The 61,396-nt window shown below is 45.3% G+C and overlaps 1 protein-coding gene and 1 long non-coding RNA gene across 9 annotated transcripts in view; both read right to left on the bottom strand.

Moving 5' to 3' along the window:
• Positions 1-25,606: 25,606 nt before the first annotated feature.
• LOC146183889 (tudor domain-containing 6-like) lies at positions 25,607-56,053 on the bottom strand. Of its 8 annotated transcripts, none has more exons than XM_084609218.1 (6): positions 55,863-56,045; positions 43,999-44,212; positions 34,698-34,909; positions 33,320-33,724; positions 27,733-27,970; positions 25,607-27,660 (listed from the first exon to the last, which is right to left on the bottom strand). In XM_084609218.1, the coding sequence occupies exons 4-6, from the start codon at positions 33,451-33,453 to the stop codon at positions 27,520-27,522; spliced, it is 513 nt and encodes a 170-aa protein (XP_084465344.1). In that variant the 5' UTR covers positions 33,454-33,724; positions 34,698-34,909; positions 43,999-44,212; positions 55,863-56,045; the 3' UTR covers positions 25,607-27,519. The 8 variants fall into 8 exon arrangements, with proteins under 8 accessions (XP_084465344.1, XP_084465340.1, XP_084465341.1 ...); XM_084609214.1 differs by having other exon boundaries at positions 44,003-44,212; XM_084609215.1 differs by lacking the exon at positions 55,863-56,045 and adding an exon at positions 55,644-55,856 and having other exon boundaries at positions 44,003-44,212.
• Positions 56,054-59,763: 3,710 nt separating this feature from the next.
• LOC146183888 (uncharacterized) overlaps positions 59,764-61,396 on the bottom strand; it is a 4,965-nt gene continuing 3,332 nt past the window's right edge. Inside the window, exons 2-3 of the long non-coding RNA XR_014708805.1 lie at positions 60,130-60,289; positions 59,764-59,880 (exon numbers count right to left, since the gene is read on the bottom strand). This is a non-coding gene — a long non-coding RNA (uncharacterized LOC146183888). The remainder of the gene's footprint in view (positions 59,881-60,129; positions 60,290-61,396) is intronic.

The following is a 61,396-nucleotide window of genomic DNA, read 5'->3' as shown; positions in this document are numbered from 1 at the left end:
TTAAATTAGTTGGCGCTGGCATTATTTGAGCTCGTATTCGAAATAGATATGCTGGCACTTTAATTAAATGCTTGGCACTCGAATTAAATTACATGGCACACAGATTATATCAGTCAGCGCTCAGATTATTTGCACTAGCGCTAGGATTAAATGCGGGGGAAAACCTGTAGTTATCGCCCTTTCATGGTCCGGATCTGCGGTTGCTACCTGTCCTAAGCAGACACATTCGCCAACAACATCCAGTGCTTTGTTACCTGCAGGGTGGAAGTACTGCTCCATTCACTCCGTTTGCTTTATTCTGCTCCAAACTGCTTTGCCTGCGCATCCTGCCCCAAAATGCAATATTGTTCCAAAACTCCAAAACTTGATGTTTTGCCATGATGTCTTGATGCCTTGGTATTTTGCCATAAAATTTAGCGAAACATGATTTTTGCTTAACATTAATTGTATTGGGCCATTAATTGTGCCAGGTACAAGAAATGCGGTCCGATGCAATTTGATTAGGTGACTGTGAGAAGTGCAGCAGGGCAGTGGCATGTTGTGCTATAGACCTTCACGAGCCTCGGCGAAGCCGTTTTGACTGGGCTGTGGGGCGGCTTTGGGAGAGATAATTCTCAACATTTCCTGTGCTAGCAGCACAGCCTAGTATTCAATATGGCAGCGCCCACGACCACTTTTCGAAAAGGTCTATAGACCAGAACAAGGAGGGTAAATTGAACACTGCCATTTTGAAAGCGTTCTAGCACCATCTATAGGTGCCGCAGTGAAACTATGGCTCTGGATTGTCAAACGAGGCAGCCGTGGGTGTCTAGCTCTTGCGCTTTTATGTTTCTTTGAAGTTTTCACAACTGGTTGCTGATAAAATTGTTATAAGTTAATTTCCGCCTCACTGCAAGACTATTCTTTACATCTTGCAAGGGCAGAGGCAAGTACAGTGTCTACAAGTGAAGCGAGTGGTTCCTATAAGCGCATGGTACCGTTGCATGCAGGCTTGCTATGGCTGTGACTTTTCTGATTTGATCTGCACCCCCAAGTAATGTGCCATGTACCAGCAAAACCTTTGCAGTGCGCAATATGTTTTACCTTTGTGTGGTGACTGCAAAAAATCTGCCGCAGCCCACACCTCACAAAACAGACCACATGCCGCTACTGCGAGTGAATGCTTCTCATTGGCGATGATTACCCGGTGTCTCTTTTGTTTTTTGTTTTTCTTTCCAGCAGGGTTGAAGAATGAATCAGCAGCACATCAACCAAACAGGAGATATCAAGGTCTTATTTTTGTGACTGGTTGGCGTTGCTTATCATGGCTGTTAACAAAAATAAAGGCACTTCCTTGCTGAAATGAAAACGGAGACATCAGGGAATCAAAGCAAATGAGACATGTTTACTCGCACTTTCGGCATGCCACCTGTTTGTGTGGTGCGGACTGCAACAAATGTTTGCAGACACCACGCGAGGGTAAGATATATTGCGTACTGCAAAGGTTTTGGTAATGTGTTGCACATCACTGGGCATGCAAATCAAAGTGGAAAAGTCACAACCGTAGTATTTTTTGCATAGAAAGGTACCATGCACTAAACCGAACCAGTCGCTCCACTTGTGGACGCTGTGCTTGCCTCTGCCATTGCGAGATGTGGAGAACAGCCTTGCCATGAGGCAGAAGTGCACTTTTGACGATTTTGTGAGCAGCATGTTGTGAAAACTTCAAAGAAACCTAAAGGCGTAAGCGCTATGAATACCAATGGCCACCTCGTTTGGTAGTGCAGAGCAGTCATTTCGCTGCAGCACCTCTAGGTAGCCTTACGGCGCGCTCAAAATGGCGGCAACCAATTTACCCTCCGTATTCTGGTCTATAAGGGTCGTCATAGTCTAAGCGATGGCAGCACACCGGTGGTGGAGGTACAATGCACCTTGGCTGGGCCTAGCTAACACACATAAAATTTTAATAAACTAGAAAAGCGAGCATAAGAAATATTTTTATCTCAAGTTATTCTAAAACAAGTCACAAACGACTGGGAGGAATTAATTGCAAGAAAATTGTTTTGTGCACATGACAGCAACTTCTCCCAGCCTTTTGAATCGCCGTGGTGAGAGAAGTGAGGGCAAGGAGCGAAGCAATCGCCACAGACTACCATGAGCTGTTGAGGAAACGTTTCTGTTACAAAGAACTACACGAGTTGTTCCAACAGTTCTGCTGTGAAAACGAGTGTCCACTTCACTATAGAATCGTTGTTAACAACAAACCTGTCAAGTCTACATCAGACAAAAGCATACTTGAAGCATTATGGGGGTGATGCCAGGACGGTGTCAATTGCAAGAAATGCTTTCAAGAGTGTTGGAAAGACATAGACAGCCTGTTGCCAATGTGTAGCCCCAGTATTATTTAAAAGAAAACATGAGTCACCGGGAGACAACCATGAAGTAAAGAAGCTTAAGGAAGAAAAGGCTAAAGTCCCTTGATAATTTGAAAGTAGCGACATTCTCTTGAGCACGACAAATTTTTTCTCCTTGGCGCCCGCCGGCCGGCCGCAACAGTGAGTGAAGCGCGAGCTTTTGGGCCAGGTCTGCGCTCCAGGAGTGCACAAAAGTTTTGAAAAATTGCGAGAAAAGCATTGAGAATGCCGAAAGTAATGTTCATGAATTGATTGGTTTCTTCTTAGAACTGTTTAAATGGGGAATACTGTAAACAAGGCTTTCAGGCGAGTTCTGTGCTGCAGACACTTTTTAAGTCACATGATAAGGTGTTTTACTTTGTGCATCTAATCTAGTACTGCCTCTGACTTTGTGTTTGTTTTTTTTAGAGCGTGAAATCTGTCACCGCGGTAAAACTTTGGGAAACGATCCAGGCTGGTGCTTTGAACTTCAAGATCAGAGAAGGTCAAAGCAGGACTTAATCTATTTCGCTGCTGTCAAGCTATCTGTCTAAGCATAGTATATGTCACGTGATCAACCATGAGATTGGATTATTGGTTAATTGTACATGTATTTTGATCAATTATTGGGCCAAATGATTTGATATTTAGTAAATTGCAATTAAAATCTAAATTTTAGCTGCAACATCGAACCGTATACCGTTAGAAAGCTTAGGCCAAGTGTAATGGCACTGTGCTAGTTAGCGATCTGCAATAATCTGCGTTAATTAGTTATTTTGTATAAAACCAAACTTTGAGCTGTTCCTCGCCGCTTCGAGACAAGAAACAGGTTTGCCACGGCTGTCTTGATATGATGCTGATGGAGGGATTAAATAATTTTATGAGTACGCGGCCACTCACTGACTTCGTGTGTGGTTAAAAGACAGCAGGGTACACTGGGAGAAGTGGTGGGCCCTATTTCCGACACACTGAAGTTCTGGGGCAAGCATGCTGTGGCCTCATGCGCTATGTAAGAGAGCGTAATTTCATTGAACGCAACAATCAAATAAAAAAAAACAGGGGGCACATAAGTCTTCAACGTGCTGAAATGAGAAAGCATATAACTGCCAATTCATATAACTATCGCTATCCTATCTATCACTATATCTACTAATGCCATCAAGTGACCTATCATAACTGTCACTATTCGCAACGAACACTATCACCTCACTATCCGGGCCTATTACTATCATTTACTATTAATATCCATAACAGTCACCATCATTAGCTATCACTATTCATAACCATCACTCTTTAATCTGATGCCGTCCCATGACCCATTGATATACTTCAATTTTCATTGACTTACGTTGTCAGTCATATCTCTATTACCTCATAATACCTGACGAGACAACTATACATTGACTTTTAATTCTTATACTTTCTTATTTTCTCATAAATGGAGGTGGGAAAAGAGCAAGCCGCAGAAATAACTGAATCGAGGAGGCTTCCTTTGCTTCAGGACAGGTCGATGAGAGAAAATTGATGGAACTGCGTTGGGCCTCAGCTTTTTTTTTGGGTTCGTGTAATATTGGCGGCTCAAACCGGTCTGCAGTGAAATGTAGCTAGAACATAGAGCGATGAGTTAATCACTCAGGCTAGGTGAAAAAAAATGATTGCATACAATTGAAATGAGTAATATGTTACAGTGCAAAGAATTGTTGCTCGCAAAATGTTCCCCTATTTTTACATCATAACTATAATCATTATTGATTGTTTAAGTTTCGTAAATACAGAAAATTGATGCAATGATTCCGGCTGACTTGACATCGATGGGAAAACGTTTCTAGCAGTAAATGAATACGTGGAATCGCAGTTTTAGAGCTCCAGCTTTCAAAGCGAAGGTAACCTGCCAACGCCTAGCAGTCATGGTCAAAGTGAAGCGTGTGTGATCATGTGAACAGCCCCTGCACATTGGCCGTATCCCTGACAAAACTAATGCATACTTTTTAACCCATGCGTGCGTCGAAGTATGGCAAGACACATTCAAGAATTGAAAAAAAAAAATGCCGTACGACCTAACTAGTGCAGATTACCCGCAATACCTCGGGTTTACTTGCCAAAGAGTTTTTCAGGGCCAGCATTCATTGCTCCTGAGTAACCGACACACACTACAAGTACAAGCTGGAAAGACTAGCTCCTCTACAAGCCCCAATTTTGATTTTTAGTGAAGGAGGCCAGCTAGCATAATCGCGACAAATGCAATCGAGAGACTGTACTTTTTCAGTTATCACTGACAGCAAAAAGCAGATTATAGTGCCGTATTTCTGACTACAGAAGTCGACAGCGTGTGAAATGATGGAGCCTTGGAGCCTTGCAGAATATTCAGCATGCTGCAGAGGACAACCTTATTTTTATACAATGAACATGTTGCCGCCGCAAAAATATTTAGGAGCAAGCAGGAATAGAAAACGCAGCGTCAGGTGACGCGTTATTACGGGTAGTGAGAAAGGCGCATTACGTCGCAAACAACCCTGTTCTTTATAGGAATAAACTTCTTTCGACTAATCTGTGAATCCATTGACTCTTGCGCAAGCCGTCACACTTGCCTTGAGGTATCATGAATACCGCATAACCATAGTCAGGCCGCTTGCTGCAGTTGTACGCGCAACAGCACGACATAGAGCTTGCACGCTGCAATAAAAGCACAGGCACAGCGCGCAATATTTGCTCGCCGCGAATAGGAGAAAAATGGCGTGAAGGAAAAAGAAAACACTAGGAAAACGCCGGACGCGCATTGGTTTCCAAGGGCAACGGCAGGGAGACCAATCGTCGCTCAGGAAATCGGGCGGAGAGCCGGCCTTCAGCGAAGGGGCGAGGAGGAGGCGAGGAGGTAGCGCGGCGGCGGCAAAGTTCAATCGTTAGCGTAACTTTCAAAGTATCAAGGGGCTTTAGAAAAGGCTACCCTTCAGTGCCATCTATCCTTCCTGAAGGTACTACTGAGCAGTGTCCAGGAATTTATCAGCACAGCTGCGGGATCAAAAAGGATGTGAAGAAGATAGCGAGTGGCTATGTGCAGCTCGTTTATTTTAATTCCAAGGCAGTGGTGGTGCTTGAGCGTGGACATGTCTAAAGCTGTCAAGTCAGAATAGGCAAAAGCTTTTAGTCAGCTGTGTTACTTTAAACATCTTTACATGTTGAGATATGCGTGCATAGGTAGTACAACATTGAATATTGAATAAAAAGTAATCAAATTGGATTTTTTTGTATATCAGAAAAAAATTTAAGTTATTAAAAGTGCTTGACCCTAGAAACATGTTCCAAAGCATAATTTGAGTGCTTCAAAACACTCGTTTTACTGCTCCAAAGTGGCATTACCACTGTTCCCTGAGCTGTTCCAAAATGCTCAAGCCTGCTTCCACCCGTGTACCTATTAAGGCGAAAGCCTTCAATGGCTCATACTGTTGCTGTTTGTTTGTCTGGTCACACGTAGCTGTCAATCCAATGACATCATCACCCAAAACCGAAAGTAACGTCATCAGGAAAATGAACTTCAGTAGAGTAAGTTGTTGGGCTAGTTGGTATTCTAGATTTAAGGACATAGTTTTCAGCGAAAAGGCACACGGCCAATGGGGGAAAAAAAAGCTATAGGGAAGAACACAGCGCTGTGTTCGTCCCTATAGGGACCGGGCACTTTTTGTATGGCGCCACCATCGCCTCGGCGGAACAGCGCCGCCCGCGGCGGAGTGCCGAAACAGCGGAGTGCCGAGGCAGCTGAGCGGCGCAGTCGTTTCCGTTCTGTGAGGCGTTTTTGAGCATGTCCCTATTCGTCGTTTTGCGGTGTGGCTTTGAGAGCTTTGATCTGCTTTGAGTAATCGCAAGGAGTATTTTTTGACCGGAAAATCTTGAAAAAGAAAAGAGCCGTCCTCGGCAGGTCATGCGTGTTTATTTTAAATTTTTTTTTTAAACCGCCCGACACATGGTATTTCTGTTATATACTCGAAAATGCCGAGCGCGTGATTTCACCATGCGCTAGGAGCACCTTCGTTACGCACTTGTTAAGACGACTTCGAAGACGGGAATTGCGCCTGCACTGCACGTCCATCTTATATTAGGTCTAGTCGAAACCTGCCTGAAGATCAAATACCGCCGAGCCGTGTAGCCGTGGCGCCGTAGTAGTGGTAGTGGTAATGGTCGGCGTTCATGTAAAATGAAAAGGATGCTGCACGTGTCTTTTTTTGGTAATAGCTAGGCTCAAACGATTCAGAGCAGAATAATAGAACATGACATTCCAGTTTCAACCTTGCCACGAGAGCTGTAAAAGGAGAAAAATAAACAAGCAAGACAAAAGTAGGATGCTATTTATGGTTGGAATAGCGCAAACACATATACTTCCAGCACTTCCTGCACAATATTACGCTGCAACAGCTCACTGAGCCCAGCCTTGAGACTATCAAACTTAATCATAATATAAGCCAAATGAGTAATACCACCTCAGCATCATTTTTACATATACGACAATGCTCTTGTCCTGCTATCCTGCTATCCGTGGCCTGCTATCAGTGGCCCTGCTATCAGTGGCCCTATTTTTTTGGACGCCTGTTATGATAGAGAGATCTTGGTAGTAGTTGGCTTTTGCTTATTTAGGCGTTCTCTCAGCACAGAAAGTTCAATGCGATTGACCACAGCTGCCTTGAACATCTGAAGGCAATAGTCCAATACTGTCAAACTGTTAAATACAATCGAAAAAAACATACACACAGTGTGATGTGTTGTAAGATAGCCACCGACAACAAAGAGAGCGTTCTATCGTTAAATGAATCCCTCTGGTGGTTCGCTCGCTAAGGTGTTTTACTTTCTCAGCGTAGCACGAACTTGCGGGGCCGATACCTAGCTGACCTCGATACCTGATGAGTGTGAGGGGACATGACCATGTAGGTAGTTTTCTATTTGCACGTAAAGGAATTCGGATAACTGAAAGCCATTCCTTTTACAACTTTGTCACAGCAGCTTGCCGGACTGCTGCTAAATCTGTTTACATTGGCCATAGAAGCAATTTCTGAGAGAGGTAAAACGGTCTTTTCTCACTAAAACGCCGATGAGAAACACATGTATTTCGGTGGGCCAGGAAATGGGCGCTGCTGAGAAAATATGTAAAGCTGTGTCAGGTGCAACGTAAATAATAAAAAAAAAAATTCTAAACGGCCTTCGAAATAAAAAAAAAAAGTGCTATGTTTATGCTCGTTTCCACAAATTAAATTGTATTTTTTTTTCTTGTTCGACTTTTATATGATGCCGATAGCAGATTTTGTGACCATGCGGTATTGATTGAGCTGTGAAATTAGTGATTTTATTAGGCGAAATGGACATGCCACAAACAAATGTTAACAAATTCTAAGAGTATCAACACAGATCTCTCAGCGCATTTTCATTGGTTGACAAACGAAAAGAGGAAAAATGACAAGATCATGGTATTAGGAATTGTTCATGTCTCCTATCTGCTCTTTCTGTTAAGAGAAAAAAGTAAATTATCTTCGACTATGTCAGCGAAAGTATCTGCACAAACATTGTCTCTGCCCATCACTGAAGATCGTAACGCAGCCCGAACGACGATGGTGGAGCTGCCTTTTCTTTTTCCGTGCTGGGGTTTTCTTGTACACAGGCGGGGAATGCTAGTGTTGTAACTTACGCTGTTGGGTTACTTCGATTTCCAATTGTCAATAAAGCGACTACTGATAAAGGAGTGCGGCTTCGACTCCGAGACTCTCGTGCCGTCACTCCTGGGGAACAGAAGGCACAGAGCATCCGGTAGCAAGCGGAATTTAAAAAGTTCGGCACTTTCTATGACCACACAGTAACCAAATGCATAGATTCGTGCCTTTGCCTTTCAAAGAACCATGCTTATCACGCCGTCACTCATGCTTCTGTGGAAACCTGTAGAAATGAATTGACTTAAAAGCGTCTGACGAGTTTGCGTAGCTGCCAGTGGAGCCAACAATGCACCACGTTTCGCCAGCCTTGTTTGGCCAGACTTCATTTCACTGGACATATTCACACAACTAGCCCAACCTTCTGTTCTCTTGAAGATATATTCACGCACATCATCTAAACCTTAGGATTTCCAATTTCCACATAAACCAACTACAAACAGCACGCTCCAATGCGCTGGCAATTCCAGCGATTGAGCGATGCGCCGAGAGGCGGCGCCACCCATTCAGCTGTCCAGTCCCTATAGTCTTCCTTCTTCTTCTTTCCTTTGGCCACATACCTTTGCGCTGAAAAATTTGTCCTTAAATCTAGAAAAATGAAAATCCGATCTCCACCGGGAATCGAACCTCCATCCCTCGGATCCCCTGCTGAGCGCTTTAACCTACTGCGCTACTCCCGGAACCGTGAAACACATCATAATTCTTATCTACAGTGAGGATGATAGTAGCGATAACAATAATGCTGCAATTAGTGATGACAATGATGGAATTAGCAGTGAGATGCAATTAGTTGGTAATGATAATGAGAGCAAATATGATGCACCTTGTGCACCAACAACACTCAGGCTGTCGCATTTCTGCAGTGTAGATTCCACAGTGCTCTCGGAATTTTTCTAAACTGCTGCTCTTATCCGAGGCTATTGACCATTACCTTAGGCTTCCACATAATTTTTAGGCCTATGCTTTTGCTTTGCTTGCCTAGGTCATTAAGCATTCTTTGTAATTTGTCTGCTGAGTTAATTAACAAGGCAATGTATTAAATCAGCCCTTATCCATAATTGTTCCCACTCCAGGTCTGAATACTTCCTCTAAGTAAGTGGCAAATAGAACTGGGGAGATTGTGTCTGCTTGCCTAGCACCTTTCCTTATGGGAATTTTATTACTTCTTTTATGGAGGACTTATGGGTAATTACTCCCTTATTCCACTAGTCTTGTAGGTCAGAGGGGAAGGGGTAGTTGCTAACGCTGGGGGCTTCCATCGGCCGAGTCTGTCACTCAATCTTCTTGGGCAGCCATGCTGTGCTACAGGCCACAACAATTTTTCAGACTGTTCTACACCATTTCTGTGAGAGCAAAGCTTACTGCCTGCACTACCGGCCTAGGTCAAGAGCTTTCTATCACTTCATGCTTTTCGCATGCAAATGCCACTCGGCTCATGTTAATTGATTCGCTAAGCTTACTCTACTAGTAGTACTTTTGGTCATGACACCACAGGTGCAAATCAAATGGCAGGGGAAAACAAATGTTGCATTTTGATTGTTTTCGGAGTAATAAATGCACCTCTTGCTGCTGAAAAAATATCAACCTACCTGGAAGAACCCATATAATGATTTTTTTAGATGAGTAGGGTGAAACTGTCCGCAGTGTCCCTTTAAGGAAGCAGCAGTGCAGAACTTATTTTTAACTGGAAGTATGTGAAATAAAGCTGAGAAGCTATTCTAGGTCTAATCAATAACTTAGAAAAAAAAAAGTGCTTGCACATTAGTCCCACAGTAGGTCACTGCTGCTTGCGGTGGGGGATCTGTACTTCAGCGAACCTGCGAAGTATACTACTTTTTTTTTCTTTTTTTTTTTTTTTTACATACTGCATATTAAAATCTCTCAGCTGTGTACAGCCCAGCCAAGGCACTGAGTGAAGGCATCCCTTCATTACAATTTGTCAAGAAATGCAACTGTGGGTGTGTTTTCTGTAATTCTGTCTGCTTTCTTACTAAACATGAAATTTCTAATAGTACTTAGTAATACAATAGGGGGCAGTTTGCTGCTGGAGAAGAGTAAAAATACTGACATATTTCTGTAGATTTTTCCCTGTGATGACAATAGTAACAGAATATCTGTTTTGCAGGAAATTGTATTTTCTCTAAGCTGGAGACAATGGCGGCATTGCCATGGGCAAAATATTTTTCTTAGCTATGATAGATATCACCAGCCTTATTTAACTACTAGCTATTTTTATAATTAGTAACCGAGTGCTTTAAACTATAGCTATAATGAAACAATATTTGCCTTATTTAAATCATATTCAGGGGCTCCCTCACAAACTAAAATTAGGGGAGAGGAAGGTGTGAAAACCTGGGAAGTTCTTGCAAAAGTATGGACGGAGGTCTGGTTCCACCTGGAGCGGGCATGTCGCCTCCTTAGCGAGCAGAAGTTCTCGAAGCTCTGGTGTCGGCCGCCTGTTATTTTTTTTTTTTTTGTGACTGGTGGTAGACTGCTTTGTTGTGATTTCATTTAAATTTCTAGGTATGGAAGCGGGGGGGGAGGGAAGGGGGACATGGATGGTATAAGTAGGATACACTTAAAGAAAACAGCAGTTGCTAACAATGACCAATGAATGCTTCACAGCATGTGTGTTACTCCACTGAATGGTAAACAATCAGTTTTTGATGTGTGAGTACACCAAACAAGCCAGAAGCATTGATAGTATTCTTCAGCTTGTAATTTTGTCTGATGGTTAGCTTCTTATTTAGGTAACCAGAAAGGCCTTAAACAGACTATTTTTTGTGACAAAGGAATTGTGCATGGCAGTTACTGCAGACTTAAGTTGTATCCGAGACTATAGAGGAGAAGCAGTTATATTTATTTTTGTTGATGTGTCGCATAGGACAAGCAATATTTATGACTCTGACATTGATGAGAAATTGCAAATAAACATTTTACACAAGGGCAGAGGTCGTACTTAGGAAAAAAAAAGAAACTAAAGAACAAGGACTACATGAAATGTGTCGAGAAACTATATGGCATTTCAGGTTACTAGCAAACCTAAGAATGCTGTAAAACATGTGCACCTTTGCACCATGATATAAAAGATCAACATAAAGCTATACATGTGCAGCCTTTTATGCAATGCACACAAAAATTCCCTGTGTTCCTGCTGGTATTGGAATAAACGTTAAAATTTCACCTCTGGTGGGCACTTCACGCAGGTGCATTGAGCATCCAATGATGCAATATTGTGTGCGAGAATACTGTGTGCAAAAAAAAAAAAACATTTGTTAAGGAGCTGACTTAGAAAAACAAGGGGGCTGCACATACCCCTTAGGTTGTGTGTTGGGCATCACTGCATCACTGATCTTCATTTTAATGGGGGGCTCGTTACTGCCAGGAATTTAGGCAGCGGGCAGTTACATCATCTTTTATTGTCAAGTTTCGAAGATGCTCAGAGCAACATTCCTATTTTGAAAATTTACATTTAAGAATGTCTTGCCGTGTTTCTCACCCCTAGAGCAAGGTATATTTCTTTTATCCGGACGCGAAGTGTTCGATTGCCACAAAGAAAATATAGTTGAAAAAAGTCAGCAGACTGTCCTTCAGATGTGAAGGATTTGCTACATTGTACAGAAAGTGCTTTGGACTCCAGCACACTATGCCATTTCATACATAACATGCAATGCTGCCAAAGGCAGTATGCCTGTGTACTGACTGCATTCGTGCCTGAGAAAGTTTGTCCTACATCCAAGTCCAAAGTGCAGACATGGATCTTACAATTGAGCTATGGAGACATCTGTCTAAACCCTGAGCGTATTCATCAGTGCCACCCTTGACTACAGCAACGGATGCAGAATTACCAGCATTACCGTACCTGTGATGTGGAATGTGATGAAACAGCGAAGCAGTGCGAGAACCTTCTTATAGTGCCAATAGCATCAAGACTACCAGAACAGAAGTTGTCATTAAGTTACTGGGCAGACAATAGAAAGGAAATCAGCAGCTCTTTATGTAGCCAACAGCCACTGTGATTAACAAAGTTGAGGAGAATGTTTTCTCTTCTTAGTTCGTAGTTCTGGTGAGTGGAGAATTAACTGCGCATTTTTCTTTACCTGGCAGACTATTTGAGAGATAATAAAACAACGTCCTCATTTCCTACCCAGATCTGCATGGTTAATGGCATGTACAGAAGAAAAAGAATACGCCATAGGTATTTTTCCCTTATCCTATTCATTGAAAATGAGGTTCAGTCACTTATTTGTCCTAATAAACTTTGGCGGGCCGCGGAAGGTTAGGTACATCGCCACTAACTTTTCAGATGCCTTAAACTGAAGAAGGAGTCAAGAAAATGTGCAATAAGGAACTGTGAAATCAAAGTGACTAAGATCTACACGAATGGTATATGACAATAACACGAGCCCTTTCAAAGCAGTTATTTTCAAAGCTGCAGTTAAATCAGGTAATAAATGTACGGCACTGCAGTGTTCTGAAAGGAGAGAGAACTGTAATTTTGAATCTATAGAGCACTGACCTAGATGACTTTGGCGCACAAAATGCTGTTTTCAATACAAGAAGGGTTATACACATATATTTTATGCAAAACTTTAGAACGAACAAAACATTTTAGAAATGTTGCAAACAAGGTCCAGCCATATGTATACATCGAGCATTATCGGCTGGTGGCCAGCTTCCACGATACACACGTCTTAGGATCCAGGATTTAGAACTGACATGAACAGTCATTCCTTCAGGGAGAGCGTTAGTCACTACTTTTAATGAAGCCAAGTGGACATGTACCTGCCGTTTTTATCGCAGCCTAAACACAGGTGATCGATAGTTCCGAGCCTTGCCTGTTGCACCCACACAAATGTCGCAGCTCTACAACTGTTGCTGCTGCAGGTGACAGAACACAATGACAGCCCGACGACACTGCATCGCTATCACACGCAAAACGTTGGGCAATTACGTTGTCATGCAAAAGTATGTACCCACGACCTCACGACCTCACCGCGTCCCTTTCGCAATCCGCGCCGAGTCCCTGAGCCATTAGCCAATAGCAGCCTCCTTCCAAGCCGGCCATCATCATCACCGCAGCTTTTTTTCTTGCCTGCTTTCCTTCCTCCATGCTTGCCTGTTATTTTTTTGTTGAAAGGCAGTGCCAAAGAGAGTTCCAACTACCGCACGATCGCGCTTATTTCGCATGCTAACAAGGTGATATTGAAAATCCTCCAAGGTAGGCTGCAGCAGTATGTGAATCGGGAGCTTCCGGACGTGGAAGCTGGGTTTCGCAAGGGCAGAGGAACTAGAGACCAGATTGCTAACCTTCGCTGGATCATGGAAAAAGCAAGAGAGTTCCAGAAACCCATCTACTTCTGCTTTATTGATATGCGAAAGCATTTGACTGCGTAGATCACAGCAGATTGTGGCAAGCTCTCCAAGAGATGGGAGTTCCAATTCACTTCACCTGTCTCCTCAGGAACCTGTATGAAGGGCAAGAGGCCACAGTCAGAACTGGGCATGGTCTTACTGATTGGTTTCCGATTGAGAAAGGAGTGAGACAAGGCTGCATACTGTCGCCCTGCCTATTTAACCTATATATGCTGAGTGCATCATGAGGAAGGCCGGTCTGGACGAGTCTTCAGCTGGAGTGAAGATTGCTGGGAAACGTATCAACAACCTTAGATATTCGGATGATACCACTTTAATGGCAGAAAGTGAAGTGGAACTCAAGAGACTTCTGATGCGCGTACAAGAAGAGAGTGAGAACTTGCGCTTAAACTGAACATTAAAAAGAAAAAGATCATGGCATCTTGCTCTACCAAGTCCTGGAGCATCAAGGGACAAGAAAGTCCTGGAGCATCAAGGGACAAGAAGTGGAAGCTGTGACAGATTTTCTGTTCTTGGGCTCCAAGATTACCCCGGAAGGAGACTGCAGCCATGAAATTAGGAGACGCCTCCTTCTGGGAATGAGAGCCACGGCTAGCCTTGACCGCCTAGTAAAGAGCAGAGACATTAGTCTGCCAACCAAGATCCGTATAACTCGTGCTATGGTCTTTCCAGTTGTGATGTATGAATGCGAGAGTTGGACTGTGAAGAAGGCTGACCGCTGAAGACTTGACGCATTTGAATTGTGGTGCTGGCATTCCAAGGAACTCTTGACGGCCAGAAGATCAAATTAGTCGATATTGTCGACCATAAACCCTGACTGCTCATTGGAGGGTCAAATTCTAAAGTTAAAGCTCAGCTACTTTGGTCATCTGATGAGAAGAGAGGAGTCGCTGGAGAAAGATTTGATGTTGGGAAAGGTTGAGGGTCACCGAAGAAGGGGTAGGCAGCAAACGCGATGGTTAGATGGCATCCTCGAGGCGCTGCAGATGAAGTTATGTGGTGTTAGGAAGATAGTGAGAGACCGGAAAGCGGGGCATGATATGGTCCATAGGGTCACAAAGAGTCGGACATGACTGAACGACTGAACTGAACTGATTTTTTTGTTTGCATTTTGACGAAACCGTGGGCAGATTCGGAAAAGTGCCGCGGCATTCGTTGGAAATTAGGTTAGTATTTTGAAAGTGCACTCTGGTTTTTATTTCTCGATTTGTTTAAATGCGCTATGATGGTTCGGGATTTTCTTCCTCTGCCAGGTTCTTCTGTGCGTAATTATTTGTTCCGTTTCGATTTAAAAATGACGATAACATGCCTCAATGCGAGTCCCAACCTAGTTGCATGTTTATGAGTTCATATAGTCGTTCGTTGGTTTCGTCTTTGTGGCCTTGAACGCATATTGCAACCGCGGAAGGACAAGAGACAAAAAGAAATCGGACAGCACGGGGCGCGGAAATTGAATATTGCAGTTGTCGTTATTCTCTAAGTTGATGGCACATACCTACTCACGCGCTCCGTCCCGTTTGTTTTCTTCTTTGTCCTTTACGGGGTTGTAATATGCGTTAAAGTAATAACCACCAATTCCCCCTTTCCCTATTATCTTTGTGTCTGTCGTTAGTCGCGATTGAATGTCTGGTCCTACTAGTGTAGTCTGTCATGCTGTTGGTGTCTAATCGGATTGTCTGGGCCTTCTCATCTTGGCCCCGTGTTTTGCTGCTCGTCCTGATAGTTTCGCAAATGGCAGCATCTAGAATACCGCCAACACCATCTTTCAGCCAGGCAGCATCCTACAATACACCAAAGGAAACTTTCTAGTGCCCTCTCTGATGCTTGCTTCAGAGCAGTGGTTCCTTTGTTGTTCCAATTATTGAGTGTGTTGAGCAATCAGCATAATCGTTTGGCGTTATGGTGCACAATATTTGTGAGGAGAACAAATGCTTAAACATATTTGTAATTCATTTAATAAGGAAGAAGTGATCAGATCATTGAATCAGGTAGTGGAAAAATTTGGTCGGTTTTCAGCCCTTGCTAGCCCTCTGAAAGTGATGGACCGGCCTTATGATGACCGCACTTCCTACACATGATTCATTTGTCTTTCATTTCAACATCCGAAGCGTAATTGTTTGCATACTATATAAACATTTCTATTTTTTACTCTTTTGTCGAAATAGTGTTTTTCAAAGGATACTTGCTTAAACAAAATGAGGTGTTGAAACCTGTTCATTTCACTCATGATGCCGAACTGCTGGTGCCTCCACCCTCTGGTGCCAGTACGGTACACGGTCTGACGCCATGTATGTTGATGCAGCACCCTACCTCTCGCATCCCGCTTATGCTCTGGCCACTGTTTCCAATGCACGAACCCCCCTCTCTGTCGCCATTATCCCTGCTCTCACTTCCACTGCCGCAGAGAAAGCAGCCATCGCCCTCACACCATTGCCAACACACCGGCCCTTTTCACATTTAGCGACTCTAAGACCGCAGTCCCCAACTTTGCAAAGGGTAGAATCTCTTCCTCTGCGCTCAACATTCTTAAGCACTCCCCCCCCTTTCCTGTCCTATCCAACTCTTCTGGATTCCAGCTCATGCAGGGCACCTTGGAAATGTGGCGGCAAATTTCATCGCTCGCGAGATGACCGACCGTCTGTCTTGCCAAAGTGCAGCTAAAGTGTTAAGAAAGGATTGTATAATAAATATGACCATGATGTCAGTTTGCAGCCCTCTCAAAGGTCAGCACATCAGTGCATAGCTTTCAGAGCATTAGTAAGAGCTGGACGTGCAATTCACTTCAGTTGAAAGCTCTGCCTGATTAGAATCTCTTTTTTTCCCTACATACAAACCCAAAGAACATAACTATGCTCTTCTTTGAATTTTACTGTGTTCAGAGAGCTATCGCAGCTTTACTACCCAGCAGGTGTACACGACCTGCGAGGGATGCTAAGATAACAGAGGGCTACGGGGCAATTTTGAGCAGCTAGAGTTCATTACCAATGCGCCGATGTTACACAGCATGTGGGTGTCCTAACATTTAATCCGTGCCAAATTGTGGCCGCTGCGGCCAATGTTTGGCCCGCATTGCCAAGCTCAGATGTCGAGTGCCATAGCAGTGGGGGCTCTTCATTTATTTTTTAGTTTCATAATGCTAAGTTTGACAATGCTTGATTGCAAGAAATCATGTGGTATACTGCAGAACGGCAACAGCGGGGTCACACTCCCGTTGCAGATTTGAACAAGACGAACTGGTCTTGGTAATCACGAACTATTGCTCGTTCTGCCATCCTGTTCATACAATGTGGTTTTGTGTAAACATTTTTTTTTTCTTGGGGCCCATTTGATGGTGCTAACATATCAATGCTAGAATGCGCAATTGCATGATGCATTTTTTAAATCCTTACAACTTTATCTTTAGCTTGGGCATTTCTCAAGTAATTCTACAACTTTAAGTTTGCAATTCTGTGCTAAAGTTCAGGATAAAAATAGCCAATTTAGGTCTTCATTAGCAAACCACATGCATTTAAACAGTGCTTACCCGGAGAAGATAACTGTCGAAGCCTTTATAGAGCGTGTTTGTCATTCTTGAAGCTTGCCACAAACTAGATGAAGCACATTGTATATATATTAATCAGAATGGTGTGGCACTCTGACCTTTGGGCGAAGGTCTAGGTAAAAAGGTGAAATGAAAGCCATATCTCATCATGCAGGCTGGTATACTGGCATCTGTGCTGCCATGACCAAAACACACATTCACCACATTTTGTAAAGAACAGCTGTGTAGTCTTGCATCAGGGATCTGCCTCAGTAAACGATCTGGGATGTTGCAACGGTTTGCTTGATTGTATCTTTGCTCACCCCTGCTTGGAGTCAAACGACTCCGCGGTATTACTAAAGAAATAAATAAACTTGCTTACAGAACCTGTTGGTGAAGTCATAGCAAATATTTTCCAGTTTGTGTGTTGTATATTACTAGATAAAATCCTATACTCTGTGTCATGCTTAGTATGCATAATTGCGGTAGGTGCACAAGTAATACATGTCACTCTGCCGTGTTCCTCTCCTATTCCATGAACCCTCGGTGAGGGTTTTGATAATGATGACATAGTGCGGTATAAAATGACATGTCTATCATTGCAAATTATGGTCAAAGCATTAAAAGCATTCATTTATTTATAACATTCACTGTTGGTGAGCTGCCTGTTGTACATAGATGGAGTCCTTGATAAGACACTCTTTGACGTCTTAGTAAGGAGCAGAACAAAACATGACGATAGGTTAAGCAAAATACCGGAAATTACCAGTCGCGGCACAATAAAAGACAAGGACATCGTCTTTGACACCATGCGTGCTGCTACTGCTCCATATTGATAGGTATTTGTGAAGTTTAAAAATACCCCCGATATAGCAGACGCAAAATTTTTTTTTTTTTTTTTTTTCAAACTGAACCACAGTTTTTATTTATATCCTTCGCTTCCTGTATTCGCCCCTCACACAATACTCCTATTTGGAGCCTGTGAGTATCTTGAATGAATAAATGTGGCTGACATTGCTCAGAATGGAGCAATAAGCGGACAGATGTAGGGAAAATTGAGCGGCTTGTTAGGATACGCAACCGAAAGGCTTGAACAGTCAGCAAGGCAAAGGAAAGCCTAAGGGATTTTTAAAAAATTTCTGTTAATGATATCCATAAAATGGTTGATAATCATCACCATAAAATAACTATAGTACTAATTTATGTTGACAACAAGAATAAAAATCCTTATGTGTGCCTTGGCCTCACTGATAGCTGACTTCTTTCAGTTCAGATTGAACCAGGTCACATTACTGTTCAAAGAGAATGATTTGAATAAAACATAGCGGTAAAAGGGGGCGGGGGGGACAACTCTGCCCAAGTCTTGTTCGTGCAAAAAAAAAAAATTGTTTATGACTTCTTCTGAGTATTTTTTTTTTTCAGCAGCAACGAGATGCAGTTATTGCTGAGAAAACTATCTAAACATAGCATTTCCCTTTCGCTTGATTGGCATCTGTGCTGCCATGACCAAAACACACATTCACCACCATTTTGTAAAGAACAGCTGTGTAATCTTGCATCAGAGATCTGCCTCAGTAAACAATCTGGGATGTTGCAACGGTTTGCTTGTGCAGTGTCTCCTCTATTTCTACACTGCATCACCCGTTTCGCACTGGGTGCCACCAGTACGCCTCACTTCATAGCTGCCGCAATGTGGCGCTACCCAGATAGATAGTAGGACTGCTTGCATCATGCTTGCATATATGGAGTAAGTGGTGCTGGTATTATGACGATCGCTCTTTTTTGCTCCTATACCACGGGTCTATCAGATTCTAGCTTTCTACCCCTTTTTGTGTAGCTCTCGCCTCATCCCACAGGTAGACAAATATTGCACAATCTCAACATCAGTATCCCTGCCAACGATCCAAAACTAAGCACGCTTCCATCCCACATCAGAAAATCTCTCTACATCACACTACTACCTCGGAACATGCACCCTTTGCGGGATCAAGGCTGCAGGACTGCACGGGTGAAAGCACTGCACAAGTGGTACGGTGGCGCCCCAGATGCGATCTGGGTAGATGCAGCTGTAGACGACCGGGGACCTATGGCTGTAGTATACCAACCCCAACTCAGTTTCGAACTGCCACCAGGCAACACAGCAGAAGAGGCTGAAGAGACCGCCATCGCCATGGCCCTTACAGACACTAGCGCCAACTACATCATCAGCGACTCCAAAACCACAGTCTTAAATTATGCTAGAGGCAGGGTACACCTCTCGTCAAATTTCTGCTAGCCACAACAACCCCCCACTACCCCTGACGCGTTGAGCTCATCTGGGTGCCTGCGCACTCTGGAAATCCCGGCAACGAGGCCGCCGACTCCTTAGCGCGAGGGCCAAGAAACTGGGCACAGGCGGAACTAGGGGGGGGGGGGGGGGGGGGTGATTTGTTGAAGGAGCGCATGCATACCTTCGCTGAGCTCACCGCACACTTCCGTGCCGAACGGGAACAATATCTACCACCACACTCCTCCCTTACCACCAGGGAACAGCATCTCTGGTGATGATTGCAAATGAGGACCCTGCCCACTCTCTCCCTATTATCTCACTATCAACCAATCCCGCCAACCTGCCCCCTCTGCCAAGTCCCTAAAGCGACACTGACCCATATCCTACTAACCTGCCCGGCGTCGCCTCCCCCCCGGCAGATCGGTGCCACTCCGGACTTGGGAAGACTGGGAGACCACACTATGCTCCAAGGACACGGCGAAGCAAAAGATCGCAGTTCGCCGGGCTGCCGACGTCATTGACAGATTGAACATGAACGTATGAGTGCGATGGGGTCGTGCGGAGACCCATCGCGCCCCGAATACCCTTGCGAAAATAAATGTTTTGTCCTCCTCCATAGCAAGCACGAGGTGGCCGGAGCAACAGATTTGCTCACCATTTGCAGAGGTGTGCTGAGGCGTTCAGTGGCTGCATCTGAACATGTGCTAAAGCGAACCTGACTTCGGTTTTGTCTGCCTAATTTTACTATTCAAGCGTTCTTTTTTCTTTTTAGTTCGCATCATTAGCGCTTGGTTGTAGTCAGCAAAGAAAGAACTGCGCAAGCAAGACACAAATGAAGAAGAGGCAAAGACCTATGCAAACACAGATGCACACATAAGCATCTTGATGGTGCATTGCATTCTGCATTTGTGTACTTCTATACCTATTCTTCCTCTGCACCTCGCTCGCAAATTTCTTTATTTGTGTGAGTTATAAGCCAACCAGCTTAACTAGACCACATCAACTCAGTACCGTCAGCGCAACAGGTACAAAACTAATAGCCAAGCCATTAACTTGGCAGCCAGGAAATGTTTTGGCAGCAGCTGCTGTGCCGGCACTTGTTAAAACAATTATAGTTGTTGGCTGCCACAAGAAAAAAAATATTTATATGATATCATTGTAACAGTCGCAGGTTATCCCGGCAAGAGTAAAACTCCGACTTAAAAGCTACCTAGTTGTTTCAAAATAGCCCTATCGGAAAGACTTACCATGCCTTCTTTAACTAATTTCCCCATTTTTCTTTCTAAACATCATTGAATTGTAGATAAAAGACGTATGTGATTCGAACAAGCCACCACAGCCTTTCGCAGCGATGCCAACGCCTCTGCCCCCAACTCTTTATGGCTTTATTTAAGACCAGCACCTGTAGCAGCTCTACGATGAGCAGCACCACGAATGGTGCGCTCTACGACATCATCTGGCAGGCAGTTTGATACACGAGGGACGCAGAATGCCACCTCACGAAGAAAGAGGAAATGTTACAAAAAGTGATTTTGTCAACTTTTCATCATTAGGCACTACTCATACGGTATACTTGCCTCCACATAAGCAGGACAGGTGTGAAGGCTAGTCAACGGGGAGAGCAGGAAAAGGTAGGGGAGGATTGGCCGTTTTCAGCAGGCATTCAAGGACTAAAGGAAGCACCGGCTTGTGAAACCGGATGTGACATGAACTGCCAACACTGTTAAGTTGTGCAGACATATTCATGCGTAGTATGCATGCACAATATATGCCATTTTGGGTTGCTGAGTGGGCTTACACACATTTTTGATTTGATACCCAAAATTTGAGTTTTTTTTGCCTTCTCTCGTGCAGGTGTTCATGCTTAGGCTACACATGACCACCTCTCTTGCATATGCTCTGGTCGACGGCTGGCTGAGGTGCTAGTTTAGGTAACTTTTGGGTCGTCGATCATCGGACCTTCGCATTTCGATGAATCCACCGTCAACTAGACAGGAGAACGATTCTCTCCTTGCTCCTCCAGGAGAGAAACCTAGCACATCTAATCAGACCCCTTTCCCTGGCACATGCACACCCTTTCTTTTTGTTGACCAAAGGTGTGGTCGTATATATGAAATAAATAATTGAAGCAACAGATAAATCTCTGCAATCTGCGAAATATGCTTGCACATTTAATGCAATTACACTTAGCCTAGCGACTACATATTGTGACATTCTGTGAATTGCAATGCATGTCTGCCAATTTTTGCGACTGCTGTATGTGCAGCACCAGTGTTCTTGGCAGCTGTTTTCCCTCTTTGTTGTGAAGTTGCCAGTTTTCTGTTGGAGCAAAGATTGTGTTATCCCAGAATATTTTCTCACATGCATCAGTGCATATACTTTGCTTGAATGCTTCAGTGCCCCTTTTAAAGGGACACTGAGGACAACTCCATTCAGTCACTGGTCTCAGTAAAAATTTGATTATTTCTCTCATTATGGTTGTGTTGTCTGGCAACAATTGAGGCATATAGTATTGGTGAGAAAATTTAAATTGGAAGCCTTCCCATGAGTTGATTCAAATTCGTGATGAGCTTGCTGAAAAGAATGTGTCACTGCCACATAGAGTGGCTCAGGACACAATATCTCTTGCAGTAATCTGCACCAAACCTCTGTGTGGAAGCATGCATTTTACTTGCGAAATTGGCCGGTAATGGCAGCATCTTTGTTCTGTTTCTTGGTCTTTCCATCCTTTTAAAACTCTACCTTAGCGATACAGGAAAACTGCTGTCCGTCCTTAGTGTCCTTTCAAAGCCATCTGATATTAAAACACAATTCACAGTAAGTATTTCAATATGTATTGCCATTTGCCTACTTTGTTCCTGTGGCTACTTGGAGCTTGTTAGCACTTCATAACTTCTGGGCTGCCATGAATGGCAGCTATGGCATGCGGTTATTATTGTAGGCAACCACCTTGGCAGGAATGTTGCTTTGTGAGCTGCGTCTATTGGTGTCTGCCCAAGACTTGGACATCGCTTTGGAATATACACGGTCAGCAGTGGGACGGTGTACATCAGACCTGTGTTGGCAGTCACTTTTTCATAATTGCAGCATTGGAACCAAGGACCATATGGCATTACCTTGGCCTGCATGTATGATGACACAACAAAAACAGGACATAACTGTACCTAACTGACAGGATTAAAATCTCCAAGCAGGCCTTGTGCTCAACACATCACTAAAGGCAACAAGCACTGTTTGCCATGTCAGTCACAGCAAAACTAGCAACACTGCCTTCATTGAGCAGTGTTCAATATTTTTAACAGTGTAAATTTATGTAGTTTTGTTACTCTTGCAATGATTTATGTCTATATATCTTTTTTATCCCAGAGCTGCACTTGGTTATCATGACATATGGAATATTTTGTGACCACCAGAGGGTATTGAACGCCCTGAAATCAAGATGCATATGTGTATTTTGACACTACACAACCAATATGTAGTCCGCAATAAATGTTCCATCTTGTGCTGGCAAGCAGACAGCTCAAATCTTTGAAAATGGAACACATCATTAGCATGATTGTGTGAAAATATGAAGGGACATCAGTCCATATCTTTGCAGCTTTCACAGATGGCCTGTTTTCCCTAAGGCAGAGGAAATAATTACTTGGCAAACTATGTTTTTGGTGCATGCTGCAACTAGTCGCAAGGACAATGACTGGAAAGATGGAATCACGAACGCAGCACTGTTCATTTATTTACTGTTTTGACACTAGTCTACATGCTTGTCTACAATGATAAGCACAACAGGGTAGGTAGAAATAACATCGATCAAATAGGACGTCGTGGGATGTTTTCCGAGACAAGAAAATAAAAATAAAAAAACATACAGCAATTCGATACAACAAGAACTGTTTAGAGCTAGAGCAGCTGGAAGATAAATACTGTGCAAAAATACCAGGAGTTTCACAGCTTGTGCTTCGAGCCTTCAACTTTAGGAGCAAAACTAGAGGCAGGACTGCTTTGGGAGAAGTGGAGAGCATTTTTTCCTGCGCAGGCGTTGACCCTCGAGCAATCTGAAGTACCAGTGACAAATGTTTACTTGAAAAGCTACCTGGGTTCCACGGTTGCATACTAGTCCAGTAGGCCGGCAGCGAGTTGCTTGAGAGCTCTGTTATAGTGCGCTTCTAGAGAACTATAGCTCTGGGATGAACAGCTGGCCTTCCTACTACGCTTCGCAGACGAAGGTGCGCGCGCAGTATGTAATGTTTATATGGAGCTATTATTATATGGTGCTCAGATATGTGAAAATAAAATCAAATAATAACAAAGAATGTCACAGTGAATTTTAGGGACATTATACAGTTTTTATGTTCGCAGGTAATATTAGCTTTTTCCCGCTTGATGGAGGTTCCCGTGTCCAAGCAATGTAAGATGATGGTTAGTTTGGCGAGATACCCACAGCTGTTCTGGTGGGAGGTCAGGATGTGATCGAAACACAGCTTTAGTCGTACCGACGGAGGCGTACGATGGCCTTTTTTTTACGGGGTCTCTCGCAGATGACGCCACACGTACAGCTGAAATTGAAGTGCACGACCCATGCTCACAAGCTTCGTCCTCCCCTTTTCCACACATGCACACACATTATGCAAAGCCCATGAAATCTGCGCCTCTACGTAATAGTGTTTTGTTGTTAATTGAGTTACAGTGCACTATTCTGCTGTCGAATATGCCATGTACACCTTGTGCCTTCCATCTGCGGCTGTAGTAGTTCGAACCTCCTTGAAAATGTGGTGTGCAGTATTTCGTCGCTTTACCCCTTCAAACGTATGGAGGGTTAACCGGTGGGCAGGTTTGTCTGGTTAGTTATGACAGCGGCTATTTTCCTTCTTTGTGGCAGTCTCGCCCTCAATTGGCTGCTTTGTGAGCTGTTAGAATTAAAAAGAAAATTTATCTTTTCACAGCCCATAGTTTTTTCTCCGCACAGTGCATCTCAGCCACTGTCGGAACAAGTACCAGACGGCTCTTGCCAGTTATAATTTACAGCATGAATGCAGCTGCCGTCATTTTTTGAGCTAGCTTCGAGAAATTGGGATTGCTAAGCTTAAATGATTAACACAGCTTGACACTGCCGATACCGGACGCACAGAACATTTTGCGCTATACTTTGTCTCAGTAACTTTGGAATAGATTGAGAATAATAAAACTGCTGATCGTGTGGTTGAATGCGAGGGAGGGATGTTGAAATGACTGTCAGGGTTAGTGAGGACCATCAAATTTTTCTGAGGGAGGACCAGGGGAATTTTAGAGTGAGGGAGGGTCACCAATTGTAAATTGAGGGCGAGGGTGGAAAGCCTAAAATGAGGGCATTTGCCCACCTCTGCTTAGGAGTGGGCACCACCGCTATTGCATCGCACCGTGAAGGATTCCGGGGAAGCCAACCCTTGCCATTTTCGATGAGTTCTGCTTTGTCGCTGTTGACATCGTGCATGCAGTAAAGCAATTACGGGAATGAGAAACATTATCATATTGGTGCTATTCCCATCAAAAAAAGTAGGCAACTGTTGCCCAATTTTTCACCAAATAAGTTTACAGTAATGCATCAATTTCTTATCAGTATTTTTTTTTTGTGAGGCCATTTGATAATTCAAATTTCTTTTCTCCTCCCGTGAAGTTCGAATTGGTGAGCTTTTAGTGTATATTCGGTGTTGCCAACAGCGTTGCAACAATTTCTTACCTTGCAGTGCATAGGGTGCTTCCACGGAATGTAACTATCTGTCTGTAATGTCTGCAAGAGTGTGATAGTTGTCAGCATGTATTTTTATGGGGTATGCAGGCAGCATGGCATCGTACAGAAAGTTGTACTGCGCCAATGTGTGTACCCTTTGTGACGCTGGGCTTACATTCATGGGGGAGCAGCATAAGACTGGAAGGCCTTATATGAAAAGAATGTGTTCTTTTTCATATAGCTTTGACCTGTACACACTGTATATGAGGAGAATGGAGGTTTTGCGAGTAGAACCTTGCCCCCTTGCACTTTTTTTTTTTCCTTCTTTGCCGAACGGTGACATTATTAACCAAGTCCTCATGCCAGAATATATCACATTCGCCTCAAGTTTCAAGGAGTAGAGGCAAATATGAAAGCTGAGACCTCAGACCTAAAACACAAAGGAGAAACAATGGGGCCCAAATATATGCAGCTGAGGAGCCCGCTAACTATAAAGTTAGCGGGCTCCTCAGCTGCATATATTTGGGCCCCATTGTTTCTCCTTTGTGTTTTAGGTCTGAGGTATGACCCAAGTGTTTTCTGTCTTGATGTTTCATTGCGCTGTAAGGGCTGTAGCATCTTGTATTGACCTTCATGTATTGACCTTTGCTTGCAGAGAAATGTTCTGAACAAGTGATGTATGTGCTGCCTCTTTTTATTCTGTTCCAATAAAATAAAGATGCAAAATTTTTGCTGTGCTGCACAGTGCAAACCATACTCTGAATGTCTTGCTCGACAGGGGGACCTTTCGCAGTAGTTATCCTTCCTGGAATTGACCTGCAGTAATGTCCTGTACTTATTGCAAGCCTTTCTTAAATAAAGTGGCCTTTGGTATTGCAGTTAGCAGTGTATTTTAATTCTGTTGTGCGTACCTTCGCTTTAAGTAAGGTGCCAGAAGAGAAGACCTCTCTATGTAAAGGTATGCTTTGAGATTAAATTGTGCATTTCAGCTAATGGGTAAAGATGATTTTAATACTAGCAGGTTGCAAGTTGAGTTGCGAGTTACGGGACGCTATCTTCTTGCAGAAATGTTTGCATGCTGTATTTGATTGTCCCACGCTGACAACCAAGCTCCATTTGAATGTGCCCAGACCAAACGCCCGAAGCAGTCGGCTATTCTACAAAGCCGGTGCAAACAGTATATGTCCATTGATGCACGTTCATCATCATCATCAGCCTGACTATACCCACTGCAGGGCGAAGGCCTCTCCCACATTTCTCCAATTAACCCGGTTCTGTGCTAGCTGCATCCACTTGACCCCTGCGAACTTCTTAACCTCATCCGCCCACCTAACTTTCTGCCGCCCCCTGCTACGCTTTCCTTCCCTTGCTTTGCTGCTGTCCGACTATTAGACCAGTGCTTTCAATTTGTCCATAACAATTTCTTGCAATATTTCGCAGTTGCATCACGATTAGAAGTGATAACCGTCCCACTCTGTGAATTAGTTTTTAGGGCGGATGCAGGCGAAATATAATGCTTCAGTCCACTGTGTGATGCAAGTGTACGTTAAAAAGCCGCAGGCGGCGGAAATTGCTTTATTCCTCCACTATGCCATCCAGCATCCTCGATGTCTCTTTGGGGCGACGATCTTTAAAATCAAATAAAAAATTTTGAGACCTTTTAGCTCGGCCTTTAAAGGTATAAGCAGTAAGGTTCATGTCTCCTGACTGAGAGTCTGCTTGCGGATCCTTGCCTGTGTACATGTACTTTGCTACTTGCTTAATCCCTACAAATAAAGAGAACCCTGCATTAAAGCCCCGCTTCCACAGAGTCATATGAACGTACCTGTGTGGCACGGGTGTGCGAGGTCTTGCAAGGCGTTCTTATTCTCATTTTGTTTAATGTCCATTTATGCTGTCATTTTTTAATTATGAGATTTACAAGCAGTACCTTGCTCCTGTTTTACGCAGTACGAATCCAGCATGATGTCAGTATCATGCCACGGATAACATATGTGCGATTATCTTTTCGATAACAAAGGGAAGACCGATCTGAAAATAGGTGCTGAAAAATTGTACCGCGGGAAGACACGTTATATTGGATAAGACCACACTAACTAAATATGTTTAACACTTTGGCAAACTTTGTGTTAGTCTCTGAATGCCAGACTGCCCAGAAAAGCAATGCCAAACCATGTCTAACAGTGCTTTTGCACGTCCTAAATGACTTAAGCGAAGTTAAGCGTCGCAAATTTTACGCAATAGCGAATACAGTCACTTCCATGGAAAGGCCGCTGTTACCGTGACCTGGCATCGCGCCAACAGTCTCCAGACGTGTCAGAAAAACATGCACACCATTGCGTCAACCCTTCGGCGGCGCTTAGGTATCTCTGTAGTATAATTCCTCCCATACACAGATAACATTCGCCTCAAGTTTCAAGGAGTTGAGGCAAATATGAAAGCTGAGCTATGTTATAAAACTGGGAAGAGGCACAAAACAATATGTACACAATACAGTTCTCTTTTATATCCTTAAGAGAATGCTGATAATACATCCATCATAATACTATAATCCACCATAATACCAGAGAATGCTGATAATACATCCACCATTACCACCACAGCTGTTGGGGCGGTATGTCAAACTCAAGGAAGCGAGTCCAGAGTCGAGGCGTAATTTTCAGCGCGGAACTCTTTGAGCCTTCGTCGAGTTGCTCCAGCCTCTCGTCAGGTTGTCTAAATGAAGTAAAAGACTGCAGCAAGTATAAGTGCCAGTTTCATTTCCATCCCGTTAATGCAGTGGAAGCCCCACAATGTTTACTCACTTCTGTAATGATGTCGAGCAATGCTGTGGATGTCTTCTCAGCCCAGAAGAATCCATCGTCGCACGTGAAGTTTCGCAGCCGGCACTCCAGTGCCTGATGAGGAAGGCACACTAGGAAGTCGCCAAGATTGTCCATGTCTCTTAACTCCGTCAGGTACACTTGGTCCTCATTGCCGAAGTCAACGAAGCGTACCTGAAGCTCTCCAGATGGAAGGGGCTCAGGAGAGGTCAGCACGGCTCTGTAAAAGGAGAGGTCGGCACGAAAATGGGCTGCGTATACTTTGCCGAGCTCAGGCTTGTCCACTGCATTGGAGTCATCCTTGCAGACCACACAGAGATGTACTCCTCCACCCAAGTCTGACACATCCAATTGCGTATATTTCTGGGGCCATCGAATTATTGCTTTCCACATTAAATTCCCTACCCTTGTTAGAATTTCTTCTTGACCTCAGTGAAGGTACGTTGAATTCATGCTTGTTACCTAGCCCACTATTTCTTGCTTTTCTCGACCTGTCTGTCAATTTCCATTCCACAGATTACTGCGCTCCCCTGTGCTAAGTGTTTCAGAAGCGAATTGGTGTTTCCATCAGAAATAAACAATATCCCGCATGAATTGATTATGCAGCCCTTAAGGACAACCATTTGATGCTTTTTTCACCTCAAAATAATAAACATGTTAGCAGGAAGTTTTGTGCAATTGTTTTTTTTTTTAAATCGTATTGAAAGGGGGTGTTTACTGTCCTTTAACAGGGATAATAGCCCTCTCCAAGTTACACAGAGAACCACACAAGAGCACAGCCAGTCTAGGCCTCCACAAGCGAGCTCGAGCAGCGCAGCGGCACTTCGTCGTTCTTCTCCTCGCCTAGTTCATCCTCGTCTTCATAATATCTTCGCAGAGTTCACTACAATTTCCCCCGGAGCGAAGAGGAGCCATCTTGGCGACTTATGGTGAGGGCAAGAGGAGCGGATCATAATATGTTTTGAGGCGGCTCACGTGCACAGTTTCGCGGCCGCGATGACGCATGTCCGAAGAGGGAGTGAGTGGCTCCACGATGTAATTCACAGGGGAGGTTTGGCGGACAATGCAGTAGGGGCCGTGGTACTCGGTTCTAAATTTTGATGACAATCCCGGTGGGGTGCCAGGAACCCAGAGCCAAACAAGGGATCCTGTAGGGAAAACGTGTGGCGTCTGATCTTTGTCGTGACGATACTTTTGGCGGCCTTGCGATTCCGATGTTAAACTGCGGGCTAACTGGCGGCATTCTTCCGCATGTTTGGCAACATCTGAAAGGAGAGTCCACTCGGAGGAGTCAGAACGATATGGTAAAATAGTGTCCATCGTGGATGATGCCTCATGCCCATAAAGCAGGAAGAAAGGGCTAAATCCAGTGGTTGACTGCATGGCGGTATTGTATGCGTACGTCACGAAAGGAAGAACAGCGTCCCAGTTGGTCTGATCAGCGGCAACGTACATTGTGAGCATATCTCCAAGAGTATGATTGAAGCGCTCAGTCAGCCCGTTAGTTTGAGGGTGGTAGGCTGTTGTGGTCCGATGTATGATGCGACATACGGCCAGTAGAGCTTCAACGACGTTGGAAAGGAAGACGCGTCCTCGGTCACTCAGCAGCTCTCGCGGCGCGCCGTGGCGAAGAACAAAATGATGTAGCAAGAACAGGGCAACTTCACGGGCAGTAGCGGCGGGTAAAGTGGTGGTCTCGGCATACCGGGTGAGGTGGTCGATGCCAACGATAATCCACCGGTTCCCAGAGACCGTGCAGGGAAGTGGCCCTAAAGGTCAACGCCAACGCGGTCAAAAGGGCGGGCCGGGCATGGAAATGGTTGTAAGGGGCCAGAAGCACGAGGTGTGGGTGACTTGCGGCGCTGACAGGCGATGCAGGAGCAGACGTATTTGCGAATATAGCCATACATGCCGCGCCAATACTAGCGTTGAGAAATTCTCTGAAACATCTTGACTACACCAGGATGGGCACACTGAGGGTCGGCATGGAAAGAGGCGCAAATTTCTTGTAAATGTCGGGGAATGACGAGAAGCCACCGTCGACTATCAGGCATATAATTGCGGCGGTAGAGAAGACCGTCTCGTAGGGCAAAGTGTGATGCTTGACGGCCTAAAGTCTGAGAAGGCGCAGCGTTTGGAGAAGTGGACACGATGTCGATAAGAGATGCGAGCCACGGGTCTTTTCGCTGCTCCGCAGGCATATCAGCGATTGTTAGAGACGAGAGGATGGGATCAGCCGCCGAGGAGCAAACAGGTGCGATGGATAGGGGAGAACGAGACAGAGCGTCGGCGTCCATGTGTTTACGGCCAGACCGATATATAACGCGGATGTCAAATTCCTGAAGGCGGAGAGCCCATCGTGCGAGGAGGCCGGACGGGTCTTTAAGAGAGGACAGCCAACATAACGCATGGTGGTCCGTGACGACGTCAAACTGGCGACCGTACAGGTAGGGTCGGAATTTCGTTAGTGCCCACACAATGGCCAAACACTCCTTTTCCGTAACTGAGTAGTTGCATTCAGCTTTGGAGAGGACGCGACTCGCGTATGCGACGACGTATTCTTGAACGCCATTTTTCCGTTGAGCCAATACCGCTCCGAGGCCAACGCCACTCGCATCAGTATGGACCTCGGTAGGTGCTGTGGGGTCGTAGTGGCGAAGGATTGGTGGCGAAGTCAAAAGACGGCGCAATGCGGTGAACGCTTCGTCGCACTCGACCGACCACGCAGTTAAGTCACTGTTTCCCCCAAGTAGCTTCGTAAGGGGTGCAATTATAGAAGCGAAATTCCGCACGAAGTGCCGAAAATAGGAGCATAGACCAATGAAGCTTCGAAGTTGCTTGAGCGAGACCGGCTTAGGAAACTCTGCCACTGCGCGCAGCTTGGCTGGATCAGGGCGAACACCTTTCTTAGAGACGATGTGCCCCAAAATGGTCAACTCCCGGGCACCGAAGTGACACTTCTTGAGATTTAGTTGTAGGCCGGCGTCAGTAAGACAAACCAAAACTTGCCGCAAGCGCTCTAGGTGCGTGGCGAAGTCGGTGGAAAAGACAACAATGTCGTCCAGGTAGCAGAGGCAGATGTGCCACTTGAACTTCCGCAAGATGTTATCCATCATCCTCTCGAATGTGGCGGGCGCGTTGCACAAACCGAAGGGCAGTACATTAAATTCATAGAGGCCATCCGGGGTCACAAATGCGGTCTTCTCTCTGTCACAGGCGGCCATTGGTACTTGCCAGTAACCGGAACGTAAATCAAGAGACGAAAAGTACTCGGCACCTTGGAGGCAATCAACAGCGTCGTCTATACGCGGCAGGGGGTAATTGTCCTTGTGGGTAGTTTTGTTCAGGCGCCGGTAATCAACACAAAAGCGAACTGAGCCATCTTTCTTCTTTACTAGCACCACTGGTGAAGACCAGGGGCTTTGAGATGGACGGATCACATCACGTTTTAGCATGTCCTCAACTTGCTCATTGATCACGCGACGCTCTGCCGCTGACACACGATAGGGGCGCTGTCGAAAAGGCGTGTTAGAGACGGTCTGAATGTGATGCGCGATTGTGGAAGTGCGGCCGAGAGGTGTGTGGGCGGCGTCGAACGCGGAGCGAAACGTCTGTAAAAGGGCCACAAGCTGCGTCCGGTAGGTGGAAGGAAGGGCGTCATCGATGGCGGTTCGGAAGAAGTCGTCTGGCAACGAATCGGGCGTCGGATCGGACTGCAGAGCATCGATGTAGTTACCACGGTTGGTCTCGGAGGCATCCAGGTCAGAGAGAAGGTGAGCTGGTTCAATAGAACCGGAAGATTCCCCACGTAGTAAAGTAATCGGGCGCGGAGACGGATTGTAGATGAGTAGCTTCGTGAAGCCACCGTGAACATCGAGAACAGCAGACGGCAGCGGCAGGTGCTTGCGGTGGATGAAGGATGCAGACAGCGTAAATAGAACAGTAATGGCTGACACGGCAGGACACGAAAGAGGCACAAGGGCACAATCTTCTGGAGCTACGTCGACATCTTCAGCGATGGTGAGCTTTTGAGGACACACTGAACGGTTGTCGTCATGCAGTACGTCGCACAGTGCAGAAAATTCCACTTCAGCTCGGGCGCAATCGATCACGGCATTATTTTTAGACAAGAAGTCCCATCCAAGGATCACATCGTGAGAACAAGACGACAAAACTACGAACTCGACACTGTATAAAAGACCTTCAATGCCGACACACGCTGTACATGCTGCTAAAGGTGCAATCCTCTCTTCGCTGGCAGTGCGGAATGACAAACTGTTAAATGGCGTTGTAACTTTTCGTAATCGTCGGCAAAGTCGCTCATGAATCACAGACACTGCAGCACCTGTATCGACCAGCGCATGTACAGACAGACCATCGATAGAGATTACTATAACGTTCGTGGGCAAAATATGAGGCCTTGAGCTTTTCGCAGAGCACGCAGTTCTCGCCTCATGAACCGCGGAACTTAGTTTCCCTCATCAGCAGGGGGTGGTCGCCGGCGCATTGGTGACAGTGACCTGCAACGTGGAGAAGGAGAACGATGGGTCGTGTACGAACGCTGTTCGGCGGCGTATGCAGGCGAAGACGGAGCAGAACGAAGCAGCGGCGGGGAATACTCCGAAGACGCAGGCTCGGGACGCGCAGCCATGCGGCGACGGCACCGACGGGCCACGTGTCCAGGGCAACCACAGTAGTAACAAATCGGGCTATTGTCAGAAGTGCGCCACAGGTTGTAATAGCGCGGAGTCGCAGGATGAAGCGGAGCCGTTTGAGGAAGCGGTGCATGGCGTAGGACAGGCTGCACGGGTGGTAATGGCTCAGGCGGAGGCCGCGCAGCCACTGCCGCGTAGGTCAAAGGGGCTGGGACAGATGGTTGGCTATATTGTAGTGGTGCTCCGACGTATGTCAAGGGAGAGACGGCAGGAGCTTCAGGAAGCGTGGGAAGTGCTTCTGCGACTTGTTCGTGGATGACTTGCTGCAACTTTGGCGCCAAAGGAGAGGAAGCGTCAGGACGATGGGGAACGAGGGACAGTTGACGGGCAACTTCTTCTCGAACGAACTGCTTGATTTGTTGCAGCAAGGGGGACTGTTCTGCGTCAGCTGTTAAAGCTGCAAGAGGCTCCTGGTGTGACAGCGAAGAACGAGTGATTTGACGGAGCTTGCGTAATTCCTCAAAGTTTTGGCATGCATTGATGACGTCGACCACGGTTGCTGGGTTTCTGGCCAGAAGCATCTGGCACGCGTCATCGTCGATTCCTTGTAAAATATGACCAATCTTGGCATGTTCTGTCATTGAAGCGTCCACGCTCTTGCACAGGTCTACAACATCTTCAATATAACTCGTAAAATTTTCGCCGGGTAGCTGTGCACGGCCACGCAAGCGTTGCTCAGCGCGCAGCTTGCGCACTGCAGGCCTGCAGAAGATATCGGAAAAAGTGGTCTTGAAAGCAGACCATGAGGAGATATCGGCCTCGTGGTTGCGGAACCACAGGTTGGCAACGTCCGTTAGGTAGAATATCACGTTATTTAATTTGAGACCGTAGTCCCATTTGTTGTGCGTACTGACCCGCTCATATGATGACAGCCAATCTTCCACGTCGTGGTCGCCGGTTCCGCTGAAGATAGGAGGGTCCCGTTGGCGCAAAGATCCAGCGCAGAAGATGGGGGACGAGGAGGCGGTTGGACTAGGAGTGGTAGCATCGGTCATGACTGTTGTCGGGAGTGTGTGGCTTCGGAGCTCCAGGACGGCAGGAAATCCTGACCTCCACCAAGTGAAAGGGAGTGTTTACTGTCCTTTAACAGGGATAATAGCCCTCTCCAAGTTGCACAGAGAACCACACAAGAGCACAGCCAGTCTAGGCCTCCACAAGTGAGCTCAAGCAGCGCAGCGGCACTTCGTCGTTCTTCTCCTCGTCTTTGTGATATCCTCGCCTAGTTCATCCTCGTCTTCATAATATCTTCGCAGAGTTCACTACAGTATGAATAATAAAAAAATTAACATCGGAATGCCACTACTTATCAACTTATCACTACTTATTGATTTCCATCGTCTTCTATATTACTCATTTTTTGTTTTGTATTTTCCACTCCTGTTACAGCCCCTTATGGTGGCTGACAGTATTAATAAATGAAATGAAATGAAATGAACCCCCGAATAATCACGACCATAACTTCTATTTCCAAGGAACATATTGCATTCGAAATTGCGGACAAAATTTTACTCCTGATGAGGAACTATCTCCACAGAAATGGCAGATGGCATGCTAATTCACACACTGTTTCGAGAAATGCCATTTACTCCGTTCACTATATCCCATAATAAACAGCCTTGTAACTGAAAGGATGTGGAATTCACATGAAACAAAGATATCACTGCTATATCCATTATCTGCTATACCGAGTGCCCTTGCCGGGCGCAACCGGGCTTCGCACACGTGAAAACGAAGCCCGTACACCATACGGGCTCATCCAGAGAGCGAGAGGGAGGGGGTGAAGTTACGTCAGCTGTTACCCTCGGCTGGCGAGCACCGACAAGCGCCAGCGAGCGCAGCGACACCACACGGCCGCGCGCGTGCTCCAGCAGCTTTCGGAGCAGCCTGGTTACGTTTGGCAAAGACTGTATTTGTATTTCAAATGCCGGGAGTCCACTGCCATCAGCAGGTCAAAGCCGCAATTTTTTTCATTTGCATGCCGACTAACTAGAACAGAGATCTAGTTCCGAGCAGAAGGCGTGAATAGTAAATATATACCCGTATACATTATACCACCAATTCAGACTCCCATCTCAATGCTCCGAGCTGGTGTAAACTGCAGCTGCAACTGAATACATCAAATAGGCGTACTGACCAAGAGCTTCGAATAAAGATTTCAGACAGGCAACCAACAGAAGGAATCGGTCACTGCACCAAACGAAGTCAACAGAAGTGATCTGGGAGCAAACTCACCTTGCACTTCGCTGGGAGTACGCCGTACGGAAGACAGCTCTGCGGCGGTAGTCACCAGGTTCGCTTCCCATGGTGCCTCGTGGAAGCGAGCCGACGGAGCTACGGGATGGGGTTTTTGCAGTTGCACCGCGAACTGGAGCCAGAAGTCACATCGACGGAGCTGGCCAAGGGGTAGGTCAGGGTGGCTTGGAAGTTTGGTGGGCCAGTGCCTCCTAAAAGAACAATGGACTGCGCTCGATATGGTCTCGCGCAGCTCGGCAAGCTCGCGCTGCATACTAAAGTGAAGGCCTCAAGCGATTCGTCTTCCTTCTCCTTACCATTCGTTTTGCACGTGCCCAAGAAACATGACAACATTTTGGAGGCAGCTGGGAACGCATTTCAAGTCGACACCCGCATAAATTTTGCATCTGTAGCCCGGATACACTGAATGATGGAGAAAAAACATAACCACGCCGGGCTTAAAAAAAAAAAAAAAAGACCAAGCAGACGATGAACAAAGAAGCAATGCTATGATGAATGAATGAATGAATGAATGAATGCAAAATCCTTGATTTTGAAAAGATTCAAGTAGAGCCAGTAACAGCAGTAAAAGTATGTACATTTCATTGGTTGGAAGATCACTCTTCAGCTCAGCGCAAATGAACCAACTTAGGGAAAATGTTCACAGTCGATAGGAACACCAGTATTAGCCATGCGCGCTAAGTATTATTGGTTTTTGCGGCAAAGCAACAACCACACTTCGCTTCGCACCGCTGGCGACCATATTGCCCCGGCGGCGGCGTGATCGAGGAGAGGAGCCGGAGACATCGCCTGCAATCCGGTCGCCTTGCGGATTAGCACGAGCGGGTCAAAATTGAGTCAACTTTTCTGCGGACGACGGATCGTGTCAAAAAGCAATCGTACAGCGGCCTTTACGTTCTGTCTGCATTTGGTTTAAGGGCCTTCACTCTTTCCTGCTTCACGTCCCTTATTAACACATTTAAACTGAGCAAGACCTCCTCTTTGGAATACGAAGACTCCAGGCATAGCCTCCTGGAGCAGCAGCTCTACCCTTTCCACTTGTGCTAAACAAAATTAGTGGGACCCTAAGGGTATAAGACGCCAAACATCTTTAATACTGCCTTTTAATTCCACTATTACTTTTATATTTTAGTATGTAGCACTACTAAACGCAATCACGGTATTCGCCAATGTCTGTCCGAAGCCGCTCATTCTCTTTTCGTGAACTTGGCCGCGCGTCGTGCGGCTCGGCATTGAGGCGGCGGAGCGGTCGCGCAGCTGCAGCACAAGCCGCTCCTTCTCTCTCTGTCTCACCGTGAACTTGAAGGGAAAGAAGGTGGCGACACCCACATTACGCGACTTACAGTGAGGGGGCAGAACGACCGCATATGTCCAACCAGTGAGAGAGTAGGGCATCACAGTTGCGGCCTTCACAAGCAATACAAGCTACTCCGGAGCGGACTGAGCAGTCAGCGATGCGTCGCTCGCAGCCACTCCTCAGCCTTCACCGACAGCAGAGAGCACGAGCGGTGCTCCCTGGACCTCGGCTCCGAGCCGCTCGCCACGTAGAGAAGCAGCTTGTTCTTACCTCCTCGCCTTAACTGGTGCTCGCCTTCAAGCACGTTTCCCTGCTCTTGAATTACCTTTCTTCGTCCTGGAGAACATCTTTCACTGTTCGGAGTGTATTCATAACAAAACAGGAGCATCTGTTTCGCTCATTCCCTACATTCTTCTCAAATCTCTCTTTCCTCCTATGGTCCCACCCCAGACCTTTCAGGCGCAGAGCAGTGCATTCCACAGAGGGATTCAATACGTCGTGCCTATTTTCGCTCATTTGTAATAAGAACCACTGAACATGGTGCAAGGAAAGCTGAGGGCGCGGCTGCGCTGCGCGTTTGCTTCGCGTCGCAATGGATGAAGCCTTCTGGCACTGCGGCGCAGGTTTGCCATGCTCGACGTGCTGAAGTATACAAAGGTTACGAAGACAGCGGGAACGCGACTCTACTGATACTGATATTGCAGCTACACGGCGCAAGAACATAGAAGCACAAAAAATGAGGAAACGTGCCGTATGTGATCATGCAAAACGAAGCATAACAAAGTGCAAAATGCATGAAAAATATAGCAGGGATAAGCAGTGCTACGCATCTACTTCGCAGTTGATTAACTATGCAAATCGGCTGTAATTTTTTTGTTTCTTTATGCGAATGCCTTTATTTTATTTCTTTAATGTTTATTTTTGGAAATGAAGGCGCAGAATCTTCTCAGTGAACACATGCACTTGTCGGAGGTGCCTGCGAATACGCAAGTGTAAAAAAAATTACGAGGGATTTTAGCGACTAAAGTAATGAAAGGCGAAAGCCTGAGAAGTCTCATCTTGCCCAGCGTTCCTGCTATTTGCAATCCCACACTTGAACCTGCGCCAAGAAGGGCCACGCGACAGGAGGGATGGCGTACCATCCAAACGCACACTTGTCGGAGAAAGTGCGACATATACTGCGCCTTTCCTCCAGAAGTCTCATCTTGTCTAGCATTCTTGCCATCTGCAACCCACACTTGAATGCGCACCAAGGAACGCCACACGACAGGAGCGATGGCATACCATCGAGCCTGTTTCGTGCCTGTCTAATCTAGGATGACTCAATTAACTGAGGATTTCTTTTAGATGGGGATTATTGAACATTTATTTATGGGCTACATAGGTCTGATTAGGTGGAATACATGGCTGGGTCTGCTGCGTAGCAGTTTAAGTGGGGACGCCGGGGAATCGGAGTCGTGTGCTCCTTGTTTATAAGAGGGTGAGGAGGACGGCGGGTTTGATCGCGGCTGGCTGCTGCTCAGACTGCGGAGGCAGCGGAGGATGCTTTGATGGCACAGGTGGCGCCATCTACAAGAGAATCTTGTAACAAAGCCCAGCTCGACGCCGCTGTTCGAATGCGTAGGGGTCAAGAGCGCGAGGAATAGCGGAGCTATAGTGCCTAGCGGAGCCATCCGCTAGGCACTATATGAATCCATATGAATATTATTATGAGTCCATATTCATAATGCATTATGAGTGCATTATGAATATGAACGTGCGTGTAATCCCCGACAATTTATAAGATATAATGTTTGCCTCCTGTAAACATTCTGGTTTCAAAAGACTATTACGCTGCTCGAAGGCCGCATCAGGTGCTCAGCGGCGTTCATCTGCGCTTGGGCAAAAGTGACTGTAAAATGCACCGGAATTCAGAACCCACAGTAGGTAGTCCCAGCAAACAGGGATATAAAAAAATCTTATTATGGCAAATTTCATAATTGACCCGTGAATTATCTTCATAAAATCAGCAGTTATTACATGTACTGCAGTGCTTATCTAATTAAAGTTTGGTTTGGTTTTTAATATTTAACGTCCCAAAGTGACTCAGGCTATGAGTCGAGGACTCCGGAAATTGCCACCCCCTAGGGTTATTTAACGTGTGCTGACATTGCACAGCAAATGGGCGCCTGCCTTTTCGCTTCCATCTAAAAACAGCCGCCGAGGTCGGGATTCCATCCGGCATCCTTGGTAACAGTGCATAATTAAAGTAAGCAGATTCACTGACAGCTTTCCCACCCTGTGGGGTTCTGTATCGTGCACTGACATTGCACAACACGCGGGCGTCTAGCTTTTCGCCTCCATCGAAAAGCAGCCGCCAAGCTAGGCCAGGATTCGATCGCGCATTCTTGGGAACAGTACTATAATTAAAGTAAGCAGATTCACTGACATGCCCACACTGACTTTGCCTCTATGCACAATCAATTCTTATAAATGCGTAGACATTAATAGCCACGTCAAGGTACTTCCTAAAGCCCTGCGAAAATAATGTTGCAGCAGTGCAAAGACGCATTATACAACTCCTCAGAAGACGCCAGGGTCGTTTTTGCATTCTCATGGCTACTGCCGGTGCTAAAATGAGCTGGTGTGTGAAGTATAGCCTTTCTCTACAACTCACAGGCGCTTTCTTTTCCCAGAAAGAAACATGAACTTGTGATACACCTCCGAGAGGCCATTATGTGCACCTTGTGTAGAAAACAGCCTGTTCTTCCGCAATAACAACAGGGTCATTAGCTCTACTTCCTCGCATAATACTTATACAATAAAGATGACATCTGCATCAAAGAAGCAGTGCTCAAAAATCTGCCGGCATTCTTACACAAGACGCACAGAGCAGCAGTCCGCACTGCGCGTCGATGCGTTCCGAACGCCAGCAATGACGGCCGTCCTAGTGGTGCCACCTGCTAGGGAGGAGCGGAACTGCTCTTGGGTGCTGTGTGCAGCTCCGCAAGCATCCGGCGCTCGTAATCGGGCGGCAAGAACTCGGCGCAGACGTAATGTGAGGTCAGCCATTGACTGGAAGGCCGACTGGCAACGTCTCCATCGCGCCGCGGGTGACGGGTGTAGACAGATAACATTGCCGTCATGTGCTGCATAATAGCGGCTGCATCGGGATAAACGATGGCGTCGGGAACCTGTGCGGGCTCTGCCCCGTCCCTTGCCCTCACTCTCGAATGCACCAGCATCCGAAGTGGCGGACCTATCTGCCACGTCTTTCCTTGGCGGCATGCCTCACTCAAACTGTGGCTAGCCAAAAAAAGCAGAACTGGTTGCGTACAAATACTACTCCGCGTCAGCAGGCCGGTCGCAAAGACTAATCGCTGCGACAACCCTCACGTTTATGTACAACATATGCCCAAACAAAAAAATTGAAACACAAACCGCCCAACACTAAAAAACACACACATCATCATCATCACCAGCCTGATTATACCCACTGCAGGGCGAAGGCCTCTCCCATATTTCTCCACTTAACCCGGTTCTGTGCTAGCTGCATCCACTTGACCCCTGCGAACTTCTTAATCTCATCCGCCCACCTTACTTTCTGCCGCCCCCTGCTACGCTTTCGTTCCCTTGGAATCCAATTTATTACCCTCAGCGACCATTGGTTATCCTCTCTTCGCACTACATGTCCTGCCCATGTCCATTTCTTCTTCTTAATTTCTACTAGAATGTCGGTAACTTGAGTTATTTCTCTGACCCACTCTGCACGCTTTCTATCTCTTAATGTTACCCCTACCATTTTTCGTTCCATAGCCCTCTGGGTTGTCCTCAACTTAAGTAGAACTCTCTTGGTTAGCCTCCACATTTCAGCCCCATAGGTGAGTACAGGCAAGATGCAACTGTTGTATACTTTCCTCTTGAGTGATACCGGTAAGCTGCAAGTCATAATCTGCTAGTGCTTGCCAAATGCTCTCCATCCCAATCGTATTCTTCTTGTTATTTCCTTTTCGTGGTCTGGATCTGCGGTTACTACCTGTCCTAAGTAGACATATTCGCCTACTACTTCCAGTATTTCGCTACCTAATGTAAACTGCTGTTCCTTCCCGAGGCTGTTGAATATTACCTTAGTCTTCTGCATATTGATTTTCAAGCTTACCGTTCTACTTTTCCTGTCTAGGTCATCAATCATTATTTGCAGTTCATCCCCCGAGTTGCTTAGCGAGGCAATGTCATCAGCAAATCGCAGATTACTGAGGTATTCTCCATCTACTCTTATCCCTAACTGCTCCCATTCCAAGTCCCTGAATACTTCCTCTAAACAAGCTGTGAATAGTACTGGGGAGATTGTGTCTCCTTGCTTAACGCCTTTCTTTATGGGAATTTTGTTATTTCTTTATGCAGAACTATGGCTGCTGTGCAGCCACTATATATATCTTCCAGCACTTTCACGTACAGCACGTCTACCCCCTGATTTCGCAATGCCTGCATCACCGCCGAGGTTTCAACTGAGTCAAATGCTTTTTCGTAATCAATGAATGCTATGTATAAGGGCTGGTTATATTCCGAGCATTTTCCTATCACCTGATTGATGGTATGGATATGATCGATAGTAGAGTAGTTTCCGAAACCCTGCTTGATCCCTTGCTTGATTGCAGTCTAAGGTTGTCCTGATTCTATTAGCGATTACCTTAGTAAATACCTTATACGTAACAGACAGTAAGCTGATTGGTCTGTAATTTTTAAGGTCCTTAGAGTCCCCTTTCTTGTGAATGAGGATAATGTTTGCATTCTTCCATGGTTCCGGTACCGTCGATGACACCAGGCACTTGCGTATACAGGGTGGCCAGTTTTTCTAGCACGATATCCCCCCCCGTCCTTCAGCAAATCTGTAGTTATCTGATCCTCTCCAGCTGATTTCCCCCTTTTCATAGTTTCTAGTGCTTTCTTGACCTCGTCCTTCGTCAGTGGTGGAAAGTCTGACTGTTTTTCCCTACTGCCAATCTCATTATGGTCCTGACTACTTTGGCTACTGTAGAGATCTGTATAGAATTCCTCGGCTACTTTGACTATCTTTTCCATATTAGTGATGACGTTGCCCGCCTTGTCCTTTATCGCATACATCTGGTTTTTGCCTATGCCCAATTTCTTCTTTACCGCTTTAAGGCTTCCCCCGTTCTTTACAGCATGCTCAATTTTCTCCATGTTATACTTCCTTATATCGGCCACCTTGCGCTTATTGATTAGCTTTGATATCTCGGCCAATTCGATCTGGTCTGTTGGATTGGAAGCTTTCATACTCTTAGCGTTTCTTAATCAAATCTTTAGTCTCCTTAGACAGCTTACCGGTATCCTCTCTAACTATCCTACCGCCTACTTCTACCGCGCACTCAGTAATGATATCTCTGAAATTATTGTTCCTTGCCTCTAGGGTAATGTCGCCATCCTCAGTTAGAGCTGAAAACCTATTCTGTAGCGAGATCCTGAACTCTTCTGCCCTCCCCCTCACCGCTAATTCGTATCATGATGGGTTTCTTTCGTACTAATCTGTAGCGTTTCTTCTTCAGATTTAGGCTAATTCGGGACCTCACCATCCTGTGGTCACTGCATCGCACTTTCCCGATTGCCTCTACATCTTGCATAATGGCGGGGGTTGAACACATTATGAAGCCGATTTCATTTTTAGTCTCTCCGTTAGGACTTTTCCACGTCCATTTCCGGTTCTTCCGTTTGCTGAAGAAGGTATTCATGATTCGTAAGTTATTGCTCTCTGCAAACTCAACTAGTAACTCCCCCCTGCTATTCCTAGAACCAATGCCATAGTCACCTGCTGCCTTGTCTCCTGCCTGTTTTTTCCCTACCTTGGCGTTGAAGTTGCCCATTAGTACAGTATACTGCGTCTTTACTTTTCGCATTGCCGATTCTACATCTTCATAGAAGCTTTCAACTGCCTGGTCATCATAACTACATGTAGGTGCATAGGCCTGTACAACCTTCAGTTTATACCGCTTATTAAGCCTAATTACGATGCCTGCAACCCTCTCATTAATACTATAGAATTCATCTATATTACCCGCTATATACTTATTGACAAGGAAACCTACTCCTAGTTATCGCCTCTCTGGTAAGCCTCGATAACACAGTACATGCCCATCCTTCAGTACAATATATGCCTCATTCGGCCTCCTAGCCTCACTAAGCCCTATGACATCCCATTTCATGCCCTCTATTTCCTCTAACAGCACTGCTAAACTAGCTTCACTAGCTAGGGTTCTAGCATTAAACGTTGCCAGGGTCAGTTTCCAATGGCGGCCTGTCCAGCGGAGCCAGGCTTTCTTAGCACCCCGTGCTGCGTCACAGGTCTGACCGCCGCCGTGGTCAGTTGTTCCGCAGCCGCTGGTGACTGAGGGCCGGGGTTTTATGGAGCTTATCATAGGAGGTTGCGGCCAATTACTGCACCAGGGTGGCCAACTCCTGTTCTGGTGAGGGAGTGCGTTGCCGGAGGTGTTCACCGGCATCAGGTCGCACCCCAAACCTGTTTATGCAATTCCATCGACATGCGGATTTTATTTTTTTTTTTTCATCCGGTGGAGAATTGCGCGGCACCAGGATTTGAACCCCGGTCCTCTTGCATGCGAGGCGGATGTTCTACCGCTACGCCACCGCTGCACCTAAAACACACACATAATCCAAACCAAAATTAAAATCCAAACTGTATAAACTCCACTATACCCAACTCCGAGTCATCCGCACACACACTAACCCTAAATTCAAAATGGCGTCGCGCCTATCACACAAAGGACCGGCCCGTCATGAGCCTTGCCGTGCGCTCTCACGTCGGCAGAGAAAATGTCCACATGGGTGCTAATTCCAAATGCACACTTGTCCGAGAAAGTGTGACAGATACTGCGCCTTTCCCCCAGAAGTCTAATCTTTTCTAGCGTTCTTGCCACCTGCAATCTCACACTTGAACTAGACAACGCACGCCAAGGAATGCCACACGACCGCCACCACAAAAGCGAGACACACTTTGTCCACGACAGTATGAGCCATTAAAGGCTTTCCCCTTAAAAGTAATTATGGCTGAAAGAAACCTCCGTTGCACTGGCGGCGCTGCAAAACCTACCGCCGACAGCCATTTGCGTCGAGCTAAAGCTTCACCAGACACTAAGCTACGGTAGACGCGTTCCGACTACAAGCGTTCTTTCGGAGACACCCAACACGGCGGTGTCACGCACACGCAAGTTGCATGCAGCTTGAGTAGAGCGCTGATGCTCATTCCGCGAAATGAGCGCGGGCACAAGTGGAGTCGTGAACATGACGAGCGCTAACCCGTCATTTCACGCCGCTCGAGCACATGCATCGAAGAGCAGCTGACGATCGCGAGCCTGCGTTCGATCGGTGCAAGCCTTCGCCTACCGCGGCTTTACCGGGTTTGTACCACTAAACCTTTTTCTTTTTTTGTTACTTAGGCGATCATTGCTCTGCAGAGCCCTAGAGCTCACATTAGGCCCCACGAATTGCATACCGCGAACCATTCGTGACTGCTCACATGGGCAGTAAGCATTCTGCTAGCACTCAAACTGGATGCCGATTTCGAAAGCGGTACAGTCCGCGACACAAGTTTCAGAGGTAACACAGCAGCACAGCCGCACTGCGTGCCAAACGAAAAGAGAACGGTCCAAGAGCTAAAGTCCACAAAAGTGGCGACCGATATAGCAGTGTATTGCACAAAAACAATCTGCCAACTGAGAACAACTCAGTTACTTACCGAAGAACAAAGCCAGACTGCGAAGAGAGACGCATATAGCAGGGAGAGCAGTATTATATAGCTATGCAATTTTACTTATATTTTGTTGTTCTATTCGTGACGCTTACTGATTTGTTCATGCGACGACACGCCCCATATTCTCTCATCCTCACTGGCCGTATCCTAGTGATCCGCAGCGTGGCGCTTACTGATTCGTTCATGCGACGACACGCCCCAAATTCCTTCATCCTCACTTGCCGAATTTTTGTGATCCGCAGAGTTGAGGAAGTGGTGAACGGTGGCTGGTCCTGGCCCTGATGAGGCTGGGATAGGTAGGTCACCACCGGTTACGGCGGGGGCTAGCCTGCCACCGAATTTTATCTGTTGTAGGCCATCATTACACCCGCCACCGCTTCGGTGGTGGACGACAGCTGTTGCGGCGCGCGTCTTTCTCTCCCTCTTCTTTTTCTGTTCAAGGTAAAGGAGTCAAATACGAAAAGCCAGGCATAAAGTCAACTTGTCTTGTGGTTCTTCATAATTAAAACATCAACTGAAAGACGTATCAATGCTAAGCACAGCTTTGCTACGGGCACCAAGAGAAACAGTCAGGCACAAGAAAATAGGCCTCAAAGGTAAAAGTGACTAGTCTTTATTATATATCCATGAAAAAGCAAATGTTCTTGGAAATGGGAAACCGTTCTCATACTGTAATTACACCTCATATTACTTTGTCCAGGAGAACTTATGCAGCGTGCACATTTTTACAGCATGTGATTAATGACCTCCAAGCAAGGCTGGGAGTGAGGAATAGTAAATTGTGACAAAATGCCTAGTACAGGCTGTAGAAATGAGCTTCAATAGACCTGTGGGCGAGTAATTGCAAGCTGTAAGAAAATGCATAGCACAGAAGCCTTGCCTCGGCGAGATTCATGTACTTCTTACCCTTAGACATAAAAACTGCTAGCTAGGCCAGCCTCTGCCTACCTTGCAAAATTTTGCACTTCATTAGATAGGAAATAGCCACTAGCACCTTGTTTTCCATCTGAAGGCCACGCAGCGAATGAAAATAACACATAAACTTCATCCATGCAGCACTTATATGCATCACAAGAAGCTTATATAGTTGCATTCATTTCATTTTCTCATGCCCAAGTTTAACAGCACCTAGGCCATTATAAAACTGCTTTTCTGAACAGCAAAATTTGGTGTTATACTATGCATCTCAGCTATCAGCTTTTCTACGCTATGAAAGATAAAAAATACTTGGACAATGTTCCTTTTAAATAAAGATTTTATGACTCTGACCCAGAGTATAGAAAAATTCTATTAAATTTTATCCCTGCCACTGTCTTTAACTCTCTCTCTTCCTACATAAGACAAGAATAAACACCACAGCACAAGCAGGAAACTTTATCAATCTTGCTTGTATTTCTCCGCAATTTCTGCGTGCTCACGCTGATTGCTTCGCTGGTGAAAGCCTATGTTATGGAGTGAAATCAGCAAATAATTGCTTACACAACAATGTATACACAACAATATATGTACACCAATGTATACGTCTTACAACTGCTGATGGTGACACGTACGCAACGAGACCAACCATCGACAGCTGATTGGTAAGCACTCGCCGTGGTTCTAGAAACTTTAATTTAGCTGAACTAGTAGGGGATAACATTGATCAGTACTTATAATATCATATCACGCTGCACTGACGGAGGCCAAACAACACAATTTGCGAACCTTTTCAGTCGTGGAACGACTGAACGACCGCTCACTGCTACCGTCATCGTGCGAAAACAGCGCATAGCCAAAGCCGCCCGAGATATACCCGAGAGAGAACTTGGTGCTTTTGAACGAGAGTAAACAACCTGCTTCACAAAATTTTCTAGCTTTCACAGTGCTATCCAACACTTGCCATCGACAAAATACTCGAAATAAAGCCTCGTGTTCCATGTGCAACTCGCCGACTACTGTTAGCCAGCGGATCGCAACAGCCAACTAGTTTTCGCCGTTCACAACTCGACGGCACTCGGAACATCTTTTATCGCGTTTTGAGTTGCCGTAGTTGGAAGCCAAGCACACCACCACATTCCAAGCACATTGAGTGCAAATATCAAGAGAATAAATGTTGAAACCGCACGCCTGCAAGCAATGCCCAGCAGAAACAAAACCACAAAAAACGACCCAGAAGTCAAAATTCACGTGACATATCCTCGCCATTACGCACTGTACCGGGGTTGGCAAACATCTTTCCTTTCCTTTTGTATATACAATAAATAACCACTACCACCACCACCGCTTGTTTGTAAAATCCCTGCTGCTTCTCGTCGCCGTTTCTAGCGATAGGCCGATAGCTGGTCACAGCTAATCTATTATGAAGCTCCGGTGCGGTAGCCAGCTATTCATCACAGCTCTCAAGCGATTTGCTGCCGGCCTACTGGACTAGTCTGCAACCGTGGAACCCAGGTATATATTCAAGTAAACTTCTAAGAGTGCCGGGAGGTACAACGCCCGCGCAAAGAAAAAATGCTCTCCACTTCTCCCGACACAATCCTGCCTCTAGTTTTGCTCCTAAAGTTGAAGGCTCGAAGCGAAAGCAGTCAAATAACTGGTATTTTTGCACAGCATTTATCTTCCAGTTGCTCTAGCTCTAGACAGTTTATTTCCTTGTGTCGAATTCCTTTCATTTTTTTTTTTTTCTTCAGAAAACATCCCACCGCATCCTATTCGATCGATGTTATTTCTACTTGCCCTGTTGTGCTTATCATTGTAGACAAGCATGTAGACTAGTGTCAAAACAATAAACAAACAGTGCTGCGTTCCTGATTCCACCTTTGTCCAGTCATTGCCCTTGCAACTAGTTGCAGCATGCACCAAAAACAGTTTGCCAAGTAATTATTTCCTCTGCCTTAGGGAAAACAGGCCAGCTGTGAAAGCTGCAAAGAGATGGACTGATATCCCTTCATATTATTTCACACAATCATGCTAATGTGTTGCATTTTCAAAGATTTGAGCAGTCTGCTTGCCAGCACAAGACAGAACATTTATTGCGGACTGCATATTGGTTGTGTAGTGTCAAAATACACACATGCATCTTGATTTCAGGGCATTCAATACCTTCGTGTGGTCACAATATACTCCATATGTCATGATAGCCAACTGCAGCTCTGGGATAAAAAAGGTATATGGACATAAATCTCATTGCAAGAGTAACAAAACTGCGTAAATTTGCACTATACAGTGAAAGCAGTTTTAATAGAACCATTGCTGCGACTGACATGGCAAACAGTGCTTGTCACCTTTAGTGATGTGTTGAGCACAAGGCCTGCTTGGAGATTTTAATCCTGTCAGTTAGGCGGAGCTATGTCCTGTTTTTGTTGTGTCATCATACATGCAGTTAAAGGTAATGCCATATGGTCCTTGGTTCCAACACCACAATTCTGAAAAAGTGACTGCCAACACAGGTCCGACGTACACCGTCCCACTGCTGGCCGTGTATATTCCTAAGTGATGTCCAAGTCTTGGGCAGACACCAATCGACGAAGCTCACAAAGCAACATTCCTGGTGGTTGCCTACCATTAATACTACATGCCATAGCTGCCATTCATGGCAGCCCAGAAGTAATGAAGTGCTAAAAAAACACATTTGAGATGTTCAGTGAGTTTACACAAGAGGGAGTTATTAATTAATATGGTTAATTAGTCATCCAGTGAAATTTACACTGTATTTATTTTGTTAAACAAAGCTCCTTTTGTGAAGTAAAACAAGCTCCAAGTAGCCACAGGCACAAAGTAGGCAAATGGCAATACATATTGAAATACTTGCTGTGAATTGTGTTTTATTGTTGGATTCCTTTAAAGGGACACTAAAAAGCAGTTTTCCTTTTTCGCTAAGATACAGTGTTCTAATCTTAAAGAGACCGCACGAGTCGCTTTGGGGCATTAAACCCCACAAACCATTAAAGAGACCACTTAAAATGAAAGCAGAGTTTTAAAAGGACGGAAAGACCAAGAAACAGAACAAAGATGCTGCCATTACCGGCCAATTTCGGACGTAAAATGCATGCTTCCACACAGAAGCTTTGGTGCAGATTACTGCAAGATATATTGTGCAGTGAGCCACTCTATGTGGCTGTGACATGTCCTTTTCAGCAAGGTCATCATGAATTTGAATCTACTCATGGGAAGGCTTCCAATTTAAAGTTTCTTACCAATAAATGATATACAGTCGTGCCCCGTTAATATGACCCAACGTTAATATGGACGACCCGAATTATGGACAGTTTTTCTGGGGACGAACCCTTTTCAATGTATTTATGCCTCGTTAATATGGAAACTCGCTGTCCGGACAATGGACAGGGGAAGAATGCACGCGCCCCACTTGGGCCCATGTATTTTTGTCTCGTTAATATGTACAGTGCTTGAAAAAAAGCAGAGTAGTCCGAACGCAAGTTAAAGAAGGGCGCTCCGCCCGCGAACCTACGCGACAGCCGATACGGCGGGATGCCTGAACGAGTCCTATGGGGTTGGAAAGAACCAAAGCCTGCGTGTAGCCGTACTAAGGGAGGGGGGAGGGGGAGGGGGGAGGGGAGCGCAAGAGCGGAGCGGAAGGTACACAGAAAACGGAGGGTCAGCGTAAGAAAGACCCCGAAAGGGGGGAACCAGGAGATTTCTGGGTGCAGCGGAAGTGCCGCCGCAGTCGGGAAAACAGCAACATGTGGTTGCAATAAATTCTGCTGAACGAGAACAGAGACGCCGGTAAAAGCGTAAGAAAGAAATGACAGGAAGAAAGACAAGTGCCTACAGTGACGGTGGGAACTGAAGTTTTCTTTCCCAAAGCGCAATGTGTGTTCCATGAAGCCGTTAACGCTTTTCGGTGAGAGTTAAGACACACTCACAAAGTAGAGCGACAAAAGAAAGACAACGTACGAACACGCAACCGGGACCGGGCGTCCCGTCCTGGACGCGCTTCCCTCTCATGCTCCTGGTTTTCATCCCTGTTGCGCTGCCGAACTGACAAACTTTGCACACTAGGCGGTCCGTATGTCGGCTTCGCTTTGAGTCAACGATGCGGCCTTGACAAGGTCTGAGCCCGTCGTAGTCGGCTAGCCGTCGTTCTAAACTGTACTTCAGCTTGCAGTGTTTGTTTTATGGGAACACATAAAAACGGCGCCAAGAAGATGGGATGTTCGATAGCCCTCTGCATAGCAGCTTGCCAACTTGACTCCCTTGCTTCCTTACAGAAACAGTACAAGGCAAAAAAAGAAAGAATAAGAACGGAAAGGCAGGAAGGTTAACTAGGCAAAAAAGTGCACAGCATCAGGAGCCTGTAGCCCCCAACTTGAATCTGGCTTTTGGCAAGGCGGGAGTTAAACGCAAAAGAACAGAGCTGAACGTAGATGCGAAGAAATCTGTGAATACAAGCGGCAAAAGCCATCTCAGTCAATCCAAGCTGCGAGGGACTAGTATCGACAGCTCAGCTGTTTCCTCGCCTCAGGAGAATCTCAAGCAGCTACTTAGCGGCTACTTTGCTCAGTGAAGAGGCCATTTTGGAAGTGGCGATGAGTATAGAATCAGACGCTGATTCATCGGCCAGTGAGGAGTTCGTGCTCGAAAGCTCGACCAACACAAAGCCCAACATCACGGGTGTCATGGTAAGCGAGTCGCTTCAGACTGCACTAAATTTTTTAAGACAACAATGAAAAGGATAATGCACTCAAAATTGCCGGTGTTCTGTGGAATTTTGAGTCCAGTGCACACCGTTATGTACAAAACCAGTCGTTAATTACAATTCTCTTTTCTCAATAAAATCCTTTTTGTTTTTATTCATGACTCGTTAATATGGATGACTCGCTTTATGGACAGTTTTGGGCGGAAACCAAAGTGTCCATATTAACGAGGCACGACTGTATGCCACAATTGCTGCCAGACAACACATCCATAATGAAAGAAATAATCTAATTTTTACTGAGACCAATGACTGAATGGAGTTGTCCTCAGTGTCCCTTTAAAAGGGTGCACTGAAGCATTTAAGCAAAATATGCACTGATGCATGTGAGAAAATATTCTGGGAGAACACAATCTTTGCTCCAACAGAAGACTGGTAACTTCACCACAAAGACGGAAAACAGCTGCCCAGGTACACTGATACAGCACATACAGCAATCGCAAAGATTAGCAGACATGCATTGCAATTCACAGAATGTCACAAAATGTGGTCGCTGGGTTAAGTGTAATGGCATTAAATGTGCAAGCATATTTCGCAGATTGCTGTGATTTATGCATTGCTTCAATTATTTTATATATACGGCTACACCTTTGGTCAACAAAGAAAGGGCGTGCAGGTGCCAGGAAAGGGGTCAGATTAGATGTGCTAGGTTTCTCTCCTGGAGGAGCAAAGAGACAATCGTTCTCCTGTAACCAGTTGACGGTGGATTCATCCAAATGCGAAGGTGCGATGTTCGACGTCACAAAAGTTAACTAAACGGGCATCTCGGCCAGCCGTCGACCAGAGCATATGCAAGAGAGGTGGTCATGTGTATCCTAAGCACGGACATCTGCACGAGAGAAGGCAAAAAAAAAAAGCCTCAAATTTTGGGTATCAAATCAAAAATGTGTGTAAGCCCATTAAGCAACCAAAAATGACGCACATTGTGCATGCTTACAAAGCATGAATATGTCAGTGCAACTTAACCGTGTTGGCCGTTCATGTCATATTGTTATTATGGTGCAGTGAGGCTTGTTGATGAATTAAACAGTCTCTGGTCATCACAAACCTCTCAGCAGCACCTTCCCACAATCAATGTCCTGACCTTTCAATAAGACAACTTTCTCCTCCTCGCATTGCTAGAATGCATCAGAACGTTCTTGCTCACAGCATATAAATACGATCAATATAATAAAGCTCACCATGAATGTCATTACGGTTTCTTCCCCTCCCCCCTTATAATCTTTCTGTACTGTATGCACAGCTTTCTTGACGTATGCACATCCAAATGAGAACTTAAGGGAATAGTGAGGGCAAAATGAACTTGGTCTATACCAATAAATTACTGTGTTCTTAAAATGAAACACGGGCTTTTTCCACGGTAGAAATTTTATAGATTACGAAAGTATGGAAACTAAAATACAGCTAAGTCACCAATGGCCGCTTGTGTAAGTAAACCGCGGTGACGTTACTTAATGTTTACTCGGGCAGATCTCCAATGCACGACTACACAGCCGTTCACTACTGAATGATAAGTGTGTTTTGCAGCATGAGCTGCATCTCGTAAGGATTAAGGTGGCTCTCCTGGAGAAATTTGCGATTCCTACATGACATTTTTTGAATTGTGACCTTGTGGTCTGTGCATGTACAACAGTATGGTGCATGCGCAGAATGAAAAATTGCCTGCAAGCAAATTTCTGGTCTGAAGCCCTGAGGCACTAAAGCCACTCTCTTGTCGTCGGAGTGTGACGCCACGCACCATGTGATGGGTGCATAATAAAAAGCATATAAATGGCACACGGCTACGAATGTGATTTGAACCCATGGCAAGCCACACAGGTCAGATTCTCTGAGCGCTGCATTAAACAGCTAAGCTATAGCTTCACTACTTGTGCACAGTTTAGTCACAAAGCAAGACCATGCAGACAAAAAATTTGAACACATAGTCACTTTAAAAAAAAAAATCGTCTAATGCCCATTTCATATGCCTTAGGGAAACCCTCCAAGGTTAAGCAGACTTGCAATACAAAGTGATTACTCATTGCCATCCACCTGATGGCAGCCCTATTGCTACAAGAAAAGATATGCAGCTTTTTCAACCAAGGAGATTTTGATAAAGCTGCATAGCTTTCCTTTGCAGCCTTATCGCTGTGCTTTGGTGGATGCTAGTCTTGTAGGTCAGAGGGGAAGGGGGTAGTTGGTAACGCTGGGGGCTTCCAGCGGCCGAGCCCGTAACTCTATCTTCTTGGGCAGCCATGCTGTGCTACAGGCCACAACAATTTTTCAGACTGTTCTACGCCATTTCTGTGAGAGCAAAGCTTACTGCCTTCTTGTCGTTGTTTTATTCGTGCTGCGAATGGGTTTTAGTCTACAAGTAGTTCTTTTGGTCGTGACACCACAGGTGCAAATCAAATGTTACATTTTGATTGTTTTCGGAGTAATAAATGCACCTCTTGCTGCCGAAAAAATATCAACCTACCTGGAGGAACCCATATAATGATTTTTTTTAGATGAGTAGGAGGAAACTGTTTGCAGTGTCCCTTCAGGGAAGCAGCAGTGCAAAACTTAAATAACTGGAAGTATGTAAAAGCTGAGAAGCTATTCTATACCTAATTGATAACTTAGACAAAAAAAATTGAGTTTCTGCACATTAGTCCCACAGGCATCTGTACTTCAGTGAACCTCCGAAGTTTACTACTTACCTTTTTTTTTTTTTTTTACATACTGCCCATCAAAATCTCTCAGCTGTGTACAAACCAGCCAAGGCACTGAGTGAAGGCATTCCTTTCATTACAATTTCTCAAGAAATGCAACTGTGGGTGTGTTTTCTGTAATTCTGTCTGCTTTCTTACTAAACATATGAAATTTATAATAGTACTTAGCTATACGATAAGGGGCAGTTTGCTGCTGGAGAAGAGTAAAAATACTGACATATTTCTGTAGATTTTCCCCTGTGCTAACAACAGTGACAGAATATCTGTTTTGCAGGAATTTATATTTTCTCTAAGCTGGGGAAGGTGGCGGCATTGCCACGGGCAAAATATTTTTCTTAGCTGTGATAAGCCCTGTATACATGGTCTTGACAGCACTGGGTCGGGTAAGCGTTGAGTAAGCGAGGTCACCATTACTCCACCCGATTGGTGTCTACATGAACTCGCTTTCTAGCGAGTAAGTATCGCAGCGGCGCGTAGCATTGAGATTTGAAGTTATTGTGCAAGTTTCTTACTCGTAATTGATTCCGTTGCCTTTTAATATCGAGAGCTTCGATTATTATTTTTTATCGTTGATGAGGGCTAAAAAGCATTCAACTTGGCTGATGCTCCTCGCCGTTCCGGTTGCTTTTTAATCCCAGAGTTCGCCATAACTCGACTCCCTGACTCGACAGCGACTACATGCTTTTAGACAAGCGGGTCAAGCGAGTTAACCTACCCCCTGCAAGCGAGTTAACGCGACCCGCTCCGCGGCTATTTTACTCGACCCGACTGCGTATACATAAACCCGACAACTGTTTTTTTTACTCGACAGGCTTGCTCGACCCGACTCTGTCGAGTCCATGTATACAGGGCTATAGATATCACCAGCCTTATTTAACTAATAGCTATTCTTAAATTAGTAACTGAGTGCTTTAAACTATAGCTGTAATAAAACATTATTCGTCTTATTTAAGTCACCTTCCGGTGCTCCCCCACGAACTAAAATTAGAGGAGAGGAGCGGTGGTCAAAACCTGAGAATTCACGAAGTGCTTGCAAAAGTATGGACGGGAAGGTCTGGTTCCACCTGGAGCGGGCATGTCACCTCTTTAGCGAGCAGAAGTTCTCGGAGCTCTGGTGTCGGCCGCCTGTTATTTTTTTTTTGCGACGGGTGCTAGACTTTGTTTTGTTGTGATTGCATTTAAATATCTAGGTTTGGGGGGGTGACATGGATGGTATAAGTAGGATACAACTTATACCATCCATAGGATACAAGAAAACAGCAGTTGCTAACAATGACCAATGAAATGTTTCCCGGCATGTGTGTTACTCCACTGAACAGTAAACAATCAGTTTTTGATGTGTGAGTACACCAAACAAGCAAGAAGCATTGATAGTATTCTTCAGCTGGTGATTTTGTCTGATGGTTAGCTTTTTATTTATGTAACCAGAAAGACCTTAAACAGACTATCTTCTGTGACGAAGAATTTGTGCATGGCAGTTGCTGCAGACTTAAGTTGTATCCGAGACTATAGAGGAGAAGCAGTTGTATATTTATTTTTGTTGATGTGTCGCATAGGACAAGCAATATTTATGACTCTGACATTGATGAGAAATTGCAAATGAACACTTTACACAAGGGCAGAGGTCGTACTTATGAAAAAAAAAAAAAATAACAAAAAAACTAAAGAACAAGGACTACATAAAATATGTCGAGAAACTATATGGCATTTCAGGTTACTAGCAAACCTAAGAATGCTGCAAAACATGTGCACCTTTGCACCATGATATAACAGATCAACATAAAGCTATACAGGTGCAGCCTTTTATGCAATGCACACAGAAATTCCCATTGCTCCTGCTGCTTCTGGAATAAACGGTAGAATTTCACCCCTGGTGGGCACTTCACGCAGGTACATTGAGCATCCAGTGAAGCAATATTGTGTGCGAGACATTGCAAAATTCTTACAACTGCAAACATACTGCCTTATGCTGCCGTGAAACAGCAAGGCATAGGCTTCCGCTGGGGATCACAAAGCGTTGCTTCCATCTTGTGGCATGATTGTTATGCTTCCACCATGGCTCTGTCGCTTTGAAGTTAGGATTGTTATTGTATTCGCCGTACTTTCTTTCATGAGGAAGTCATAGTTTCTTCCACCACAAGCCAGCTAAAGACAATGTGTCACTTTGCATACATGCTCGTCTCCCAGCGCTATTAATAAAATTCTCAGTAGTGTGCAAAAAAAAAACAAAATAAGATTCGTTAAGGAGCTGACTTAGAAAAACAAGGGAGCTCTACATACCCCTTAGGTTGTGTGTTGGGCATCACTGCATCACTGACCTTCATTTTAATGATGGGCTCGTTACTGCCTGCTATCTAGGCAGCAGGCAGATACTATGCCATTGCATACACAACATGCAATGCTGCCAAAGGCAGTATGCCTGTGTACCGACTGCATTCGTGCTTGAGAAACATTTTGTCCTACATCCAAGTCCAAAGTGCAGAAATGGATCTTCCAACTGAGCTATGGAGACATCTATCTTAACACTGAGCGTATTCATCAGTGCCACCCTTGACTACAGCAACGGATGCAGAATTTCCAGCATTACCGTACCTGTCATGTGGAATGTGATGAAACAGCGAAGCAGTGCGAGAACCTTCTTATAGTGCCAATAGCATCAAGACTACCAGAACAGATGCTGTCAATATGTTACTGGGCAGACAACAGAAAGGAAACCAGCAGCTCTTTATGTAGCCAACAGCCACTGTGACTAAACAATGTTGAGAAGAATGTTTTCTCTTCTTAGTTTGTAGTTCTGGTAAGTGGAGAATGAGCTGTGCATTTTTTTTTTTTTTTACCTGACAGACTATTTGAGAAAAAATAAAACAATGTCCTCATTTCCTACCCAGATTTGCATGGTTAATGACATGTACAGAAGAAAAAAAAAACGCCATAGGTATTTTTCCCTTATCCTACTGATTGAAAATGAGGTTCAGTCACTTATTTGTCCTAATAAGCTTTGGCGGGTCGCGATGGTTGGGTACATACATCGCCACTAACTTTTCAGGTGCTTTAAACTGAAGGAGTAAAAAAAAAATGTGCAATAAGGAACTGTGAAATCAGTGACACAGGCCTACGCGAATGGTATATGACAATAACACGAGCCCTTTCAAAACAGTTATTTTCATAGCTGCAGATAAATCAGGTCATACATGTACGGCACTGCAGTGTTCTAAAAGGTGAGAGAACTGTTATTTCGAATCTATGGAGCACTGATCTGTACTAGATGATTTTGGTGCACGAAATGCTGTTTTAAATATAAGAAAGGTTATACACAAATATTTCATGCAGAACTTTACAACGAACAAAACATTTTAGAAATGTTGCAAACAAGGTCCAGCATTATTGGCGAGTGGCCAGCTTCCACGATACACACGTCTTAGGATCCGGGAGGAAGAACGTTAGTCACTACTTTTAATGTAGCCAGGTGGACATGTACCTGCCATTTTTATCGCAGCTCAAGCACAGGTGACCGATAGTTCTGAGCCTTGCCTGTTGCACCCACATAAATGTCGCGGCTCTACGACAACATCTGCTGCTGCAGGTGACAAGAACACAATGGGAGCCCGACAACACTGCATCGCGATCCATGGATCCATGTCCATATTGACACGCAAGTCGTTAGGCGATTACGTTGTCATGCAAAAGTCAGTCTCACCGCATCCCTTTCGCCATGGAGGAAGTTGCCTTTCGCAATCCGCGCCTGAGCCCCTGAGCCATTAGCCAGTAGCAGCCTCCTTCCGAGCCGGCCATCATCATCATCGCAACTTTTTTCTTGCCTGTTATCTTTTTGTTTGCATTTTAGCGAACTCGAGTCATACTCGAGTCTCGTGGACAGGTTCGGATAAGTGCCGCGGCGCTCGTTGGAAATTAGGTTAGTATTTTGAAAATGCACTCTGGTTTTTATTTCGCGATTTGTTTAAATGCGTTATGATGGTTTGTGATTTTCTTCCTCTGTCAGGTTCTTCTGGGCGTAATTATTTGTTCCGTTCCGATTTTAAAATGACGATAACATGCCTCAATACGAGTCCCAACCTAGTTGCACGTTTTATGAGTTCATATAGTCGTTTGTTGGTTTCGTCTTTGTGGCCTTGAACTATTGCAACCGCGGAAGGACAAGGGACAGAAAGAAATGGTACAGCAAGGGGCGTGGAAATTTAATATTGCAGTTGTCGTCGTTCTCTAAGTTGATGGCACATACCTACTCACGTGCTCCGTTCTGTCTGTTTTCTTCTTTGTCCTTCGTTCGGTTGCAACGTGCGTTAAAGTACTAACCACCAATTAGCCCCCCTTTCCCTGTTATCTTTGTGTCCGTCGTTAGTCGCGATCAAATGTCTGGCCCTACTAGTGTGGTCTGTCTTGCTGTTGTTGTCTTCTCATCTTGTCCCCGTGTTTTGCTGCTCGTCCTGACAGTTTTGAAAATGGCAGCGTCTAGAATACCGCCAACAACACCTGTCAGCTAGGCTGCGTCCTAATATACACCAAAGGAAAATTTCTAGTGCCCTCTCTGATGCTTTGCTCTGGGCGAGCAACTCTGAGTTGCTCGCCCTTTGATGTGGATAGGTCAAGAAAGCTGTACATATAGTACAAGAAGGTGATAAGGGGGGAGGGGAAGAAACCGTAATGGCATTCATGGTGAGCTTTATCATATTGATCGTATTTATATGCTGTGAGCAAGAACGTTCTGATGCATTCTAGCAATGCGGGGAGGAGAAAGCTGTCTTATTGAAAGGTCAGGATATTGATTGTGGGAAGGTGCTGCTGAAAGGTTTGTGATGACCAGAGCCTGTTTAATTCATCAGCAAGCCTCACTGCACCATAATAACAATATGACATGAGCGGCCAACACTGTTAGGTTGCGTTGACATATTCATGAGATGTATGCATGCACAGTGACCGTCATTTTTGGTTGCTGAGTGGGCTTACACATATTTTTCATGTGATACCCACAATGTGAGCTCTTTTTTTTTTTTTTGCCTTCTCTCGTGCAGATGTCCATGCTTAGGCTACACACGACCACCTCTCTTGCATATGCTCTGGTCGACGGCAGGCAGAGATGCCTGTTTAGGTAACTTTTGGGTCGTCGAACATGGGTCCTTCACATTTGGATGAATCCACCGTCAACTGGTTACAGGAGAATGATTCTCTCCTTGCTCCTCCAGGAGAGAAACCTAGCACATCTAATCTGACCCCTTTCCTGGCACCTGCACACCCTTTTTTTGTTGACCAAAGGTGTGTGTATATATGAAATAAATAATTGAAGCAACAAATAAATCTCGGCAATCTGCAAAATATGCTTGCACAGTTAATGCCAGTACACTTAACCTAGCGACCACATTTCGTGACATTCTGTGAATTGCAATGCATGTCTGCTAATTATTACAATTGCTGTATGTGCTGTACCAGTGTACCTGGGCAGTTGTTTTCCCTCTTTGTGGTGAAGCTGCCAGTCTTCGTGTTACCTCAAAATATTTTCTCACATGCATCAGTGCATACTTTGCTTGAATGCTTCAGTGCACTCTTTTAAAGGGGCACTGAGGACAACTCCATTGAGTCATTGGTCTCAGTAAATTTTTGATTATTTCCCTCATTATGGCTGTGTTGTCTGGCAGCAATTGTGGCATATAGTATTTATTGGTGAGAAAATTTAAATTGGAAGCTTTCCCATTAGTCGATTCATGATGACCTTGCTGAAAAGGACGTGTCACTGCCACATTAGAGTGGCTCACGACACAATATATCTTGCAGTAATCTGCACCAAAACTTCTGTGTGGAAGCATGCATATTACTTGCAAAATTGGCCGGTAATGGCAGCCACTGCATCAGAACCGAGGCTGCGACTCGATTCCGTGAAACGACAATCTTAAAGAAGTTCACGTCTAAACTCAGCAGAAATGTATTCTTGGCCTTTCCATCCTTTTAAAACCTCTGCTTTCATTTTAAGTGGTCTCTTTAATGGTTTGTGGGGTTTAAATGTCCTAAAGCGACTCGTGTGGTCTCTTTAAGATTAGAACACTGTATCTTGGCGATACAGGAAAACTGCTTTTCATCCTTAGTGTCCCTTCAAAGAAATCCGACAATAAAACACAATTCACTATAAGCATCTCAATAGGCATTGCCATTTGCCTACTTTGTGCCTGTGGCTACTTGGAGCTTGTTTTACTTCACAAAAGGAGCTTTGTTTAACAAAATAAATACAGCGTAAATTTCGCTAGATGAATAATTAACCATATTAATTAACAACTCCCTCTTGTGTAGACTCACTGAACATCTCAAATGTGTTCCGTCAGCACTTTATTGCTTCTGGGCTGCCATGAATGGCAGCTATGGCATGTGGTTTTCATGGTAGGCTACCACCTTGGCAGGAATGTTGCTTTGTGAGCTGCGTTGATTGGTGTCTGCCCAAGATTTGGACATCCCTTAGGTATATACACGGTCAGCAGTGGGACGGTGTACATCGGACCTGTGTTGGCAGTCACTTTTTCCGAATTGCAGCTTTGGAACCAAGGACGATATGGCTCTGAAGAGCGTGTTGTCAGGCTACCGAAGCGTGGCCTTGTGGTAGAGCATCCGCCTCGTGTTCGGGAGGTACCAGGTTCGATCCCTGGTGCCGCCGGGTACCCACCGGTTTTTCAATGAATACAAGCTTTCCCCCAGCCTGGTGCTCGGCTCTTTGGGTTGAAATGTTTGGGAAAGGAGTCATAGGTCTCAAATAGTTGCTCCGGTGTGGCAGTGATCAGTTCCGCCATCGGACAACAATAAGTCCACCTTGGGCGGCAGAAGCCCATTATGTGGCCCGCTTTGGTTGCCCACATGACGGGAATTTTGGTGTAGGCTTTCCTTTCCCAGGTGGTGCACCCCTGAAAAGCCGGGCGCTTGGCCGGGGGACCCCTGTACCCAAATAAATTAACCGGCTGGGTAACCGGCGGCAGCGGTGATCGAACCCACACAACCTCCCGCCATATGGCATTATCTTGGCCTGCATGTATGATGACACAACAAAAGTAGGACATAACTCCGCCTAACTGACAGGATTAAAACCTCCAAGCAGGCCTTGTGCTCAACAAGCACTGTTTGCCATGGCAGTCACAGCAATGGTTCTAGCAAAACTACTTTCGTTGTGTAGTGTTCAGTGCTTTTAACAGTGCAAATTTACGCAGTTTTGCTACTATTGCAATGATTTATGTCCATATGCCTTTTTTATCCCATAGCTGCAGTTGGCTATCATGACATATGGAGTATTTTGTGACCACCCGAGGGTATTGAATGTCCTGAAGTCGAGATGCATGTGTGTATTTTGACACTGCACAACCAATATGCAGTCCGCAATAAATGTTCCGTCTTGCGCTGGCAAGCAGACTGCTTAAATCTTTGAAAATGCAACACATCTTTAGCATGATTGTGTGAAACAATATGAAGGGATATCAGTCCATATCTTTGCAGCTTTCACAGCTGGCCTGTTTTCCCTAAGGCAAAGGAAATAATTACTTGGCAAACTTTGTTTTTGGTGCATGCTGCAACTAGTCATAAGGGCAATGACTGGACAAAGATGGAATCACGAACGCAGCAATGTTTGTTTATTGTTTGGACACTAGTCTACATGCTTGTCCACAATGATAAGCACAGCAGGGCAAGTAGAAATAACATCGATCGAATAGGATGCCGTGGCATGTTTTCTGAAAAAAAAAAAAAAAAAAAAAAAAATTGCAGGATGTCGACACAACAAGAACTGTATAGAGGTAGAGCAGCTTGAAGATAAATACTGTGCAAAAATACCAGGAATTTCACAGCTTCTGCTTCGAGCCTTCAACTTAAGGAGCAAAAGTAGAGGCAGGACTGGGTCGGGAGAAGTGGAGCATTTTTTCTTTGCGCGGGCGTTGTGCCTCGCGGCACTCCTAAGTACACAAGCTTACTTGAAAATATACCTGGGTTCCACGGTTGCATGACTAGTCCAGTAGGCCGGCAGCGAGTCGCTTTAGAGCTGTGATGAATAGGTGGCCTTCCCGGTTGAGGTTCTATTTCCCGGTTAGTCCCGGGCTGGCTACCGCACCGGAGCTTCATAATAGATTAGCTGTGCCAGGCTGCCTGCGTCAATTGGACACCGAATTCCTGTTTGTACATCCGATAAAAGCAACGAAAAATGGCAAAACAATTGCCCTCCGGATACACTAACCGACCTCTTGAAATCCAGGATAGAGAGGCAATTTCGTGCAAATTACAGCAACCGGCCTTTTTATGCTGGTGTTTCCAGGATATTAAAGTTTACCACTGTTACTAAATAGTGGTGTCGAAGTCGAGGGCAACGATAAAAATGACCGAGATTCCATTCAACTACGCACTCGATCGGAGACGAGTTTTTCTCACTCCATGTGTTGCTTTACTTGCGCTGTACACCTCAGTCCGATTGTATACGTACTTCCGGATGATCCAAAGACAGTGACTTGTATAAATTTCGGGAAATGCAAGTAAGTACATGGAATGCTGACCACACCAGTCACTTGCAACATACTGCAGGCATGTTCCATCGACAAGGGCGGGCTGACACGCATTGCAGAACTAGCGTCGCAGAGTCCACAGGTCGGAGACGGTGCTATCTGTAACCAAGAGAACGCATGGGAATATGCAGCATGTCGCTTAACGAACAGCAGTACGCGAGACCGAAGCTACAAGTGGAAAGGAACACGTCCACACACCGCCACTCGGCTACGATATTTAAACTACGATGCCAAGAAACCCGTCCGTCATCATCGCCACAGCCAAGTCCGGCTTGTGAGCGATTACGGAGCCGGCGACACTGGCGACCAGCTATCGGCCTATCGCTAGAAACGGCGACGAGAAACGGCAAACATTTTACAAACAAAACATAAAACAAGTTTTACGTCACGTCCGGCAAGTTATTTCTCCTCACTTCTTTCAACTGGCGCATGCGCAGAAGCGATGGAGCCTTCCAATAAAGGTCTGGTCACGCAACACCACAGCACTACGCCAGTCTTCAGCAAGACGACTAGAGCAGTCCTTGAGAACCGTCATGCATGGCTACCATGGGGTCTACATGGGGATAACAGCGAACGTAGGTTTCGGGAATGCCCTCAAATGACGAAAACGAGATAACTCGACGCTGAGAAATGCGCAGGCGGCCATCCCGGTAAGTGGCGCTGAACGATAGTCTTCTTAGTTGAAAAGCCATCTACG

This window comes from Amblyomma maculatum, chromosome 7 (genome assembly GCF_055883805.1).
Source record: "Amblyomma maculatum isolate TAMU_Amacu chromosome 7, ASM5588380v1, whole genome shotgun sequence".
In the NCBI taxonomy this organism is placed as follows: Eukaryota; Metazoa; Arthropoda; class Arachnida; order Ixodida; family Ixodidae; genus Amblyomma; species Amblyomma maculatum.
The sequence above is the reverse complement of the archived record's forward strand: the minus strand, read 5'-3'. Positions and strand labels throughout refer to the sequence as shown.

Bases quoted from the DNA above. Each gene is read 5' to 3' on its own strand.
- LOC146183889 (XM_084609218.1), bottom strand. From the start codon at position 33,453: ATGCTACCACTCCTAGTCCAACCGCCTCCTCGTCCCCCATCTTCTGCG. The intron at 27,971-33,319 runs GTCAGTACGCAC...CTCCTTTTACAG, and splicing joins GGCTGTCATCATATGAGCGG to AGCCGTGCTGACCTCTCCTG. The intron at 27,661-27,732 runs GTGAGTAAACAT...TACTTGCTGCAG, and splicing joins TGCTCGACATCATTACAGAA to TCTTTTACTTCATTTAGACA.